We start from the raw sequence: 52751 nt of genomic DNA, 5'->3' as shown, positions 1-52751 counted from the left end.
GGGTATGGGTACCTATGCTTCAGATGGGGGAAGTTGTTGAGGGCGTTTCACGGGAGTGCCCACAAAAACGGTGGCCCCCGCCCATGGAAACGCAGGGCGGAACCCAGCAAAATGCAGGTGTGGCCCTGCCTGCTTGGGGTGGGCAAATGTTGTTACATGACCCCAATCCCAAACAGTGAAAACTGCATTGGCCCCCAGTTTCGCAGTTGATTGAAAAACCGGTATGTTGCCTTTAACTTGGACTATAACCGGGTAACGTCATTAAGCGGGTAGCCAGAAACAGCGGACAGCTGAGTTTATATAATTTGCTTTGAGGTTGGAGAATGTGCTAAATAAATAAAACTCCATAATCAGATTAATGCATGACATTATAGGGTGTGTAGTGCTCGCTAATAGATCATCTGCAAATTAGTTCTCACAGCGAGACTCAGAACTTCTATACACAGGATAAAAGTAAGAAGGGATTGTGGGTAATCCTTGCCTGGTACCATTATAAAGTGATGGAGGGTCAGGCGAGGTGCCCACAGCACTAACCATGATTCTCGGACAGGAGTTTCTAGAACAGGCCATAAATTTCTAGTCCCTCACTCACACTGTGTTTAATGGAGCAGATGAAACTGCCCTGTGGGCTCAAAGTGCACTCTCCAGGACTCCCTCGGTTTTATTAACCAACTCAAAGCAATGCTTCCCACCAGAGCCGTAACTCTGTATTCATATTTACAGAATACAAGTAGCTCATACAGGTAGAAATCTAGAGTTCATATGTAGGATCAAATAGCTTGATGAGAAGGGTGTTTAGCTGGATAGTAGCAGGTTATGTGTTTGAATCCTGGGTATAGTAGTACAGGTCGAGTCTACCTTATCCGTATATATTCCAAAAACCGAAATAATCCGATAACCGTGGTTTTTCATAATATTTTTTGATTATCTCCCACAGCCTCCTTTTTCATACTTACCTCGTCCCCCGGTGTCCACGGCAGCCTTCGTAATCCTCTTCAGCGGCATCTCTGGTCCCAGGTGTGCATTGCACGAGTGCGCCGGTGACATCACCGGCGCGCCCGTGCACTCGCGCAATGCACCACTGGGACCGGAGATGCTGCTGAAGAGGATACCTAAGGCCGCCGTGGATGCCAGGGGACACCGTGGACGTCGGGGGACAATTGGGGCACCAACAGGGGACCAGGTAACTATGAAAAAAAAAAAATCCTTTATCCATAAAAAATCCTTAATCCAAAATGGTCGTGGTCCCGAGCATTTCGGATAAGGGATACTCAACCTGTATATTAATATGTGCTATTTAAAGGTATAAAAGAGGATTTATGTCCAAGTATATTTTCGACACAAAAAGAACAAGTATATCCCATGTCGACATTTTGACTGCGGACCGTTTGCTGTCGAACTAATGACTATGGACATAGACAATGAGCTGTACCACACCCACTAGCACAAATTGCTTTGCATCCACTATTTCTGTGTCATGTTGGGACACGCCGGCGCAGCATCTGTGAAGGGAGAAGAGGCCTAAACATGACACCTATCTGAGAATTCCTTCGCCTATCTGCACATCTACAGCGCATCGCCCGAAGGGCAAGGACAGCTCGCACTTGCTAACTGCAGACTTCTCAGGTGTCGCTGCACACTCAGGGTGATCTATTGGTTCTGGTAGGTTAATGCGGAAAAGAATCTGATGTAATCTGCGTGACCCGCGGCCGTTCCATGTTTACCCGGTATGATGTATGTGCGGCTTTGATGTATCACTCTCCTCTGTCTCTCTGAACCATGAACTTAAATAATCCGATGGCTGAACAGTAAACAGTACAAGTTCCAGGTGACCCCTGTCTATGCCGAGTGTCTCCTCGCTATGGGCCAGATGTATCAAGCTTCAAAAGTGATAACATGGAGAGCGATAAACAACCAACCAATCAGCTCCTACCTGCCATGTTACAGTCTGGGTTGGAAAAATAACAGGTAGGAACTGATTGGCTGGCTGTTTATCACTCTCCACTTTATCACTTTTTGAAGCTTAGTGCATCTGGCCCTATAGGCACTAAAGGGACTAAGGGGCCCATTTACCAAACCATATTTGCGGCTAAATCACAGAAAACACCCGTTTTCGGGGTTTAGCCGCAAATATTAAGTGTCCCCTAAATGTATCAAAGGGGGACCGCAGCAGGAATCTCCGATCCCTGCTGCGATCCCCCCCCTGCACCGCCGCCGGTTGCATCCCCCATAGGTTTCTATGGGGGATGCGAAGCTGACCGATGTATTAACATCGGGCAGCCCGGCTTCGCATCCCTGGGCTATCGCCATTCTGATATGGCGATAGCCCATTGCAGCCTATGGCTGCGGCATTGCACTGCCAAGCGGGGCAGTGCGGTCACAGGGGTCGGCGGGGGTCAGCGCATAACCGCGCATGCGCAGACCCCCCGGCTTCCGGGTCAGGGCTTCGCAGGGACGGGCTCCTTTCGGAGCCTTGTCCCTGCGCCCTTCTAATAATACATCCCTCCGGTATCACATGATACCGCAATGCGATGCCCGGCGATGTCACCACGCCGGCATCGCTGTAGGTTGATAAATGCGCCCCTTAACCTCCATTTTCAGGATATTGCGGCTGATTCAGACCTGGGCGTCTTTGTGCCGGGGCAGCTGGGCAAAATTATGCAAATGCTGCAGGAGGCGACTTAAATAAAAAGATGCAGCATCGGATCAACTGAGCGACAGTTTAACATTTGATTTACCCTTTGGTTACTCAGGATGTCCGGTGAAATCACTGCTGCTGAAGCCAGAGGCCGTAGAATCTCGCCACTGGTTTGGCTCATCCAGAAAACAAAGTCGTCACACCTCTGTTTTCCATAATGCTGCCTATTACTGCCCCCAAGCGCCAGCTGCACTTTACTCATGCTGCAGATGTTGGCGCACTGCAAACGACATCGCAGGACCTGATGGAATCCATTGTCCCTCTTGGCTGAGTATACTAAGTTAGTATACAGTGTATACGGTAATGCGCTGACCCCCCCGCGACCCCGCTGACCGCACTGCCGCTCGGGCAGTGCGATGTGTAGCTATAGGCTACAATGGGTTATCATCATCTCAGAATGGCGATAGCCCAGGGATGCAAAGCCAGGCTGCCCGATGTTGATACATTGGGCAGCTTCGCATCCCCCATAGAAACCTATGGGGGATGTGACCGGCGGCGCTGCAGGGGGGACCGCAGCAGGGATCAGAGATTCCTGCTGCGGTCCCCCTTTAATACATTTAGGTGATACTTAATATTTGCGGTTAACCTCCGTAAACTGGTGTTTTGGGGGATTTAGCTGCAAATATTACTTGATAAATGTGCCCTGTATTCTTAAGGACATCTTTGGGAAGATAGCACACACATGGGAGGTCATTCAGGATGATTCGCAAAGCTGCGAAATGCGGGGGGGGGGGGGCATTCCCATTGGCGTGACAATGGCCTGCCGCTCCACCCGCAGTGCTGTGTGCGAGAGCGGCCAGTGAATAATTCCCTGTGGCCTCTCGCACCAAGCGGCAGGCACATGCGTATAAATGTTTATGTGCACGCGCAGCCACCAAACATTGCTCACCGTTGCGACGGCGCAACGGTGAGTGAGAATCTGACTCTTACAATGTCCCAAGTGAAAAACTGTTATGTACAGAAAACACATAGAAATTCCTTCTTGCTGCATAATTTTACTGTATAATTAATAAACAAGGAATTTTTATCCAACAGACCGTTCTCTGCGCCGCCTTTTTTGTCTTTTCGGGGGCTGGAATTACAGGGTGTCAGAGGCTGAAGAGACAGTAGTCTGGAGTGACAGGCTGAAATTACAGGGTGTAAGGGGCTGGAGGGACAAGAGGCTGGAAAGAGGCTGGAAAAACAGTAGGCTGGAGTGATAGGGGACAAGAGACTGCAAAACAGGAGGCTGGTATGACAGTGGACATGAAGATAGAGAGACATGGGGAAGGAGACTGGAGTGACAATGGGTAGGAGACTGGAGTGATTGGGCAGTATTCTAGAATGACAATAGAGGGGAGGGACAGGGGCCAGAATTACAGGGTGTCGGAGGCTGGTTACCATGTGATCTTTTCGCTGTAGGCTGTACTTGGTCTAGAACCAGCCCTGATGAAATAAAGTCCAGGGTAGGCCGGACGATACGGCTAATGGGACACAGTCCTTGGGGCAGATGTATCAACGAGCGTTAAGTGCATATCTGCACTTAACTCTAGTTAACTGGGGGAATTAGTTTTTTTTTAAGATGTACTAACAGCGCATCTAACGTGCACTAGGGACAGCACGCCGAGTAATGCTTGGCGGGACGTCCCCTGCAATCCCCCCCCAGCAATTAGCGGCCGGGCGATGTATTAACAGCCTTCAAGGCATTAAAACGCCCCGGCCACTTCGCCAGCTCAGAGCTATCGTTGTCCTATCCCCACTGCAGGGACAACGCTAGCCCTGCTGCTGGCTCCAGGCTGTGCTGGAGATCTCGAGATAATAGTGAGATCTCGCGCATGCCAAGGGAGCCGGCCGGGCAGGTAAAGACGGCGCATCAGTGGGGGGGTCATCGCTGGAGGGGGGGGGGTTACGCTCCCCCACTTTGGCGGACAAGATGTTAATACATCCTGTCGGTCTCCCCTCCTGCTTCCCCTTGTTAATGAGGCGAAGCAGGAAGTATTATAGCAGCGCGCTAAGCGACGCTATGATACATCTGCCCCAGTGTCTCACTTCAAGCTCAGGCTAATTGGTATCATATAACAAGCAGAAGCGGAAGGCGGCACGTAAGAGTAATTTCATTATCTATATGTAAGAGGTTGTATATCCCCAGTACAGATAAGGTGATATTGATCTAACAGAAATGTGTCAGGAGTCGCTTCAAGTCAATCAAGAAAAATATCATTCTTGCTAATATGCCCATATATTCTCATAGTGTCCTATGGGCCTAATTCTGGTTCACTTGCAAAAGAAAATTCTCTCTAAAAAAAATGATGTACTCATATGCACACAAACACAGGTACAGAGCAAAATACACACTTTTAATAACTTTAATATTAATTAAAGTACACAAAATGATACCCTTAATAAAGGTCTACACACAAATAATATTAAAATAAAATAAACTTCCATGCACCTCTCTGGTGCAATGCATACCTTCCTTTAGCTGCATCACACTGTCACTCACAGAAGTCTGGGCATGCTCACTGCAGAGGATTGCTTCTGGGCTGCACAGACAGCAGCCCATAGAAGCACTGTAGCTCTGGCGATTTGCATAGAATTGCTGTCATTGCTCCATGTACTGGCAGCCCAAGAGTGGGAGGAGCTTCCAGCTCTGTGTATTATGAGCAGTAGCAGCTTCCAATAGGAATCTACTACATGCTGAACTCCACCCCACAGGGTTGGGCTGTTGCTGTGTTTGCCCTGCTGTTTCATGGAGCCTGGTGCATACTTGCCTACCTGACCCTCTCCATGCGGGAGAAAATGCTCTGCTCCTGGACTTCCCTGGTAATGTATGATTGCCAGCACCTGTGGTGAAACACCTTCACCTAGCTCCCCACAGGTGCTGGCAATCATACATTACCTCTCCAGAGTCAACGGCAAATCTGCAAAATCTCCGGCAAAGATCACAGCGGCCTTTTTCCCGCCATTTTGTGGATGCGCCGTAGAGAAATAGATGGGAAGATGTCTGCCCCGCCATTTTGCCGGAGTCCTGCACTTGTGCACGCTAGAGACTGCTAAAGCTCAGGTTGCCGGCTAGAGAGGAGTGGGCCCGGTCCGAGGCTGCACACAGGCTCCTCCCTCTTTAATACTCCCCTCCTGTAAGGAAGAGCGCAATCCCGGATCTCATTCATTTCAGATGAGCCTTAAAGAACTTCATTCAAGTAGACAGATTGGTTATTTTTTAATTGCGGAACTGAAAGTCCAGTCTGGCTGCTAATGAAGGATGCCGGGCTAGAATTGGACACTATTCTACCAAATAAAAGTATACATTTGCCATTTTCTGTTCTGCAATCCTCCACAATCCTCCACGTCTCTTCCTTAAAAAGTGCATTCATAGTTCAAATAAGTTGACATCTACTGTATCTACCGAGTCCTAAGTTCAAATCGATTGTGTCGTGTCACAATACCATGGGACTAGCCGCATTATTTATTAAGCAACACAGCTGATAAATTATTGAACCTTGCATACAACCTGACATTTATACAGGTAATTTCGATGACGGACGCTCCCTTTCACACACTGCGGCTGTTAATGACAAACCGATGATCGAGTCAATGGGGTCAGGAAGGAGTTATTTTAGATCCTGCTATATTCCCTCCCAATCAGTGATGTATTTCACAGACAGGGGCGTAACTAACTATTTAGCGCCCCCCCCCCCGCCGCACGTTTATTCGGCGGCCCCCCCCCCCCCCCCCCCCACACACACACACCTAACCTGCCCTCCCTTCTTACCCGCGGTCTGCGTCTCGCCCGGCTCTCTGTCGGGACCTTCCTGACATCACGGTCCCGGCCGGCTCCTGCTGCTACAATGAAAACCGACTCTTAGAAAATGGCTGCCCCCATACTGCAGACAGAAAACTGTCTGCAGTATGGGGGCAGCCATTTTCTAATTGTCAGTTTTCATTGCAGCAGGAGCCGGCCGGGACCGTGACGTCAGGAAGGTCCCGACAGAGAGCCGGGCGAGACGCAGACCACAGGTAACTATAGCCCCGCAGCCCCCCCGGCGGCGCCCCCAATTTCTCTGCGCCCCCCCGCCACCGCGGGGGCTGCGGAGCTATAGTTACGCCACTGTTCACAGAGAGAAATCATTACTACTGAGACATTGCTGGTTGGATACTTGGGCAGTCTCATGATAATTGGCCAATGATGCGGGTGCAGCGGGGAGGGCAGCTGACATCACCGGATGTCAGCTGCCCACCCTCTTCATGTCAGCTGCTCTGAGCAACCTTACATATGTTCCACAGCATTTGATGCTCGGCGACCATTGGATGATGTGGGTGTTCCCCCGCAGGCTGCGAATGGATGTTTATGTAAAACATCCATACGCAGTCAGTGCGTGCGAACACACATGCTGCGAATGGGTGGTGAATCAACCAGAACAACCCCCTATATGTTGCCCCTCCCCCCTCTCTATGGGGCAGTACACCCTGGCATCTCTCCCAATTTTGATCACTCTCAAAGGAGGAGCTAAGGAGCTGGTGGGTGTGAACTTGTGTAGAGAGGCGTGACCTAGTGCCACAACCCCCATTTTGATCATTTTCAGGGGCATGGCCAGCGCTCCCCTAGCATCTGGGGAGCCACTGGCTCCCACCCTGCATTGCAGAGCAGAAGAAGTGATCTCCGCCGGCTCCCCTGAACTGAAAGCCCCGCCCCACAGCCTACTGAATTGTAAAGTGGGGTTGACCATCGATTTGGGAAACTATCGACGGGTAGTTTCCATCAATGGTTCCCTAAAAGATAGTTTCACAGCATTGCAGTTACTTATCAGTGGTACCATCGATGGTGTTCGTCAATAGGAAGCCCACAAAAGGCCGTCCCTACTCCGACCACTGAATTTCCCCCATTCTCTGTAAAAAACTCACTGGAGCTTACAATCTATATCCCCTGCCACATGGCACACATAGGGTAAAAAGGAAAAAAAAACAATAGAAACCAATGAATAAAAGTCTCCCAGTGACATGCAGACCGTGCAGTGAAGGGGTTAATGTATTATACAGCTTTTTAAAAAGATAATGAGTACTAAAGTACTCCCAGTGCGGGCGGGGCCTCGTCAGTGGGCGGGGCTTGTGTGAATGGAGCAGATGGCGTCTGAAGATAAGGGCGTGGCCCGGCCAGGGTAGAGGCGTGGCTTGTCAGAGATGTTGACGTGTTTGCTGCTGCTGCCGCCGCCGCCGGGGACTGGGAGCTGCTATCAGGGACACAGAAACAGCATTTGCAGGAGGGTATGGGTCACTGTCCGGCACAGGAGTCGCAGCTCTGCTCGGGGTAAGATCACTGTCCCCCCTATGTCCCCTCCCCTCCGCCTCTCATGCACACACTTCCAAAACTTCCTACCGGCGGCGGACTGCTCCTTGCTAGCTGGCAGCTGTGTTCCCTGTGTCCAGGACTTGTGCATGCATGCTAAGTCTCAGCACATCCTGTAAGTCTATAGGGTGACTTATAGTTCACCAGCTGTTGTGGAACTACAAGTCTCAGCACATCCTGAGGGTCTATAGGGTGACTTATAGTTCCCCAGCTGCTATGGATCTACATGCTGGTGTGGAACTGCAAGTCTCAGCACATCCTGCAAGTCTGTGGCTGACACTTCTCAGCTGCTAGTGAACTACAAATTTCAGCATCTCTAGTAAGTGTCCGGTGGTGACCTCTATTGGCACAGCTGTTGTGGAACTACAAATGCCAGCACCTCCTGCAAGTTTATCGCTGTGAATTCTAGTTCCTAAGCTCCTGTGGAACTATAAGTCTCAGCACCTCATGCAAGTCTCTGGCTTTGACTTTTAGTACTCCAGCTGTTGGGAGAACCTCTGGTTGCTTTTTGTCACCAAATACTGAGGGATGTCACTTGCTGTGTGTGTGTGCTATCTGTATACAAAATGTGCAAAGATAATACTGCTTATAGTATACAATATCAGTATAAATATTGATAAATGGAGGTGAATGTCTGTATACTTACGATGAATTGTGTAAGTCACAACTGTTGTTCTTTACCTGCTGACATTATTTCTGCTGAAAATTCAATCATACTAATGGTAAACTAGTGTAAGGCATTTATTGATTGTTTTAGCATATTATTCACGTCAATATTCCTGTATTTGTTACCTGGACAGCAGAGCTGACAATCGAGTTTTTGATGTCACATCATAGTTCCGCCCACTTCCTTGTCACAACCCTAACTGACCTACCTTTTTGCTTTTCTCTCCTGGCATCTCCAGGGGGTGGACCAGACTACCTCGAAATCCGAGAGATACGAGGTTCATTGCGAAGGAGGCAGAGCTAAAATTGCGCAATTTGTGCCATTTTACCCCCTCCCAAAAGACCAGTGTTCTTTTGGGCCAGTGCTTTATCTCGCCACCCATCCCTTTTCCCAGGGAAGTGAGTGGGATGCAGCCTGGAGATGGGAAATACGTCCAGTTATCAGTGATATCCAGTTGATAGTTGTATCGTGTCTAGGTGGTCAGTCAATAGAACAAAACCACATTGTCGACATAGATAAAAATGTCGACACAAGCAAATCGTTCGTCCTGGCAATGATTGACACATGAAAAGGTTCACGTGAGATTTTTAAAACTTTTCTCAAAATTTTTGATAATTGACCGTCCACGTGGATTCTGATTGGGAAGAGTACAGCATGGTGAGCGAACCGGTACGCTAATTTGTGGTCCAATGTGCTGAAATCTACAAATTGACACCAAAAAAACATGAAAAACAAATGTTGGCATTTTTCATGAGTCGAGAATTTCCATGTCAAATTGTTACTTGTACCGACCATTTGTCTATGTTGACCCTCTTGATTTTGACCATTTGGTGTAGACCTATTGACAATAGGTCAACATAGATACCTTTGACACTTTTTACCATAATCATTTTAAAATGAGCACACTTATGGTTTCTGTCTCAGTAGCCAAAGTTTCACGCAAGACTTAATAACTCCAATCTAAGGGCCCGTACACCTCAGCTGACTATATCAGGGCGGTGCTTCTGGGCATACGATGTAGTGCATACCCACTTAACAATAGCAATTTTACAATATTGTTCAGTGATGTCACCCCTCCCCCTGACTATATGGTCAGATTGAGCTGCATGCACGATGGGGAATTGTTTACAATGGGGGTTATTCTGGTTTACTGGCAAAGGCACAATCACTCTCTAATGGACATAAACCATGTACACTGCAGGTGGGGCTGATGTAACATGTGCAGAGAGAGTTAGATTTGGGTGGGGTTTGTACTTCAAACTGATATCTATATTGCAGTGTAAAATAATGCAGCCAGTATTTACTCTGCACAGAAACAATATAACACCTAAATCTAACTCTCTGTATATGTAAAGGTACCCGAACACTGGGCCGATAACAACGACAAATTGGTTCAGTTTGATGTCCCCTCAGGTCCGATGCGCGGTCCCGTGCATATCGGACCTGAGTCGATGGTCGGACCTGCTGGCTGTCCGACCACCTGACCTCCCTCCCAGCGGCGGAGCAGGCGGGGAGCAGGGACGCATGCCACCCATCACAACAAATTGTGATGGATGGCATGCGTCCCTGCCGCCCGGGAAGGTCCCGGACAGCTTGCGATGAATCGGGTGGCCGTACACTGCTGCGACACATCCCAGCAGTGTAGGGCCACCTTTACATCAGCCCCACCTGCAGTGCATATGGTTTTGTCCATTAGATTGAATTTGCCTTTGCGAGTGAACCAGAATAACCCCCAATGTACGGGAGCTAGAGTTAACTATATTGAGCATACACACAACACATGTTTTACACAATATTGCTCATAAGGGTACTTATGATCTTTTAAAAATCGTGAAGTGTGTATAGGTTTAATTGTCGTTTGGTCAACTTCCAGTTACCCCGTTATACTATGTGTTTCTTAGTTCTTCTACAAACTAACAGTATGTGCCATGTGATAAGTATTACAAATTATTCATTAAAAACCACTGTGAACAATTTTAAAAGGAAGTTAATACTAAAAAGGATTGATGATGCTCGAGTTATAAAATAAACAGCTGGGTTACTGTAATACAATGTTACAGGGGTAATAAGACGCTCAGGAGCCGGGTTACTGTAATAAGATGTTACAGGGGTAATAAGACGCTCAGGAGCTGGGTTACTGTAATAAGATGTTACAGGGGTAATAAGACGCTCAGGAGCTGGGTTACTGTACGAAGAGGTTACAGGGGTAATAAGACGCTCAGGAGCTGGGCTACTGTAATAAGATGTTACAGGGGTAATAAGACGCTCAGGAGCTGGGTTACTGTAATATGATGTTACAGGGGTAATAAGACGTTCGGGGGCTGGGTTACTGTAATATGATGTTACAGGGGTAATAAGACGCTCGGGGGCTGGGTTACTGTAATAAGATGTTACAGGGGTAATAAGACGTTCAGGAGCCGGGTTACTGTAATACAATGTTACTGGGGTAATAAGACGCTCAGGAGCTGGGTTACTGTAATAAGATGTTACAGGGGTAATAAGACGATCGGGAGCTGGGTTACTGTAATATAATGTTACAGGGGTAATAAGACGCTCAGGAGCTGGGTTACTGTAATAAGATGTTACAGGGGTAATAAGATGCTCAGGAGCTGGGTTACTGTAATAAGATGTTACTAGGGTAATAAGACGCTCAGGAGCTGGGTTACTGTAATAAGATGTTACAGGGGTAATAAGACGATCGGGAGCTGGGTTACTGTAATATAATGTTACAGGGGTAATAAGACGCTCAGGAGCTGGGTTACTGTAAAAAGATGTTACAGGGGTAATAAGATGCTCAGGAGCTGGGCTACTGTAATAAGATGTTACAGGGGTAATAAGACGCTCAGGAGCTGGGTTACTGTAATATGATGTTACAGGGGTAATAAGACGCTCGGGGGCTGGGTTACTGTAATAAGATGTTACAGGGGTAATAAGACGTTCAGGAGCCGGGTTACTGTAATACAATGTTACTGGGGTAATAAGACGCTCAGGAGCTGGGTTACTGTAATAAGATGTTACAGGGGTAATAAGACGATCGGGAGCTGGGTTACTGTAATATAATGTTACAGGGGTAATAAGACGCTCAGGAGCTGGGTTACTGTAATATAATGTTACAGGGGTAATAAGACGCTCAGGAACCGGGTTACTGTAATAAGATGTTACAGGGGTAATAAGAAGCTCAGGAGCTGGGTTACTGTAATAAGATGTTACAGGGGTAATAAGACGCTCAGGAGCTGGGTTACTGTAATAAGATGTTACTGGGGTAATAAGACGCTCAGGAGCCGGGTCACTGTAATATGATGTTACAGGGGTAATAAGACGCTCAGGAGCCGGGTTACTGTAACAAGATGTTACTGGGGTAATAAGACGCTCAGGAGCCGGGTTACTGTAATAAGATGTTACAGGGGTAATAAGACGCTCAGGAGCCGGGTTACTGTAATGAGATGTTACAGGGGTAATAAGACGCTCAGGAGCCGGGTTACTGTAATGAGATGTTACAGGGGTAATAAGACGCTCAGGAGCCGGGTTACTGTAATGAGATGTTACGGGGGGGGTAATAAGACGCTCAGGAGCTGGGTTACTGTAATAAGATGTTACAGGGGTAATAAGACGCTCAGGAGCCGGGTTACTGTAATAAAATGTTACAGAGGTAATAAGACGCGCAGGAGCTGGTTTACTGTAATATGATGTTACAGGGGTAATAAGACGCTCAGGAGCTGGGTTACTGTAATAAGATGGTACAGGGGTAATAAGACGCTCAGGAGCCGGGTTACTGTAATAAGATGTTACAGGGGTAATAAGACGCTCAGGAGCTGGGTTACTGTAATAAGATGTTACAGGGGTAATGAGACGCTCAGGAGCTGGTTACTGTAATAAGATGTTACAGGGGTAATAAGACGCTCAGGAGCTGGGTTACTGTAATAAGATGTTACCGGGGTAATAAGACACTCAGGAGCTGGGTTACTGTAATACGATGTTACAGGGGTAATAAGACGCTCAGAAGCTGGGTTACTGTAATAAGATGTTACAGGGGTAATAAGACGCTCAGGAGCTGGGTTACTGTAATAAGATGTTACAGGGGTAATAAGACGCTCAGGAGCTGGGTTACTGTAATAAGATGTTACAGGGGTAATAAGACGCTCAGGAGCTGGTTACTGTATAAAGATGTTACAGGGGTAATAAGACGCTCAGGAGCTGGGTTACTGTAATAAGATGTTACCGGGGTAATAAGACACTCAGGAGCTGGGTTACTGTAATACGATGTTACAGGGGTAATAAGACGCTCAGAAGCTGGGTTACTGTAATAAGATGTTACAGGGGTAATAAGACACTCAGGAGCAGAGAAACAGCAATCATTATATGTACAGTATATTAGTGTGTAGTAAGCCTCAGATCGCACCTTAGTGTTAGCACAGTAGCAGGACACGTGTGCATGTTTATCAGGATAGGCTTGTAGATCTGAGCATGCCCAGCAGGGACGGGGCACAGCAGATCTGATCATACAGTTACTAGGACTCGGCATGGCATTATTATAGGAAGAAGTCTAGGCCAATAGAACACAGTGACAGATCGCTGCACAGAGTGGATGTTAGAGCACTGGAATAGTCTTCTAGCTGTTGTGGTAAAGAATACAACGTCTGGCACTTACATATAGTTAATGGAAGATAATGTAACGTCTCATGCTCCTGCTGTATGTCACAGTGCCGCAATACATGATATTGGCTGGAGAATCAACGATTTAAAGCACTCAAATTTGATTGCAAGCTCTTCTTCCAACACTAGAATGTGAGCACATCAGTATTCTATATTTCAGCGTCTTAGTAATTGTTGTTCCCTGTTGTGTTCTATTATAGATTCTCACCAGCGCACTGCCTTGGATACCGCAAGTGTCAGCCAGTGTATATATGCTAACTTTCGGAACTCCTGGAGACCTGCAGAGCATCACTTCCCCACATCACAGTCGCAAGACTTATCTGTTGCACTTCCAGTCATCGCCTAAGGTCTGCCGAGCATCACTGCCACAATATTGACTAGCGCAGGATTGGACCGTCCCTTCAGCAACTGCCGGTGATTCTGCAGAGTATTCAATGTGCTACCAACTACGATGACTATGTTGCAGAGTATTGCTCAGTAACCTGCTGTCCCAGCACTGGCACATCACAGCATTGCAGAGACTGGTCTGCTCACATCCTGACGGAGACTTGCAGAGCATCTCTCCTCTGGCATAGATTGCAGAGCATCATCTGCGTTACTCATGTGCATATGAAGTTGACACCGTCCGTGCGTCCGTCCTGTTCCGGAGCCGGAAAGAAACATGGCGGACAGCGTAACCCTCAGCTACTGTGTGGTTGCCTTTAGTTTTATGGTTTTCCAATTTCTTTTCTCTGTCGTCAGTGCCAGATTCTCATCACGGATTTCAGACACCTACACTCAGCTCAGCTATGCAAAGCAGGTGGAATGGGACTCCAGGTAACCCTAATACACAGCGCACAGTGTCAGTAGTGCAAAGGGTTTCCCAACATGTGATCCTAGGTCACTGGCTTGTGTATATCCTGCTCCGAGATTTACTAAACCGTTTATTTTGGGGCTTCTGTGATTTTCACCAATGTCTTTATATGCAGAGACAGTGGACTATTATATTGCCTTTGCGTAAAACTCAGTTCTGCTGCTGATTATCCATTGGACACTCTTCTAATCCCAGAGCAGCCTATAGAGATATACAGCTTCTAATTGTCTTATCACCCCTGTAACGTCCTATTACAGTAACCCAGCTCCTGAGCGCCTTATTACCCCTGTAACATCTTATTACAGTAACCCAGCTCCTGAGCATCTTATTACCCCTGTAACATCATATTACAGTAACCAGCTCCTGAGCATCTTATTACCCCTGTAACATCATATTACAGTAACCCAGCTCCTGAGCGTCTTATTACCCCTGCAACATCTTATTACAGTAACCCAGCTCCTGAGCATCTTATTACCCCTGTAACATCATATTACAGTAATCCGGCTCCTGAGCATCTTATTACCCCTGTAACATCTTATTACAGTAACCCAGCTCCTGAGCATCTTATTACCCCTGTAACATCTTATTACAGTAACCCAGCTCCTGAGCGTCTTATTACCCCTGTAACCTCTTATTACAGTAACCCAGCTCCTGAGCGTCTTATTACCCCTGTGACATCTTATTACAGTAACCCGGCTCCCGAGCGTCTTATTACCCCTGTAACATATTATTACAGTAACCCGGCTCCCGAGCATCTTATTACCCCTGAAACATCTTATTACAGTAACCCGGCTCCTGAGCGTCTTATTACCCCTGTAACATCATATTACAGTAACCCAGCTCCTGAGCATATTATTACCCCTGTAACATCTTATTACAGTAACCCGGCTCCTGAGCGTCTTATTACCCCTGAAACATATTATTACAGTAACCCGGCTCCTGAGCGTCTTATTACCCCTGTAACATATTATTACAGTAACCCGGCTCCTGAGCGTCTTATTACCCCTGAAACATCTTATTACAGTAACCCGGCTCCAGAGCGTCTTATTACCCCTGAAACATCTTAGTACAGTAACCCGGCTCCTGAGCGTCTCATTACCCCAGTAACATCTTAGTACAGTAACCCGGCTCCTGAGCGTCTTATTACCCCTGTAACATCTTATTACAGTAACCCGGCTCCTGAGCGTCTTATTACCCCTGTAACATATTATTACAGTAACCCGGCTCCTGAGCGTCTTATTACCCCTGTAACATATTATTACAGTGACCCGGCTCCTGAGCATCTTATTACCCCTGTAACATCTTATTACAGTAACCAGCTCCTGAGCATCTTATTACCCCTGTAACATCCTATCACAGTAACCCAGCTCCTGAGCGTCTTATTACCCCTGTAACATCTTATTACAGTAACCCAGCTCCTGAGCATCTTATTACCCCTGTAACATATTATTACAGTGACCCGGCTCCTGAGCGTCTTATTACCCCTGTAACATCTTATTACAGTAACCAGCTCCTGAGCGTCTTATTACCCCTGTAACATCCTATCACAGTAACCCAGCTCCTGAGCATCTTATTACCCCTGTAACATATTATTACAGTGACCCGGCTCCTGAGCGTCTTATTACCCCTGTAACATATTATTACAGTAACCCAGCTCCTGAGCGTCTTATTACCCCTGTAACATCTTATTACAGTAACCAGCTCCTGAGCATCTTATTACCCCTGTAACATCCTATCACAGTAACCCAGCTCCTGAGCATCTTATTACCCCTGTAACATATTATTACAGTAACCCAGCTCCTGAGCATCTTATTACCCCTGTAACATATTATTACAGTAACCCAGCTCCTGAGCATCTTATTACCCCTGTAACATATTATTACAGTAACCCGGCTCCTGAGCGTCTTATTACCCCTGTAACATCTTATTACAGTAACCTGGCTCCTGAGCATCTTATTACCCCTGTAACATCGTATTACAGTAACCCAGCTCCTGAGCGTCTTATTACCCCTGTAACATCTTATTACAGTAACCCAGCTCCTGAGCGTCTTATTACCCCTGTAACATCTTATTACAGTAACCCAGCTCCTGAGCGTCTTATTACCCCTGTAAGATCTTATTACAGTAACCCAGCTCCTGAGCGTCTTATTACCCCTGTAACATCTTATTACAGTAACCCGTCTCCTGAGCATCTTATTACCCCTGTACCATCTTATTACAGTAACCCATCTCCTGAGCATCTTATTACCCCTGTAACATCATATTACAGTAACCCAGCTCCTGAGCGTCTTATTACCCCTGTAACATATTATTACAGTAACCCAGCTCCTGAGCGTCTTATTACCCCTGTAACATATTATTACAGTAACCCAGCTCCCGAGCGTCTTATTACCCCTGTAACATATTATTACAGTAACCCAGCTCCTGAGCGTCTTATTACCCCTGTAACATATTATTACAGTAACCCAGCTCCTGAGCGTCTTATTACCCCTGTAACATATTATTACAGTAACCCAGCTCCCGAGCGTCTTATTACCCCTGTAACATATTATTACAGTAACCCAGCTCCTGAGCGTCTTATTACCCCTGTAACATCTTATTACAGTAACCCGGCTCCTGAGCGTCTTATTACCCCTGTAACATCTTATTACAGTAACCCAGCTCCTGAGCGTCTTATTACCCCTGTAACATATTATTACAGTAACCCAGCTCCTGAGCGTCTTATTACCCCTGTAACATCTTATTACAGTAACCCGTCTCCTGAGCATCTTATTACCCCTGTACCATCTTATTACAGTAACCCATCTCCTGAGCATCTTATTACCCCTGTAACATCATATTACAGTAACCCATCTCCTGAGCATCTTATTACCCCTGTAACATCTTATTACAGTAACCCATCTCCTGAGCATCTTATTACCCCTGTAACATATTATTACAGTCACCCGGCTCCTGAGCGTCTTATTACCCCTGTAACATATTATTACAGTAACCCAGCTCCTGAGCGTCTTATTACCCCTGTAACATATTATTACAGTAACCCGGCTTGGTAATAATAAGGTAACATGTCTTCTTTCTTGCAGGTGTGTCTCTACGATCCATGCTTTCTTTGTAGGGTCTTTCTGTCTCTACATTTTGGCATATGATGATGCAGTAAACAATGATCCCATATGGTGAATATCCCATTTATTTTCATATTTTCAATAAAAACTCTTCTATTTTACTATTTTATTGCACAATTCTTAGTGCATTTCCAATCATTAATTCCTCCTTTCTTTACTGCCTTTTTTTGTCTGCTTGTCTGTCTGCCTTTCTGTATGTATGTATGTAAGCACATGTTAATATTTAGAGTAACATGCGATGGGTCATGCACAGGAAGTAACAGTCAGGTCAGGTCATATTTGTTAAATACCAGACATTGCAGAAAGAAGCTTGTGGTCCTGTTTCATACATAGCAGATATATACAGTATATCTATTTATCTGACCGAGTTACGGGTATAGCTCTAAAGTGCTTTAATGCTGCTCCTGTACCGCACACACTTACATCACTGCTCTAGTATCCCGCTGCTCCTGCACCACACACACTTACATCACTGCTCTAGTATCCCGCTGCTCCTGTACCGCACACACTTACATAACTGCTGTAGTATCCCGCTGCTCCTGTACCGCGCACACACACCTACATCACTGCTGTAGTATTCCGCTGCTCCTGTACCGCACACACCTACATCACTGCTGTGGTATTCCGCTGCTCCTGTACCGCACACACCTACATCACTGCTCTAGTATCCCGCTGCTCCTGTACCGCACACACCTACATCACTGCTGTAGTGTCCCGCTGCTCCTGTACCGCACACACTTACATCACTGCTCTAGTATCCCGCTGCTCCTGTACCGCACACACTTACATCACTGCTCTAGTATCCCGCTGCTCCTGTACCGCACACACTTACATCACTGCTCTAGTATCCCGCTGCTCCTGTACCGCACACACCTACATCACTGCTCTAGTATCCCGCTGCTCCTGTACCGCACACACTTACATCACTGCTCTAGTATCCCGCTGCTCCTGTACCGCACACACTTACATCACTGCTCTAGTATCCCGCTGCTCCTGTACCACACACACTTACATCACTGCTCTAGTATCCCGCTGCTCCTGTACCGCACACACCTACATCACTGCTCTAGTATCCCGCTACTTTTGTACCGCACACACCTACATCACTGCTGTGGTATCCCGCTGCTCCTGTACCGCACACACCTACATCACTGCTCTGGTATCCCGCTGCTCCTGTACCACACACACTTACATCACTGCTCTAGTATCCCGCTGCTCCTGTACCACACACACTTACATCACTGCTGTAGTATTCCGCTGCTCCTGTACCGCACACACCTACATCACTGCTGTGGTATCCCGCTGCTCCTGTACCGCACACACCTACATCACTGCTGTGGTATCCCGCTGCTCCTGTACCGCACACACCTACATCACTGCTCTGGTATCCCGCTGCTCCTGTACCACACACACTTACATCACTGCTCTAGTATCCCACTGCTCCTGTACCGCACACACCTACATCACTGCTGTAGTGTCCCGCTGCTCCTGTACCGCACACACCTACATCACTGCTGTAGTGTCCCGCTGCTCCTGTACCACACACACTTACATCACTGCTCTAGTATCTCGCTGCTCCTGTACCACACACACTTACATCACTGCTGTAGTATCCCACTGCTCCTGTACCGCGCACACACACCTACATCACTGCTGTGGTATCCCGCTGCTCCTGTACCGCACACACCTACATCACTGTTCTAGTGTCCCGCTGCTCCTGTACCGCACACACCTACATCACTCCTCTAGTATCCCGCTGTTCCATTACCACACACACCTACATCACTGCTGTAGTGTCCCGCTGCTCGTGTACCACACACACTTACATCACTGCTCTAGTATCCCGCTGCTCCTGTACCACACACAATTACATCACTGCTCTAGTATCCTGCTGCTCCTGTACCACACACACTTAAATCACTGCTCTAGTATCTCGCTGCCCCTGTACCACACACTTACATCACTGCTGTAGTATCCCGCTGCTCCTGTACCGCACAAACCTACATCACTGCTCTAGTATCCCGCTGCTCCTGTACCGCACACACAGCTACATCACTGCTTTAGTATCCCGCTGCTCCTGTACCGCACACACAGCTACATCACTGTTCTAGTGTCCTGCTGCTCCTGTACCGCACAAACCTACATCACTGCTCTAGTATCCCGCTGCTCCTGTACCGCACACACAGCTACATCACTGCTCTAGTATCCCGCTGCTCCTGTACCGCACACACCTACATCACTGTTCTAGTGTCCCGCTGCTCCTGTACCGCACACACCTACATCACTCCTCTAGTATCCCGCTGTTCCATTACCACACACACCTACATCACTGCTGTAGTGTCCCGCTGCTCGTGTACCACACACACTTACATCACTGCTCTAGTATCCCGCTGCTCCTGTACCACACACAATTACATCACTGCTCTAGTATCCTGCTGCTCCTGTACCACACACACTTAAATCACTGCTCTAGTATCTCGCTGCCCCTGTACCACACACTTACATCACTGCTGTAGTATCCCGCTGCTCCTGTACCGCACAAACCTACATCACTGCTCTAGTATCCCGCTGCTCCTGTACCGCACACACAGCTACATCACTGCTTTAGTATCCCGCTGCTCCTGTACCGCACACACAGCTACATCACTGTTCTAGTGTCCTGCTGCTCCTGTACCGCACAAACCTACATCACTGCTCTAGTATCCTGCTGCTCCTGTACCGCACACACAGCTACATCACTGCTCTAGTATCCCGCTGCTCCTGTACCGCACACACAGCTACATCACTGCTCTAGTGTCCTGCTGCTCCTGTACCGCACACACCTACATGACTGCACTAGTATCCCGCTGCTCCTGTACCACACACTTACATCACTCCTCTAGTGTCCCGCTGCTCCTGTACCACACACACCTACATCACTGCTGTAGTATCCCGCTGATCCTGTACCACACACACCTACATCACTGCTGTAGTGTCCCACTGCTCCTGTACCACACACAGTTACTTCACTGCTCTAGTATCCCGCTGCTCTTGTACCGCACACAGCTACATCACTGCTGTAGTATCCCGCTGCTCCTGTACCGCACACACTTACATCTCTGCTCTAGTATCCCGCTGCTCCTGTACCACACAAACCTACATCACTGCTGTAGTATCCAGCTGCTCCTGTACCACACACACCTACATCACTGCTGTAGTGTCCCGCTGCTCCTGTACCGCACACAGCTGCATCACTGCTGTAGTATCCCGCTGCTCCTGTACCGCACACACTTACATCTCTGCTCTAGTATCCCGCTGCTCCTGTACCGCACACACCTACATCACTGCTGTAGTATCCCGCTGCTCCTGTACCGCACACACCTACATCACTGCTGTAGTATACCGCTGCTCCTGTACCGCACACACCTACATCACTGCTGTAGTATCCTGCTGCTCCTGTACCGCACACATTTGCTCTGCATCCTGTCCCTATACTGTTGGCTGTTCCGCTACACTCCAGTCCTCCCCACAGCTAACCTCACACACAGTTCCCTATGTGATCCCACACAGCCACTCTCTTATGTTGGATATAATAAAAGCCTTTGTTATCTGGCCCCTCCTTCTCTGGTCTCGGCTCTTGTGTGTCGCCTCCTAACCCCTTGTCTGCCACAGTGCAATGATTCAGTTGGTGTCCTTGGCATTATAAATGTTATGGGCTCCCATCCATTGCTGTCACACTCATTGGTGGTGGCACAGACTCCTAATAATATGTGAGTCTAGGCTGTGCCAGAATGTACAATGTTGCATGGATGATCTGTTTAGGGGTGCCGGACGTCTCACCAACAGTCGGGATTCCGACAGTCATTGCTCCGACGTCAGAATCCCGACTGCTCCCTCGTGGGGGTCCATGACCCCCATAGAGGGAGAATAAAATAGGTGGGGAGTGCAGTCGGTATTCCGATGTCGGAGTAATGACTGGCTGAATCCCGACTGTCTGTGTGTTATACCACACCCCTGTTTAGTATGCAGTGGCCTTATATATTAGCAGTGCAGTGGGTACATGCAGCTCGACCCGGTGGCTGGCGATACTGATTCGATATCAACGGTTGGTGGGAGGGAAGGATGGCGCACGGGGGGAGGGGGCGATGCTGCATGGAACTGCATTCGATCTTGCAGAATGACACATAGACTTGCATTTACCGGGCTCCGAGGATACTGACAATGGGGGTTACTCAAACCTTATCACAAAGGACATTTTTTAGCAAAATGGACAAAACCATGCAGCACTGCAGATGGGGCAGATGTAACATGTGCAGAGAGAGTTAGATTTGGGTGTTATTTTGTTTCTGTGTAAATACTGGCTGCTTTATTTGTACACTGTAATTTAGCTTTCAGTTTGAACACACCCCACCCATATTTAACTCTCTCTGCACATGTTACATCTGCCCCACCTGCAGTGCATCATGGTTTCAATCCGGTCTGAATAACCACCATTGTCATCTGTTCTCTGCTGCCAAGTTAACCAGTTAAACCACCACCGGTCACTGTCACCTGTGATGGATTGAAGGCTGGAACAGAACCACCTTTGCTGCTCCTTATGTAGGATTACCAGTTCGGTTCTGTGCCGTCAGTTCCTGCAGCACAGCCAATGTCTGCTGTATTCTGTAAGATTGCAGAACGTCGGTGACTCAGCTATGGGAGTTCATAGCTACCGCTGCATTATTGCCAGAGATCTGTGGTATTTGGCCCATTAGCAAATGTGCCTGGAACCTAGTCAGATTTATACTGTTGGACCGGGGATGACTACAAGCAGCCTTTATGTGGTTATTTTCCACTGCCACGGCCGCTTCCTCACTCACAAGTTATGCGGCTGTTTGGCTGCAGGGAATGGACGATTAGGTCGACCGGTAATTGGGTGACATCAAAAGCTCAATTCACAGTCGACACTGGAAAAACTAGTCTGTACCTCTGATGTTGTTGCCATGGGAGATGAGGGGTTGCGACCTAATCGGAATAGTCCATCATCGTCTGTGTCACTGCTTAATACTAAGGGGGATATTTAGCAAGCTTTAAAAAGTGATCATCCAATCCGCTTCTGTCAGTTTGCAGGCTGAGTTTGAAAAACGACAGAAGATGATTGGTTGGTAGTTTATATCCCTTCACTATGGGGCAGATGCCCTAAGGGGGTTATTCTGGTTCACTCGCAAAGGCAAATTCATTCTCTAATGGACAAAACCATGTGCGCTGCAGGTGGGGCAGATGTAACATGGGCAGAGAGTTAGATTTGGAATCCCCTCGGTAGCATAGCGGAAAGGGGGGGGGGGCATATGATAGTGCATCCCGCCCTCTGGCTTAGTACATCTTTGTCTCCAAGCTTTCAGTAATGTTGCGGGTTATAGTCTTATTTCTCACTGCTCATCGCATTGGAGGACCCACAATCATGTACTGTAATAGCGAGCACGCTAATGTTAATTAGCCCTTTAGCTTTGCTGGTCACATTAAGATTGACGACTAGAGGAGTGGTTGCTTCTACTGTCTGCCTTATCTGATCAACAAACGGAGCTTGTGGTGCAAGATGATGAAGATATAGGGGATAGAAGTTTGGAGAGCAATAAAGTACTGGCCAATCAGCTCCTAGCGGGCGTGTTACAGGCTGTGTGATCGTTATGTTTTCTAGAGATGGAGATAAGTTTTTTTTTTTTTTTTTTTTTTTTAAAGAGATAAAAATCTCTTCTTCAGGTTACATAACCTCCTACATGACCCATTCCGTTAGCTGCAAAATGCTGTGTTCCTGGACGTCCTTGCCAGTGGCGGATCAGGGGTGGGGAGCCATCACAATCCAAAATTTGCCTCTGGCAATGAGACCCGGCTGGCGATGTTTGGGAGCCAGATTTGCTGCCTTACGCTAATTTGACAATCCATAGGGCTAATGTGGAGATTCTTGCACTTACAAGGGGAAGGCTGTGCCACCCACTGATTTTACACTGACCACCGCAGCCCAGTGCTAGGTTCAGGGGGATGTCCCTTCCCTGTACACAGAACTCCTCACACAGACACCAACAAGTCAGGCACTGCCCTGAATTGCCCAGAAAGAAATATTTATTATTATTATTAACAGTTTCTTATATAGCGCATACATATTACGCAGTGCTCCATCCAAGTTACATACAAGCTAAGCTTCTAAAAAGGAAAAGAGGTGCGATTGCCCATAGCAACCAATCAGATTCCGGGCAAGATGTACTAAGGTAAAAATGTGGTATAACCTCCCCAGTTTCGTGGCTTTTACCACATTTTCAAATGTACGAACAGCCGGCCGCTGCGTTTCTGCCAGCCAGGGTATCAACACCTTTGGGTGGCGATACCCTATAGAAGCCTATGAGCTTCTTAGTGCCGTCCGCCGCAGGCGCTGACCCCACTACGGCGAGTCCCCGGCATACAGTACCTCCATCAAACTCCTCCGCCCCCTAGCAGCACAGCCAGAGGTCCTTCCGGCTGCGGAGGAAGGAGGAGGCGGCCTGGACACTGTGACCTGCTTCCCTGCCCAGGGATGTGACTAAGACCCCCCCCCCCCGCACACCACACCATATGTTAGTACGGTGGCGCCGCGAGGGGCAGCAATGTACCATAATACATCCTGCCCTATGTCTATCATTTTCTAGGACCCAATAGAGAAATGATAGAATCTGGTTGCTATATCTATATTGAAGATCTAGAACTAGTCAAATATAGAACACCCACATTTTTACAGTTTTTATTTCATTTTGTGTCTTTTTATATCTTTCACTTTGACTTCATTTTTTTTTTTTTTTTCATTTTTTTTTTTTATTTTTTTTTTTTTTAATAATCTGTTTTTATTTAACAATACAAGTAGATATGTTGTAAGATTAACATGGGATTGGTGGCTGATATAGATCCCTAGTAATAAGCAATAATGCACAGTATGCGATAGACATTGAGATCAAACGACCAAGATCGCTATGGTAACGTATGCAGGCATGGGGGTACTGGGAAGGGACTGAATAGAACCAGTAAGGTGGGGGAGGGCTGCGAGGAGCAGGGGATCACAACACAGGGCTATTGATATTGATGAGGCAGTCTACTGTGAAATTGCACACAGAGCAGACACACAATGGGCGATACAGGAAAAAAAAAATTGCGGGATCCTTTTGTTTTACAAAATCGAATCTACATTTTTTGACTCCTGAAAGTAGGCGCCTTTTACAGTTCTAACACACTTGTGTTATTATTTCTATGAGGAAAATCAGATTTATACTGTCAGATTCAGTAAAGCAAAAAAAAAAAAAAAAAAACAATTTTGTGTCTGGAACAAACCATGTTGCTTTACAAGAGGGGCGAATACATTTATATTGTTTCTGTGCAGGGTAAACACTGGCTGCTTTTGCATGAAGCCCACAGATGTTAGACCACTTTATTTTTTACATTGAAATTTAGATTTCAGTTTGAACGCAACCCACCTAAATCTAATCTCTATGCACGTGTTACATCCACTCCTTTCGCAGTTCAACATGGCTTTGCCCATTTGCATGCTTTTTTTGGTTTGCTAATACAGCTGAATCGGACCCATTGTTCCCAATACTGCTGCAGGAGTAGCTCTAGCACACTGCTTTGCTATCACCCTTCTGCCTAATTCATCCCAAAGCATCTGGAGGGGGGGGGGGGGGTGAGAGTTCTGGAGACTGCTTCAGATGTTACGTTATTTGTAACCTACCATCCGGTTCTTCTCCTGGAAAGTAGTTCCGGCATACTGTAGGGGCAGATTTTGTGTCCCACGCAAAGTCAAAGAGCCGGTTTTACTACTTTATGCTAACGCCAGTATCCCAGTAACTAATGTGTGGGGCTTGTGCATGATTTGCCGCATGCACAGATAGGACACCGGGTCCTAAATGCGGAAGTCCTATCATCCCAAAGGACGGTTCTTACCGCAAGAGCCATCTTTTGCTAAAATCTTCATGTATATGGCGTTAAAAACAGAAAGTAGAGGGACTAAACCATGCTGCAGGGGGGCAGATGTACCGTGCAGAGAGAGTTAGATTTGGGGGTTCTTTTGTTTCTGCGCAGGGTAAATACTGGCTGCTTACACTGCGATATAGAGATCAGTTTGAAGTACAAACCCCACCCAAATCTAACTCTGCACATGGTACATCAGCCCCACCTGCAGCGCACATGGTTTTGTCCATTATAGAGAGAATTTGCTTTTTGCAAGTGAACCAGAATCAGGCCCATGGTGTCATATGTGTTAAGTTATTAAGCAGCGACTTCTCGGTGTGTTTAAACCTCAAATTATAAAAGGCCAATGTTTTTTATTAGCAAAACCAATAAACCCGTCACACTGAGGGACTACCCTTTCTCCTTCATGACGCTGTACAAAAACCCTGCATGATGAACCAAAAATTGACAACTGAGCCCTTATTCCAGTACCCACTAGCCCACTGGGCGTGCTACAGTACATGGGCCAGATAGGCCACTTTATCATTGCTGCAGAACAGCTGTAGGATCTTACTGGTCTATTTACTAAGCTTCGGAGAGAGATACAGTTCTTTGAGAAAAAGTACCAGCCAATCAGTGCCTAACTGCCATGTGACAGGAAGTGCTTGTAAAATGATAGGAGCGGATTAGTTGGTACTTTATCTCTCTCCAAGACTAAAAGTAAATCGACCCCTTATTAAGGGTCAGCAACTGTGGCCTAAAGCCTAATCCATTGTAATAACCTAATACAATGGCGATAAACAAACAATAAGGTTTATGCAAACAGTACGCAGGGAAGTATAAAACAAATAATTATACAGTGACAGTAATTATCACTGATGAAATTAACCATTTCAGAGATAGAGAGGACAGAAGGGATTCATGAATAGTGAGTGTGAAGTAAAAGATGCTTCCTGTGTACTGCTCAGATGGCAGCAATGAAATATGTATGAGGAGATAAACACAAGACAACACTATAGGGTTATTAGTCCCTCTGTGCTTCATGACCATTGCTGTCTCGTACTCCATTTGTGTCCCCCCCTCCCTCCCCCTCTCGCATTCTCTCCATGTGTACCGCTCTCCCCTTCTCTGTGTGATGCATGGCCTTTCCTGTCATTTCTCCACTTTCTCAAGACTTGTAAAATGATGTGTGTTGTGTTGTATTGACCGTAACCATTATCATGTGGCTAGCAGGATGTCACCATCTAATGCTGGGCATACATTGGTAGATAAAATGTCTGTCAGGCCGATAGACCGTTTATGTGACAGCCTGATACCCAGCAGATATCATGGCCATACACTGGAGGAGATTTATCAAAATTTGGAGAGAGATAAAGTGATATTCTTGTTATCTCTCAGTGTGAGTGATAAATGGTGTTCTGGCCAATACGCCACTAACTGTCATTTGTAAGCACATGCCAGTTAGGTGCACATTTTAACATTCATAACGAGTGATAAGAATCTCTCATTGGTTAGGACTTTGGGGCAGATTTAACAATCAGCTTCTTTCATTTTTCTTGCACAGCCTCTAAAATGATAGATAGAAGCTGACTATTATCAAAAGAAGAGATAAATTAGAGAGCGATTATGGGGGAGATTTATCAAAGTTTGGAGAAATTAGAGATTATTGGAAAGATTTATAAAAGTTTGGAAAGAGCTAAAGAATCAGCTTCTAACTGTCATGTTACAGGCTGTGTTTGAATAATGACAGTTGGGAGCTGATTGGTTGGTAGTTTTATCTCTCTCCAATTTATCTCCAAGCTTTGATACATCCCCACTATATGACTAATTATCCTCTCTTCTCCCAGGCTGCAAAAATTCACATGTATCCTCTAAGCTCCCTGTTCTCATTTTAGGGGTGATCCTTTCCTAGTGAAAATGAATGTTGCAATCACGTCCGGCTACCTCGTTTATGGTAAAAGAAACCTCTAAATAATTATAAATACACCTGTCAGCAATTAACAATGTAGTTGTTGCCTACGCACAGTGGAGGGAAGCCATTTTGTGGGCTTAACTAAAATTGATGAGGATGTCAACTCACTTGGAACAGGTGCGGCAGCCATTTTATGAGGTGAGCTAATGTGATTGTTGTTATTATGTTTTATTTAGCGCCATCCATATTGCGATATAGAGAATGCAACATATTCTTGGACCAGGGACTATTGGCGGGCAGTATTTTCATGAAGGTTTGTCTAGGAAACACACAAAATGGCTGCCTCTACTGTCCGTAGGCAACAGGTGCAATATAAACACAAATACAGATTGTTCAAAATGGCCTCTATGTGTAACTGAGGAATAAGAATTGTGAAGTGACCTTAGAGACGGGGCCTATTTCAGTGACAGGTTCAAGCTAGTGACTCTGGATGAGATTATTGGGGAGATATATCAAAGATTGGAAAGAGATAAAGTGGAGAGAGACAGCCTGTACACCGACAGGAGCTTGGCTGGTACTTTATCTCTCTCCACTTAAATTCATTGAGCATAGTGTTTGGCCTGGCTGAAGCCAGTGTTATCCTTGGCACTCCTGGGTGTGGTGAGTACTGACTTGGGGCCAGATGTACTAAGCTTGAAAAATGATAAAATGGAGAGTGATAAACCACCAGCCAATCAGCTCCTACCTGCTATGTCACAGACTGTGTTTGAAAAATTAAAGGTAGGAGCTGATTGGTTGGTGGTTTATCACTCTCCATTTTATCACTTTTCAAGCTTAGTACATCTTGTCCTTAATAGCAATTTAAAATATAGCATTAATATGGTCTTTTACTGATTGAACTACAGGTACCAGCAAACACATTCTCCTGCCAATCAGCAGCCACTACCGTAGCATCAGCCTGCTGTCAATCACAGATTCCCCATTGAAGTGTATAGAGCAGCTCTACTCCATATATTTCAGTAGTGAGAACCTTTACTTTAAATCCTATGTAAACCACAAGGGTCACCTCTAATGACCTCGTGGTTAGAGATGGAAACCACATAGTCATTGCTATGTGTCAGACACTGACCTTGATCTTGCACAAAATCACTGTACAAAGTGTACACTGTACACATGTAGTGATGAGCATTCTAAGAGATGCTGGGTGAAATGTACTAAGATGTGAAATACACTTCACAGGTCATTTTGCTATGGGCAACCAATCAGAAGCTACTTCTTATTTATTTACCACCCTCTAGAAGATAGTAGACAGGATGTGATTGGTTGCCCATAGCAACATGACCTGTGACGTGTATTTCACATCTTAGTCAATTTCACCCGCTATGTCACTCAGATCGCACAGCACACAACGCTGCACATCGCTGAACGATCTGTTAGGGCCACTGGGTCATCCAGCTTGCTGATTATTAATCACAAAGGTGATAGCGGCACACGGGGCCCCTAGACACGGAGCGAAGTAGTGGCATTTTGTGTGATCGCTTAGAAAATACCCCTGAACACGGTGTAGCAATTCCAGTAAAAATATATTTTTTCTTCATCCTATGGTGGACACTGAGACTGTGGGGCTTAGGGCGGAGCTACAGGAGCCGGCACCAATATAGTTAAAGTTTGAAGCAGCACCGGATTCTCCTCCCCTATACCCCACTCCTCCTTAAGCATCCAGTTTCATTTTGGCGCCACAGAGCTGGGTACGTTTTATTTCAGTTGCGTTGGCGGTGCTTTGTTGTGAAGTAATTTTATATTTTAACTTCTTTTATCGTTACTTAAGTGGCGCTGCTGGTCAGGGCTTGTCAGGGGACAGTGCGGCTGGTGAGGGAAGGCCGCCCTTGCGCATGCCTCCGCCGACCAAACCTTCTATCTGTTTAACACAGGTCTGCTCCCTGTCCCTGCAGCAGTGTGGTGGGGAGCAGGAATATAGCGGCGGTAACCCTCTGGCAGGCCACTGGAAGGGATGGCGCAGAAGAGACCAGTTTCTCTCTGCCCACTCACAGAACCACCAGAGTAGGAATGGACATCGATGATTAATAACGTTGAATAGTTTTGAAATCAATGTTGGAGAACCAGATGTTTCCCTTCCATCGATTTGCACAGCATAACCAAATCTTTATTCTTTTATTTCCTGGAAGTGCCAGGACAGGAAGCATAGCTCCACCCTGACACCCATGTAACCCCGCCCCCAGGTTCTGATTGACCCTCAGGCCTGCTGAGATTGCTCTGTGTGTATACCCCTTTTGCCCCATGCCTGCATGACTTGCAGTTGTCAATGTTTACGTCCCCTCACAGGATGGTCACATGTCTGACAGGACTTACGGGTGTTTCGGTTCATCCCCTGTATGATGTGGCCTGGGACAGACTAATGTGTGTCTAGGACTATGTTGCAAAATGCTGCTATTGGATCTCTGTCTCTACCTCACCCATATGTATCCGGTGCTAGGGCCACTGCCTATTTGTGTTGTGCAGACTGAACGGTTCTGTGTGCAGGGAGCTGCTGTGGAATATGCTAAATATTGTGACTTAAGTTTCAACCTTCAGCTGAAGCCGACCTCAGGTTACAGCAATTAGGAGTCACCAGTTCAGGCTGCAATCACATTGCATACTATAGTGGGAGTACTATTCTGGTACTCTCTACAACAGCTGTTATACAGCTGGTTCTGTACTTCCCCACCAAGCATGCAGTTTCCCTCCAAAGACCTAGGCCCCGTTATTAACGTTCTGAGGAGTTTCTCCAGTCACAGCACAGGCTTCCTCTAGGACCACTTTAGGTGATCTCAGGTGGAATCCTCTCATAAACTCTTCTGTTCAACGGGACCGCGTGGCAGGAAGCAGCATTGTGACCCAGTGTGTGACCACATGCAATGTAATGTATGCGTTCTGCTCGAAATCTGGTCATCAGCCACAGCAATGCTGCCGATGGGTCCGGTGGATGCGGCACTGACGCATATGTGTATACAGCCGCATAGACAAGCATGTGCAGGCTCCTTCCAGCCAAGCAGGTTCTGCTGAACGATACCTGCTTAACCGCTATGTGCAGCCCTAGCCTTATGGTGCCCATACACTATGCGATTTTGGGCCGATTTCACGCAAATTTGGTACTTCAGCCGATCAATTGGGTGAAATCTTCCCAAAATAGCGTGTGTGTGTGTGACATTTGATCCAATGCAGGATACCGTACGCATTGGACCAGATCAGGTCGTCTGACGTGCAGTATGTACAATGATGTCCAACCTCTGGCAGACTCTGCTTCAAACTTTAACTATTTTAGTGCCGGCTCCTGTAGCTCCGCCCTATACCCCACAGTCCCAGTGTCCACCATGGATTCAGAAAAAATGGATTTTACAAGTAATACAACAATCCTATTATTTGATTTTTACATAAATCACTGGGGCAGTCTATAAGAAACAACTTGGTCATTCCACTTTTATTCTGGTTTTGGGTCTTCAGACTGCTTCAGTGTTTGGTGTGTATCATTAGGCTGACAGCCAATATATCGACCACTATTGGTAGACAGGCAAAAGGTCGACATTCATTAGGTAGGCAGAAAAAGGTCAACATAATTATTTTTAAAAAATTGGGGTGTCAACAGTATGTCAGCAGATTTCAACATGGACACCGGATGAGTGTGCCGTGTCCCCTAATATGGCTCACTGTACTCAGCACACTTTTATATCCTCCTCTATGCCTACTGGGATGGTAAATTAGGAACAAGTGGAGGGTTGTTTTTTTTTTTTTTTGCGGGGGGGGGGGGGGGGGCGGGGGTGGAGCTCCCTAAAAAAATACAGCTGAGTGTCCTGGGGCCGGGCAGTGCTGCTGTGCTCTGTGTTAGCGGGATTACCAGTGAAGGGGTTAAATGTCTGCCTTTTTCCATTTATTTATTTACCTTTTGACCATGTCAGCCTTGTGTCGACTTTTTGACTAACGATCGCATACCTTCAGGGTCATGTTATGGAAACCACGGTCACATGATACATGATGTAGTAAGCAGAGATGCTTTAAAAATGCCCCTCTGAGCTCTTTATTCGCTCAACCTCCTTCCTCCCCCTCTGGCATCAGGTGACATGCTGACAGTCTTAAAGTGGATCCGAGTGGCAGGATTGTGGTGTCTACAGAGGGTGTAAAATGTAGCAATTTCAGGTGTGATCTTCTCCGGAATATAGCGGCGCAGATGAATTTGAGCGCTATGATCTAAGCCCACTGCGTATTTATGAAGGCGCATTGACGACACATAAAAAAGACCGTCCCAATGTCTTCTCAATAATAGATGACATAACAGAACTGCGGCCATGGGTGCAGGAGATGTGCAGGACCTTCTGAGCGACTGCACGTAATTATCTGTGCATGCAGCTCGGAATTGTGGGCAGATCAGAACGGTGGAGCTACGCATTTAAATCGCTGTGTGGGCTACACAAACAGCGATTTACAGGTGTTTTCAGGCATTTTCTGAGCGATTTTAGTAAAATCGCTCAGAAAATGCCTGAATGTCACCCCTATAACCACCCAAAATGTAGTGTTTTGGGGGATTTAGCCGCAAATTTTAAATAAGTGGGCCCCATAGAGAAAAATCTGTCTGCAGCAATTGTTAACAGCTCCAGGTCTGCAGCACTTTCCTCTCTGCCGTACGATGATTGATGGCTGACATCACAGGAGGGTGGGGCTTAGGTCCTGTGACTGTGGAGCCAGACTTATGTCCAGGCAAGGGGCTTAGGTCCAGCACCGCTAAACATCATCATCAGCTGCAGCCCGTAGAATCCAGGAAGGTGGCCCCTCTCCGCTCTGGGCCCCATAGCCTGCTGCACTCCCTGCACCTATGGTAATTACGCCCTTGGCCTTATGTAACAGATTTTCTTCACCATGGCTGTACTCAGTAACTTCATTGCGATGCCTTCTCCAGCACTCCACAAATATGGCATATCGCTGCGTACAACATTGGAGATATGGCATATATATAGATATAGTGTCAGAATTGGAAATGTAAACAATAAAAATTTTTTTGCAGAAAGACCCAAAAATGCTAATTGTGCCGTAAAGTCTATACACCAATATAACGCATCACAGTGCAGCTGACGTACTGGGTGGTGGTATCCCTGGACACCGCGATCCTGGATCAGATGATCTAGTCACACTTCTGCTGACCTATTCCAGCACAATTTGCTAATTTATTACATTGTTTGTAGATAAGTTTTTATCATTAATATTCCGTGTTTATTCCCTGTGCTTGTTTCAGACCTGCTGTTCTTTGCACGTTTCTGGAAGGAGATGAGAGACCCTTATATGGTCTGTCACCACTTGGCGGTGCTCTATGCATACGGATTCGTGTTGGTATGTACTGAGTGTGATGTCTGGGTTTGCAAGGCATTCTGGGCTTTTACAGTACACAGGTTTTTGGTCACAAGGGGCCACAGTGAGCTAGGTTAGAGTGCCGCTGTAAATCAGTCTCTTGGGTAATTGGACCCTATCACCAAGAGGCTCCATTACCTTTTATGCTGTATATGCACAGTGTAAATCTACAAACACAATATAACTACAACAATGCAATGATTCTAATTGTGTCTCCAGCAGCCGGTACCCTATTCTCTTCCAATATTCATAATTTTAATTATTCCTTAAATTAATACATTAATACTGTTTGTTTCCCAGAACCGAGGGGTGCTGCCATATTTTGCCAATTTCCGGTTGATTTCCGAACTTTCCACGCCATTTGTGAATCTCAGGTGAGAGGAACCTCCTGTGAGGTGAAACCGTTTTGCTTAGAACAACAACCATTGATTTATAGCCCGCCTGCGACACTGCGGACAGGGCCGGTAAAACTGGTCGCACCGGTATTTCCTGTCACTGGCAGTTCATCCAGGGCTTTGTCAAATGATTGTGACGCATAAGAATACTTCAGATAAAATAATCCGATAATATACGGCTGTCTGCAGGGGACCAGCGCCATCTTGTGGGTGAACGCCCATCTGCACGTAGGGCCTCATTCAGACTGCTAATTTTTGGAGAGCCCTGCGGTCAGGTATATGCTGCGCCACCAGTGTGAAATCCTGCCCCGTGCAACCCTGCAATTTTGTTTGGCAGGGCTATCGAGAATTAGCTGGATTGACAAATAATTTATCGATTATCGCCTAACCTGCAAATTTACAGCCAAGCAATCAGGTCTGATTTAGGCCCATAGTCACTTGGCATGCGGCATTCTGATTAAACAACAGATTTACGATAATTTAATGTTAGATCAACTACCGTTCTAGCATGCTGGTCTGGAAGATTTACTTCTTGCTGCTATCATGTTTGCCACTGGCTTTTTATGCAAATCAGAGTGGCCTTTACTGAGGATCCGTGGGCAAATCTAATATCAGAGTTATGTATTGCATAATCAAGTTCTCCAGGACCTATATAGGAGGTCTTCAATAACTCCTAACACCTCATCTTGTTTCCCCACAGGTGGTTCCTGGATGTGGTTGGGTTTCCACGTTCCTCCAAGCCGGTTCTCCTGAATGGCTTCGCAATGGCCATGGTTTTTTTCATTGTCCGCATCGCTGTGATTCCCAGCTACTACTCCCAAGTGTTTGCCACGTTTGGCACCGAGGGTTACATCAGGCTGGGCATCGGGCCGCAGGTGGCATGGATTGTGTCCTGCGTGATCTTGGACATCCTCAATGTTTTCTGGATGTATAAAATTGCTCGGGGGTTTTATCGCGCCGTTAAACCAAAGCCTAGGAAAGCCTGAAAGCAGCCGCAGGGACCAGATTCGTGGTCTCCCGTTGTTTCCACGTCTCGTCACATCTGTGGCTGGACCACACCCAAGGGGAGAGATGGCGTACCAGGGGCCTTCCTGTGGAAGAGACCACTTAATGTTATACCTCAGCAAGTCCCAACTTCGGCTTTCCCATTTTATGTCCATGGAAATGTGGGCGCCCGTTTGCCAAGGAATGTCTTCATTCTGTATAGAAGGTCTCCGTGGGGTCACTTTGGGAGCCAGTTCCAGTAATCTGCCTGTGGGAAGTTCTTCTGAATAGTTTAGCGAACCAACACCCATCAGGCTATGGAACTCATAAATATACCCACCAGTAAGGATGCATGACCGGACATGTGCATACATAGACTTGGATGGAATTCGCACATGCCATGCCCTGTAGAGGCAGCCATGGGCGTGCAAGTCCAGCACAGTAGTAGCAGTCGCACATATGTGCATTACGTCTCCTTCCGGGAGAACACGAACTATTCTTTGAATGCTTAGAATTTGCGGCTGATAATGATGATCATTTTACTAGTTGAAAAATAATTCTATGTAATAAAATCAAGTGCTGCTAAAAAAAAAAAAATATTAGATCATCCATCACATTAGACCTGCCAAGATTTGGAAAGAAAAATAATCTTTGACCCCACCATGCCCCATAAACCACTGAGCCACTTTTACACTCACCGCCACATGTATTGTTCCCTGGAGCATATATATCCACCAACTGTGAATACCATCTGCACTGAAAAAAAACATGCTGGCACACGTGCGTGCATGGAAGTCCAAACGTGCAAACCTGGTGGCACGCTCTGGTGACAGTGCGACAGCTGGATAAAGGCCCAGGCTCGCCGTAGAGATCTCACATTGTGTCCAGTCCATCCTGGGATAGCCTGGTGCGGGTTACGGTTATAGCCGGGGGGGACAAGTGTGCAATTCCCGTGCTTTTAGAATCATCATAGAGTTGAATGACTGGCGAGTTGTTTTACACTATTTCAGTCAGATGTATCTGAACATTGTTTTGCACCCTTGAATATAAACTGAGTATCAGGCCACAAAATATCGGCCTACTCTAAGGGGCCTATTTATCATATAGTATTTGCGGCTAATTCCCTGAAAACAGAAGTTTTTTGGGGATTTCCCACAAATATTAAGGGGGGGGTGCTCTAACATCCGCGCCCCCTTACCGCCGCACATCGCCAACATAATTATCGCATATGCTCTAACATATGCGATAATTATGGCAAAGGACAGCTCTTGCGTTAAGAGCTGTGCTTTGCGGTGAGAGACAGCGGGACCTGGCGGCTCCCTCCCTTGCCCGGCGCTGCTGCTGCTGCTGCTCCGGGCTCTCCTCCTCCCTGCACCCGGAAGAGGATCATAGTGCAGGGAGGAGGAGGTCACAGGTCCGGGCAGCACTGTGCTGCCCGGACACAGGTGAGGGGGAGTCGGTGCGGGCGGCGGTGGGTCACGATAGAAGCCCATGGGCTTCTATGGGGCATCGCCAGATTTTTCTGGCGATGCCCCCGTCGCGATAACCCAGTGGGGGATGCTTAGAGCATCCCAAAATGCGGTAAAAAAACCAGATTAGCGGGGGTTTTACCACATTTTTAGTTTAGAGAATCTCCCCCTAAGTACCTGCTGAATGTATACCTGCTGCGATCCCTCCTGTCCCGCTTGCAGCCGTATTCCTTATAGGTTTCTATAGGGATGTGATGCTGCCCGATGTACCAATATCTGGAATGTGAAGGGTCCTGCAGCTACCGCCATCCTGTGATGGTGGTAGCTCACTGTAGCCTATGGGCGGCCGGGCAGCGATGGCCGCACGGTCAGCCGGGGCTCAGCACAGACACCCGGCACCCAGCTGAGCAGTTTCCATGTTTAGGAATTGTAGTGTGTAAAGCCAGTCCATGTAAATTAAATACAAGCTCAACTAATTTCACATAAGACCTGGGGCAATCGTTTAAAAGTCAGAACCAGCCTGTTTTAAACAATTGCCTATTTAAAATATCATGCAGACTTGGAGTCTCACTTATTCTATTGCAGGCTAATACACCTCCCCCTTGGACTTCATCAGCAGCAGATAACATGTTTTTGGGGTAAATTTACTAAAGCCTCTGGTTGTTGTGTTGTTACAACATCTTTTAAGCAGATTGTGTTTCCTTTTGTAGGATGCCTATGGGCTTCATACCATGACCCCTGCCGACACGCCACCCCCCCCTCACCAGTGACCTCCTCCTCCCTAGCCCTGCACATCCCCTTCCGGGTGCAGGGAGGAGGAGGCGGAGTCTCTCTGAGCAGCAGTAGGAGGAGGGGGGCTGCTGGGGACCCGGTCACCCTCCGCCATCTGCTTCACAGAGGGCAGCCCTTAACGCAAGATCTGCCCTTTGCTATACTAACCACATATGTTAGAGCATATGCGATTATCGCTGCGGTAGCCGGCAGGGGGGGGGGGCAGTAACTGGCGGCGGAGGATAGTGCAATTATGTGTTGATCAAAATCCCTCCAATGAATGTAAGCCCCTCTCACCGACACCAGCTGATAGCATTGTATATTATCCTCCTTTTCACTGACTGTGCTTTAATCTCATTCATATATAAATCACAGTCATCCTACAGTTGTCCGCTGAGAATCAGATCTGCAAATGACATTATGATGTCATAAGGTGACAATCCTGCGCTGGGCAGAGGTACACCGGAGTGCCGTCAGTTTAAGATGCCACAGTGTCGGCAGTGCAGGGAATCAGGGCATACATAAGACCGGAACGGAGGGCGGACACTTTCCAGTCATGTGTTGCCCTCCCGCCAGATGGTGTAGAACAGGTTACATTTTACAGATCACCAGACAGGTGCACTCGTTACTGACTGACACATTTTAAAAGATCCACAGGTGGAGATAATTATTTCACTTGGTTCTGTGAGGAGACCTGAAAAATATGCACTGTGGGGGGTCCTGAGGACCGACTTTGAGAACTTGTGGTGTAGAATCACTGCAGCCATCTTTCCCAGAGCTCTGCGGACGCCACAGCCGAGCCACATCTAGTTAGGATAATGGGAGGACCCACAGTCCAGGGGGTGATCAAACTTCATAAATATATAGTACTTCGGCCCTCCAGCTGTTGTTGAACTACGCATCCCAGCATGCCCTGCTACAGTTTTGCTATTTGGCCATGCTAAAACTGTTGCAGGGCATGCTGGGATGCGTAGTTAAACAACAGCTGGAGGGCCGAAGGGTCCCCATCCCTGAGCTAAATGGGTACAGAACTAACCATGCATTGATCAGGCCACAAACTGTACTACAGAGAGAATTGCAATTATAAGTACTTGTATAGGGAATAATGGGACGGACACGTATTAAGCCTGGTGAGGTGATAATGCACCAGCCATAGTACTGTGTTTGAAAAATGACAGGAGCTGATTGGCTGGTACTTTATCACTTCACCAGGCTTAATACATCTGCCCCAATATTCGCTAAATGCCCTTAATCATAGAGGTAACGCTTGGGTCGGTGTTGACGATGGTCCGACAAATCAGATCTACCTTCCTGAGGCCCATTCTCTGCTTCTCCAAGTAAGACCTGTTCCTCATGAGGTTGGAACTGCCTCCTTGGGGGGGTCCATGTTCTCTCCTATTACAGTCACCACCATGTCCCATCACTAGAGAGCTAAAGGTACAGTATTTAAAACAAAAAAATACACTTCGAAATACAAAGTAGAAAGTAATACAAATAATACAAGGTTCGGTTTCTAAATAATAATGTTTGCAAACTAAATAAATATTCCGATTTTTATGGAATTTTTTTATATTTTTGTATTCAACCCTGACTGAAATGGCGTGGGATTTCCATTGTGGGTTCATACAGGTAGTCATTCTCGTGCCATGTTACGAAGGAAGATATAAAGTACCGTGGAATGTATTGTACACTATAAAGTTATACCTCGCTTGTTTGTGGCCCAGGGCGCCATCTTTCCTTTCCATCCGGATATATTTATTATTGTGCCATATACAGTACTTTTATATATGAATATAAAGTCATCTTAACCCTTTGAGGGCCAACATTTCGTTGAGAGATGCGCACAATATCCTCTAAAAATTTCAGCGTCACCCACATGTGTTATATTAATTCAAATAAAAAATGTGTAAAAAAAAAAAAAGATTATATTTCCTATATAAGGTAAACATTACGGGTCATTATGAGGAATACAAAAGATTGCTGGGCAATTTTCACACCTATTTTTGACAAATTCACTTGGCACTCAAAGGGTTAAATAATCTTATTAATATTGTATTTCCCAGTGATATGTGATATGTATTTTTAGGGGTAAATTAACAAAAGCTTCTAAAAATGGAAAGAGGTGATGTTGTCCGTAACAACCAACCAGATTCGGTCTATCAATTCTCTATTGCATCCTAGAAAATGATAGACGGAATTTGGTTGGTTGCTTTTTTTTTTTTCATATTTAGAAGCTTTAGGAAAGTTACCCTTTCAAATAAACCTATTCCATGGAACCTATCCCACCAAGATCGGTCTGTCATGGAGTAAAACAGGGATGGAGAACCTTCGGCCCTCCAGCTGTTGTTGAACTACACATCCCAGCATGACCTGCTATGGTTTTGCTATTTGGCCCTGCTAAAACTGTTGCCAGGAATGCTGGGATATGTAGTTCAACAAAAGCTGGACGGCCGAAAGTTCCCTATCCCTGGAGTAAAAAAACCATTTAGATTTTCTTATCGTTCTGTATAAGAAGAGAACTGGGCCGGCCTAATCCGTTACAGTAGGAAAATCCATTATTTATATCAGCCTAAAACAACACTAAGCTGACAACAATGACAGAGTACAAGTGAGCGCGTGGGGAAAATTTACTTAGATAGAAACTGCCCATAGCAACTCCCATCTATTATCTTCTAGAAGGTTTTAAATAAATAAGTAAATTCTGATTTGTTGCCCATAGCAACATCCCATGTCAAATAGTAACTTTTCCCCATGTGTCTGTTCCACTATTGCGGCTCCGACTCTATGGAACTCCCTTCCCCGCACAGTTTGAGAGGCCCCCACTCTAGAATCCTTCAAAAAACAGACTCAAGACTCTCCTGTTTACTCAAGCATTTCCATAATTCCCTTAAGCATAGTTTATGAAAAGCTTTTATGTACTTCATTGTTCCTGCACTGTATTACATTCATTCTATCTGTTATGCATCTTGAGTGCTACTGGAGAAAGAGCGCTACATATAAATAAAATGACTTATTATTTCTAGTAGGTAATAATGATTCTGACCTTTTTCTGTTTAGACCCGACGTGTTTGACTCATACTAATACAGATAAGGGACAGGGTACTATGCCAAGCTAATAATAGAGCAATATTTCCCAAAATACACCAAGCAGATTATGTGAGGATGAGTTTAGCAGCACATCTGACACGGACACAATGACTAGGTGTCTTTTGCATTATCGCTTATTATGTTTCCCAGCCGGTGGCGGTTGTGGATTGTGTTTGCTCCCAATTGTAAAGCGCTACTAGGTATGCTGGCGCTATAGAAGTGAATGTTACTAATAATAGTACCCGATGAATCGGCGGGGAGAAATAAAGAGGAAATTCATATGGAACTCCGAATGTGACTGTTATTTTCATTAGTTTGCAGGCTTTTTCCATGGAGGATGTATATATACATGCCAGACTCTAGAGGGCGCTTGTCCCCTAATAAAGTCAAAGGCGATGCAGTATGTAACGGTCTTGTATGAATCTGGGGCACCTCTGCTAAACGACGACTGAAAAAAATCTGATTACACATCGATGTCTATGGCAGATATTTGTCTGATGCCCCCATTAAGGGACTTCACCCTCACTGATATTGCCAAATAGCTGAGATGCCGGTGTGTGTGTGGTACTGAGGGGCAGAGTTATTAAACCTGGCGAAGTGATAAAGTGGACGGTGAGAATGCAGCAGGCAATCAGCCCCTAACTGTCATTTTTCAAGTCTGTAACTTGACAGTTATCAGCTGATTGGCTGCGAAATGAGCCAGTGGCTCGAGCCAAGTGACGGAACTGGCTCATGTTTAGCCAATATAACTCTGAATGGTCTAATCCATGGGTCTTCAAACTGTGGCCCTCCAGATGTTGTGGAACTACATGTCCCAGCATGCCCTGACAGTTATGGCATGCTCTTATAGGAAAAAAATGTGGCAATGCATGTTGGAACATGTAGTTTCACAACATCTGGAGGGCCACAGTTTGAAGACCCATGGTCTATTAAATTATGTGTGATCCTCTTGTGCCCACAGGTTGGTCACTGCATTGTGGTAACGAGTTTCATTCTGACCAGGCCTCATCTGTGTGGTGTTTGTATGTTCTCTCTCTTTTGTGTGTTTCTCCTACGGTTGGGCCGGGCTGGCAATCCGGCAAATGCCTGAAGTGACAATGGACTGATGGGCCGGTCTCGCCGCCTGGAATCCTGGCCGACTGGCTCTGCCTACTGGTGCTCAGCATGTTTCGATTGAGCAAGATGCAAGGCCACACCCCTGTGTCTTGCGGCATGCCCCCATGCTGCAAGGCCCTGTCCCCATAACATTTGACAGTGATTCTGGGGTGCTAACATTGTGCTTAGATCAACTAGTTACCAGCCCATCAAAATGATGGAACAACATAAAAGTAATGTCAGAGTTGGCGACTGTGTGCAGTTGAATGGAGCAACACATGAATCACCCCGTCAGGCGCTACATAATGACCAGCCGGCGCTCACAAGACTTGGATTCCCCTTATAGAGGTGAGGAGCAGTTTTACCCTTTTATTATATAGAATGGACCCCTTTGTCCTTCTTTCCCTCCCATCTTGTGCCTTCTGATGTGACATCTCCGCGTACGGCCCTGTTAGTCAGTGGGATTTGAGCGACTTGCTGTGGCTTTGTTCCCGGTTGTTTGACCTATAACACCTTCAATCCTGATAATCTGAGGAACATCTGATGCCGGCTGCTGACTCTCCAGGTGGAACACAGTGTCCGGGCACCGCTAATCCCTGGGATCTTGTGTTATGTGTCATTGTGTCATCAATGCTGAGTGACCCGATCGCTGGGCTCCTGTCTCGTTCATTCTTTTCTCCCTTCTCTCATTGTTCTCCCTCCATCCCCTCTCCTCCACCCTCCCAGCCACAACAGGCATCACTGTTTAAATTGCACTGTGATGATGAGCAGAGACTCTCATTATACTCACTGCTATGCACTCAACTGTTATGACTATTTTAGGAAAAGCTGCCACCTTATGTAAGACACCCCCCTCCTTGCACACCCGAGGCTCGCTCAGAGGGAATTTCTATACTCTGACAGGCAGGAGGAGGAATGTGTCACTGTGACTGTGCTGTGGGATCCCCACAAAGTGACAGCACATTTCCAGCACAGGTGGCGGGCCGCCGCAAGGAGCGGCCAATGAGGTGTAAGCACTGAGTGTAACAGTGAGGCGAGCGCTGAGCCTCAGCCCAGATGTTCCCCATAATGGCAAATATATGGACGACCGTGGGAGGTATTCTGTGGCGGTAGAGCAATTGTATTTTTATATGTCTTGGAATGATGATATAATGTACTATTAAAAAGTTGGGTTCTGTGTTTTGTCCAAAATATATATATATATACTGTGGCAGGAACAGCATCTTTACACATGAAAGTAATGTGGAAGATCCGGTCCAGGTTTTACAGCAGCAGCAGGGAAACTTGTGTGATCAGGGTTGTGCTCTCCTGATATAAAGGATTCCGGGGCAGAGGGTCATTGCTCCTGATGTTGGACCAGCTGCCCAAGTGATAGGCCGGGGTGTGGGCTACAGTAGGGATTACTGGAGCTTTCTGAAGAGATTGTACTATCAGGGCCGTCTTAACATTAGGAAGGGCCCCTGGGCAACCTAGTTCACTGGACCCCCCCCCCAAATTAGTTTGCCCAGGAGCCCACAGTCACCTCCCCAACCCTCACCTCTCTGGCTCCGTGCGGCAGCCAGTCAGCTTCCGGCGTAATGTCCCTTACACATAATTCCCCTCGTAGTGCCCCTTAAACATTGCCCATATTACTGCCCCTTACAGAATTCCCATACTGATTCCATATAAGAGGAGAGACCTCATTGCCACGTCCCTCTATCCCCACCACAAACACCCTGTCCCCCAACATACACCCCATAACCCTCTATCCCCACCACAAACACCCTGTTCCACCCACAGACCCCCTATAAAGCATTACTCACATATACACCCTAGTCCCCCTGTTTGTGCCACATTCACTCCCTATTCCTCTACACCACTCCCAATTACACACCCTACTCTTTCACTGTCCCCAACATACCCATATTATCCAACACCAGGGTGGTGAGTCTGGACCTCTTTTAGGTTTGTTATACTGGAGCTCGAGCATGGTCCCCCTTCTGATGGCCACAACTTACCAGCACATTGGGAGCCGGGTGGGCGGGATGATGATGTTAGCTGCGGCGGCTGTGATGGCTGTCACGAGAGGGGAGCAGTGCCGCGGATCGCCCCTGCGCGCGACATCTGACAGTGGTGACCCCCCAGCTGTCCGCTGCCCAGGCGCTCCCAGTCCCCGCTGTAACAGTGCACTAGTGTGTGCTGCTGCGCCTGCTATTTAAGATTCACATATCCCGCTGAACCGCGCTAGCCAATAGGCGCTCGCGGTCCAGCAGCCACCAGTTGATTGGCTGCTGGACCGCAAGCGCCTATTGGCTGGCGGTCCAGAGGGAGACGTGAATTTTAAATAGCATCACGTCTCCCGCACACAGCGAGCCGCGGTGGGAGCTAGCGGGGGAGATGGAGCGGGCGAGCTGGCGGTGCTGGGACGGCTCCGACGCCAGGATAGCTTCCATCGCCCGGAGCTGGTGCTCCACCGGCACCGCCCTCGCTACCCCTCTGCTGCCACCGCCCTGATCCCCCTGCCCGGATCCCCCAGCGAGGGTGAGCGGATTCCCGGACCCCGGCCACCATCTTTCCCATTGGGCTGGGCCGGGGGCCCCTGGGTCCTAGGGCCCCCGGGCAACTGCCCATCGTGCCCAATGGGAAAGACGGCACTGTGTACTATGCTGTGACACATACACGCTGCAATGCTGTAACCATACTTGCTTATGCTGATTACCTGGTATGCTGTTTACCTGCTACCAAATAAAGGCCAAGACTTCTGTTGGGGGTCTGTTATATTTGCCCCCATTACAAATGTCCATATGCCCTTCTCAAAATGGCTGCCACCTCCTCTAGCAACCATAATAACTGTCTCCTCTAAGGCAGTGACCATTTTGTGAGGGACATTTTCTATAGGAGGCAGGCACAACAGACTCCAGTGGTGACAGACTGAGGGAGGGGGGAATCCTCTGACAATGAGAAGGTACCAGGCAGTGGTAGTAATACCCCCACAGACCCCCAGTGCCCACAAGCTACCCAGCGCCTGATGCCGGCACCGCTTACACACTCACACTGACATGAGCCTTCTGTCCGGGAACCTTCCGCAGCAGGCTCATGTCAGTGTAAGTAGTGCCGGCGGTAGCTGCATGTGCCGACCGGCGTCCATCCCCAGGCAGCGCAGTAAGAGCCCACCCTCTCCCGAGTCCCAGTGGCGGCTGCAAAAATTCTTGTTTGGGGGGCTGGAAGGGGGATGGGGGATCAAGTGCCGGCCGCCCCCAGCAATTGATTGCCGGGCGGCTGGGTGCAGGGAGGGATGAGTGACCCTGATGATTTTTGGGCCCCCTCTGATCGCTGGGGCCCGGGTCAGTTGTCCCCTTTGACCCCCCCCCCTGTCGCCGGGCCTGAACCTAGCTGCTGCAAAGGTGCACTCATTACTCACTAACACATTATAAAAGATCTACAGGTGGAGATAATTACTTCACTTGTGATTCTGTGAGGAGACCTGCAAAACATTAACTGTTGGTAGCTCTCGAGGACTGGAGTTGGCTCCCCCAGGTCTAGGGAATTCATAGACAGGTAGAATGGGCGGCACTCACGGACATATAAATAAGGGATACAGGATGGTTGGGAGTCCTGTATCACTTAGAAATAAGTCCCTGAGTGCCGCCTCTTCTGATAAGATGTCAGCCCATCACTGGACTTCCCGGTTAATGACCCGAGAGTCCATCTGTACATGCACAGAACGGCGGCCATGGGGCACACTGGGAGGGATCTGTGTCAGATCCTTCAACCAGCACTGCGGAGAGAAGCACATAGAATTCTATAGGGTAACGCCAGCTCCAGAGCCCTGACGTGCTGGGTTACGTGCACTCGGAAATGCGTAGAAAACATGAAAACAGGTTTTTTTTACTGCATTTCTCCTTCAGTCACATGGTTAAATGTATGAAGCAATGAGAAGAGTGGAGAAGTTACCCATGGCAACCAATCAGCATTGTGTTTGAGGGACTTGGGGTGAGATGTACCAAGCATTTGCGGTACATCCTGCCACAATTTGCAACGACACTAATCGCATATGTACTATGTATCGCAAATGGCAGCTCTTGTGAAGCAGCCGGCGGTGGGTGAGTGGGTCCCTACAGCTCGTCCCCTCCTCCTGTGCTCGGGCAGCCTCCTGCTCAGACAGCTGTAGTGCTGTCCAGGAGGACAGGCTCCTCCTCCTCTGCACCCCGGGAGGGGGATGTTCTGGTGCAAGGGAGGCGGAGTTAACTGGTCAGGGCAGCACAGCAGGAGGGGGATATGGTCATTTGGTCGGCTTAAAGATGGTCGACAGTCATTAGGTTGACACCACTAGGTCGACATACTGCAAGGTCGACATGGGTCTAGGTCGACATGGGACGAGGTTGACAGGTCATTAGGTCAGTACAAGCATTCGGCTGATATGGACCACAGGCTTCTATGGGGTTACGCCAGCTACAGTTGGCATAACCCGTGGGGCTTTAGTGCATCTGAATATGCGGTAAAAAACCCGATAACAGGGTTTTTACTGCATTTTCAGTGGAGTACATCCTGTCCCAGGTATGCTGTAGGTGAGGGACCAGGTATAATATGTGTGATACAATGTAGGGGTTACAGTACATTAACCATACCTCCCAACTGTCCCGATTTCCGCGGGAAAGTCCCGATATTCGGGGACGTTCCCGCGTCCCGCCCGGGGCCGCCATTGTCCCGCGGTGGGGGGGGGACAGTTGGGAGCCCCCCAGCCTGCCAAGAATAGACGCTGTGCGCATGCGCACAGCGTCTATTCAGCGCCGACGAGCGGCGAAAATGGGGGCGTGGCCTCACGGCAGTACCGCGATTATAGACCACGCCCCCTTCCAGATAGGCCACGCCCCCCGAAAAATCGGCACGCGCCTCCGGCGCGCACCCTGTCCCGACCAGGCACCTCCAAAAGTTGGGAGGTATGCATTAACTAAAGCGTCTAAAAAAGAAAGCAGTGATATTGTCCATAGCAACCAATCAGATTATCATAGCAACCAATCAGATATCATTTCTCAAATCTCAACTGCATCCTAGAAAGATAAACAGAATCTGATTGGTTGCTATGGACAACATCACCTCTTTTCATTTTTAGAAGCTTTAGCATTAAACCTGTGATCTCTAGTGATGAAGCTATGGCGGTGACACAGTAATGTGATGATCAGCGTAATTACATGCCAGGCCTACCAGGTCACACATTTTATTTTCCTCAACGGGCTGGTAGCTGGGCATGAGAACTACTGTGGCATCCTGTCAGTGGTCATGTGATGTAAACCCCCCCCCCCCCCCCCTCTCTCTCTCTCTCTTTCACAGCTCTACGTTCCCCTGCTGGCTGCTCATTGTTATCTCCTCATGCACCCTCCAGGGTGTATTTACTAAGATGGGCGTCCTATTGAAGAAGGGATGTTGCTATGGGCAACCAATCGGATTCTCTTCTAGAAGGCATACCTCCCAACTGTTTTTCTAACCATGCCCAGAAAAGGGCAGGTTTCAGCCCCCAAACATCGGCTTCCTGTCAGTCAAGCTGCGAAGAGCCATACGCATTTTCAGTCGCTATTTACCCTTGCGCATTCACTATACGTAGGGTATAGGGTGACCACCTCATCCCTTTAATTCCGGACACATATTAATTACACAGGTTCTGTGGCTGGCTGACTTCAAGACTCCATTTCACCTGGTTTTAAACAGCCACAGAACCTGTGTAATTAATATGTGTCCAGAATTAAAGGGATGAGGTGGTAACCCTAGTAGGGTACGCAGCGCGTCTTGTTGCCGCTCACAATGCCGAAGTCAATACCTATACACCTCTCTTCACGCGGCTGCCGTTCATGCGCACCGCACTGCTCCTCCGGCTATGCCCTTGTCGGCTGCTGGCTGGGAGCGGTCAGGCCTCTGGCTGACCCGCTCTCTACGTTCTTCATATGCCCCGAACTCTGCTCTGGCTCGACTCCTCATGTCTCCATTAGCTCCTCCTCCTTTTTCACACGCCTTTGTCATGTAATTTAAACTGTTATACAGCGGCATCACCTGAGTGGGGAATCACAAATTTCCCCCCAGGAATAAGGTCATCCTGCCACAGATCCAATCACTTCCAAGGTGGAGTGGGTGGCAAATAGGAAGATGGTCTATTTTCTCGTAAGTTCTGGGGAAACCAATTAAAATGTGAGTAGCTCCTGGATATTCATGGACATGAATCTACCAAGACCAAAGAAAAATATATTTTGTTAGCATAAATATTTTTCAGCATAATACAGTGGTGGGGAACCTCAGGCCCGGGGGCCGTATGCGGCCCCCATAGCCGGTCTGAGTGGCCCTCCTACCCACCCGGCAGCTTTGCCGGGAGCCAAGTACAGGGGACTTCTTGCGAGAGGTTGGTAGTTCTTGTGAGATTCCTCTTAATTAACAGCAACCAGAGACTGTCAGTCCTATTCAGCGGCAGCCGCCTGAGTGTGGGACAGCTGCAGCAGGACAATTTGTAAGATACATTTTTACATATGGCCCCTGAAGGATTTTTCCACCATACAATTGGCCCTTGGCACAAAAAAGGTTCCCCACCCCTGGCATAATATATCTTTAGGGATTAAAGTTGCAAACTACATAAATTAGAAGAAAAAGAGGGGTTTTGTGCGTTGCACAATTAGCAGCAACTGGCACGGGGTAGTAACTCCACAATAGTAGGTTAAGCCAAAGAGAACAGAGTGTGCCAGCGCTGGCTGAAATAGTACAAGACGGTTCAATAAAAAATAACTATTATTAAAACATTTATAACACAATAAAAATTACTCGCTATCACAGGTATATCATTTAAATAGAATATTTAGCTCCAAATAAAAAGTTCAGGATAATTCGCACTTTCCAACTTTATCGATTTTCAGTGGCGTAAGTTCGTTCCAGTTGCCCGGAGGCAAGATATATATTGGTGCCCCCCACACACTATATAACCTTATGTAAAATATATATTTCTGTTCAGAAATATAGATAGATAGAGATACCATATATATTTCAGAACTCAGCCACAGAAGCAAAATTGTTGGCTTTTAAATGACTAATTGAAACTTCCAGGGGGAGGAGAGGTGCCCCCTTGGGTGCAGGAGCCCGGCGGCAGATGACTCCATTGCCTCAAAGACTTCTGCATCTGTTGATTTTGATGGTATATAAATATTACCAATTCTTATAGATGTAGTGGCTGCTGGGATCCGTGGATAATTGAGGGAGGATGTTTATACCGTCCCACGTGCACAGACGTGACTCCGACCGCTACCTTGGTGGTGCTCTATAATTGCAAGAGCTCAAGAATCCTAGAGATTCTCGGATTTGGCCCTTAGTATCAACCACAGTCACATGGCAGACAAAATATTAAATATCCGTCTGAGGGGGGGTACACACCAGAACGATTAGGGCTCAATTCCATCAATCTGGATCCAATTCCGACCGATTGGATGCAGATTGTGTGTAGATTGGGCATGTTTAGGTCCAATTCCGATCCGATTCCAATCCGATGCGCGTCCCCGCTGTCGTTTGGTCGTTTTACAGATCCTACCCGCTACCTGCTGCAGTGAGGATCTGTAAAAGATCCATTCAACTGGATACAGACTCAGATCGGATTGGGATCAGATTGGATGCAGATCGTTAGCAGATTGTGTGGCTCCAACAGATCGTGCGAGCATCACACAATCTGCTAACGATCTACTAACAATCAGGATCGTTCTGGTGTGTACCAGGCCTGAGGCTTAGCTTCACTGCAAAATCCACCCCCTTCCTTTCCCACCTTCTGTCTTCACATGACATGCTGAGAGCAGTGAGCCAGCCGATATCATACTTGTTTACCTTCCAGAATGATTTTGAAAAAAAGATAATGATTTTTAGAAGGACAGCTAAGAAAAATGAAACGTGCTTAAAAGATACTTAGTTTGCTATTTAAGGAATATAAATAGATGTTTCATGTGAGATTGTGGTTTCAAGTCCCTACTTAGAAATGTCTGTCAAGCTTTCAGTACTGCGTAATCTGGATTTATGAAATGATTAAATACTTTATCAACTTTCAGATGATACCATTGGTTGATATACTCCCTCCTTTGGCTTTCACTAAATTTCCAATAAGTCACGCCCACTTCTTTATATCTCCTCCTTACAACTCCTGACTCCCAGAAAAGTGGGTGAGACCACAAGCAGTGATGACATGATTATTTATTAATTGTGCCATTGTGACCTGTCCCCAGCAAAGCAAGTCTGGGAATCCAGGATATTGTCCCAGGGGGCGGGGCCATGTTGACACAATTTGCGTTTCCCACCCACATAAACCATCTATCACTTGCCAACTTTATTTATCTTCTCTTTGGGAGTAGCCCAAAGAGGATATGCCGCTGACAGCTTTGGGGGTGTGGCCAGGCACTCCATGTCATTAAGCCCCCAGTCATGATTTGTTGGTTAGTGGGGAGTGGGCAGGGCTAAATGCCCCAATTTGCATAATTGTAGAACCCTACGGACCTGAGAATCCATGTATTATCTTCCTATCTTGCCAAATTGACTAGGACGTGAGAGGGTGTGGGAGATCTGATTACTCATCCAGGGATGTGGGAGACTAATCAAAAAATTTGGAGTCTCCCGCAAATTCTAGTATGGACTATCCAATTCTGGCAAATGCCAGAGAGAATCTATCAGAGTCAGCAAGTATAGTATTAGTATGCTGTACAATGTATTAGGAATATCACACTATCAGCAGTGCTGTAAGTAGGGGTGTGCAACCGGTTCAACTGCACGGTTCATCCTCTCTCCACTGCCCTAGCTTCCGACTAGTAGGCTGCCTGGAAAAGGTCTTGTAAAATTGCGGATGACTTCATATACTGTAGCTGGAACCAGGGGCGGATCCAGGATAAAATGACAGGGGGGGCACCATGATAAAAGAGGGTTTAGGTGGGGGAGGGGCGGTGTTAGTGGTGCCAGTGTACATGCTAAGAGAGCGGCAGAGAGAGGGTGGGAATGGGATTAAAAATAGGCCCTGGCATTTAAAGTACGCAGGCCCACCATGGTGACAAAAGTGAAGGATGTAGTTGTGCGTGCGCCGAAGGCGCGCTCCGGAAAATGGGGTGTGGCCACTCAACAGGGGGCGTGTCCTTGAGTGTAGTGTACAACACCATATACAACTTCTACACATTATGCAACAAAATACTAGACCCCATTATACTTGCCCCTTACACATGATGCCAAATGGAATGAGCCAAAATTCACATAATGCCACACGGATTGAGCCAAAATTCAAATAATGCCACATGGATTGTGTCAAAATTCACATCAAGCCACACGGATTGAGCCAAAATTCACATAATGCCACATGGATTGAGCCAAAATTCAAATAGTGCCACATGGATTGTGTCAAAATTCACATAATGCCACACGGATTGAGCCAAAGTTTACATAATAACACACGGATTGAGCCAAAATTCACATAATGCCAAATGGATTGAGCCAAAATAAACATAATGCCATATGGATTGTGTCAAAATTCACATAATGCCACATGGATTGAGGCAAAATTAACATAATGCCATATGGATTGTGTCAAAATTCACATAATGCCACATGGATTGAGCCAAAATTCACATAATGCCACCTGGATTGAGACAAAATTCACATAATGCCACACATATTGAGCCAAAATTCACATAATGTCACACGGATTGTGACAAAATTCACATAATGCCACACGGATTGAGCCAAAATTCACATAATGCCACACGGATTGAGCCAGAATTCACATAATGCCACACAGATTAAGCCAAAATTCACAATACGTTTCATAAACAGGAACATTGTCCACCAAAGGCACGCATTAAACATTTACCCCATAATGTCCATTACACGTTAAGTTACATGCCATTATGTCCATTATGTATTATGTCAAACACCATAATGCCTATTAAAAATGATGCTACACAAGTGCTGCTTATCTACATACTCATTGCCAAGGGTTCCATGCTCATTGCCAGAGGTTCCATGCTCATTGCCATGTGGGATTACATGCTCATTGCCAAGGGGAATACATGCTCGCGGTAAATGGGGGACAGCCGCCAGGCAGAAGTGATAGCCACTGACAGTGGCAGAGCCTGGCTGTATTCAGAGCACTGCAGGTCCCGGCTATTTGAAATAATACTCCTTTCACACCAGAAAATGCATTCCCAGGTTGGCCCCTTTTACACCAGCCTAGTCCCTGCATTTTCTGGTGTGAGGGGGAGAGAACCCCCCCCCCCCCCCTTTAACCAGTTATCTTATTTAACCGTCTATATCTTCGGAACCAACTGATCCCTTTACATGAGACAAGTATAATATTGAAGAACTTTTGAGTGGGCTTTGAATGATTTTGGTCCAGTGAAACTGGAAAGTTTGGAGTAATCTGCCCTCAAAGAACAAGAACAGCCATGAAATTACATTTCAAAAATAAAAAAATTAGTTTACACGTAATATCTCTGGAACCGATTGACCGATATGGACCAGCCTGGTATCATATTGAAGGCCCAGGAATTGAATGAGATCAACCACAAGCTTCTGTGATGCCAGGGGGGGAACTGGCAGCCGTCGGAACCGTGTGGGGGTCGGAATTGACAGGTTCCATATTATCCTATGGGGAAAAAACGTTACAGCTTTGCCAGGCGATATCTCTAGTTCCCGGGTGGCTAGAGACACGGGGCTGGGCTCGTTGGAAAGCCCTGGTCCTCAGCTACAAAATTAAATGACAGGGGGCACGTGCCCGGGTGCCCCCCCCCCCCTGAATCCGCCACTGGCTGGAACCAAATGAACAGTAGGCTTTAGCAAAACAAGGTGCTCTTTTGAATAACCCATGGCAGGCCCGATTCAGAGTTGATCGCAAATGCAAAATCTTTCTCAAATGGGCAAAACCATGTTGCACTGCAGATGGGGCAGATGTAAATATAGTTCTTAGACTGATTATTACTTTGACAAAATGGCTGCCTCCACTGTGCATAAGGAGCAGGTAGCTGTAAAATCCTTAAAGGAATCAGTGATGAATCAGAGAACTATTGTAGAGCTTATGGAAAACGAATGTACAGAGCAATCAGTAAATTAGAAAGCAGGACAGAGCCCACGTCTTCCGCAAACGTGTCTGGCCGGTTGAGGCACATCCGGAGTCTTTAGGATTGTGTGCCCTGAGGATCATCACAGGGTGTTCAGCAGACAAAACTACATTGTTCTACAGATTTCTTTTATGCAAAATATGTGATTCGTTCCAATGGATGAGAGAACATTGCTTCCCTAAGTACTCCGGAATGACATGCTTCATTCCACCTAAACCACAAAGGGCTTTGGAGGACTGTTACTGAGGCAGCCAGGGCCATTTTACAAAAGGGCATTACCATTTGGTCCAGCTGAAGTAGATCATCTGTCCCAGAAACCTAGTGTCCTGGGAAGAACAGTATAGGAATATACATATTGCTGTAAGCACATGTATAGTAATGTATCTAACCATGGCCATGCGCCCATTTTTCACCGCTGTGTAGGCACGACCAGCATATATGTGAGCCAGTGGACATTTCCACCAGCACCTCACCTCACTTCACACTACCGGTCCCAGGCGGGATGTGAGACCATCCCAAAAAACAAGATGGTCCTGCGAAATCGGGACAGTTGGGAGGTATGCAAAACATCTCAGGTTAAAAAATTATTCTTCATATTTCAGAAATATACTGCAAATTATTAGGAATGTATTTTCTTTAATAAGGATACCTAGACCTAAATTTATGATCATTACTTTCCCATTGTTCATTTATTTATTCACTATTATAAGATGCTCAGGAGCTGGGTTACTGTAATAAGATATTACAGGGGTAATAATATGTTACAGGGGTAATAAGACGCTCAGGAGCTGGGTTACTGTAATAAGATGTTACAGGGGTAATAAGATGCTCAGGAGCTGGGTGACTGTAATATGATGTTACAGGGGTAATAAGACGCTCAGAAGCTGGGTTACTGTAATAGGATGTTACAGGGGTAATAAGACGCTCAGGAGCTGGGTGACTGTAATATGATGTTACAGGGGTAATAAGATGCTCAGGAGCTGGGTTACTGTAATAAGGTGTTACAGGGGTAATAAGACACTCAGGAGCTGGGTTAGTGTAATAAGATGTTACAGGGGTAATAAGACGCTCAGGAGCTGGGTTACTGTAATAAGATGTTACAGGGGTAATAAGACGCTCAGGAGCCGGGTTACTGTAATAAGGTGTTACAGGGGTAATAAGACGCTCAGGAGCTGGGTTACTGTAATAAGATGTTACAGGGGTAATAAGACGCTCGGGAGCTGGGTTACTGTAATAAGGTGTTACAGGGGTAATAAGACGCTCAGGAGCTGGGTTACTGTAATAAGATGTTACAGGGGTAATAAGACGCTCAGGAGCC

At 46.9% G+C, this 52751-nt stretch overlaps 1 protein-coding gene across 1 annotated transcript; it reads left to right on the top strand.

Annotated features, from left to right (window-relative positions):
- Positions 1 to 7838: 7838 nt before the first annotated feature.
- On the top strand, positions 7839 to 34499 carry LOC146075705 (TLC domain-containing protein 4-like). Its single transcript, XM_083185201.1, has 7 exons — positions 7839 to 7982; positions 13542 to 14157; positions 17278 to 17367; positions 27138 to 27196; positions 32436 to 32530; positions 32849 to 32922; positions 33644 to 34499. The coding sequence occupies exons 2-7, from the start codon at positions 14003 to 14005 to the stop codon at positions 33927 to 33929; spliced, it is 759 nt and encodes a 252-aa protein (XP_083041327.1). The 5' UTR covers positions 7839 to 7982; positions 13542 to 14002; the 3' UTR covers positions 33930 to 34499.
- The last annotated feature ends 18252 nt before the right edge of the window (positions 34500 to 52751 follow it).

The sequence above is a fragment of the Crinia signifera genome, chromosome 4 (genome assembly GCF_055691185.1).
Source record: "Crinia signifera chromosome 4, ASM5569118v1, whole genome shotgun sequence".
NCBI lineage: Eukaryota > Metazoa > Chordata > Amphibia > Anura > Myobatrachidae > Crinia > Crinia signifera.
This window is presented reverse-complemented; position numbering and strand designations above follow the sequence as displayed.

Bases quoted from the DNA above. Each gene is read 5' to 3' on its own strand.
- LOC146075705 (XM_083185201.1), top strand. From the start codon at position 14,003: ATGGCGGACAGCGTAACCCTCAGCTACTGTGTGGTTGCCTTTAGTTTT. The intron at 17,368-27,137 runs GTGAATATCCCA...TTCTCATTTTAG, and splicing joins GTAAACAATGATCCCATATG to GGGTGATCCTTTCCTAGTGA. The intron at 32,923-33,643 runs GTGAGAGGAACC...GTTTCCCCACAG, and splicing joins ACGCCATTTGTGAATCTCAG to GTGGTTCCTGGATGTGGTTG.